A 72,089-nucleotide genomic window follows, 5' to 3' on the forward strand; every position below is an offset into this window, starting at 1 on the left:
TCACATTAGACCTGTGACGCTGTTTGTCTCTCGTTGAGCTCTAAGTAAGGCTTTGTCACAGTAGTCCTGTGACGCTGTTTGTCTCTCGTTGAGCTCTAAGTAAGGCTTTGTCACAGTTGTCCTGTGACGCTGTTTGTCTCTCGTTGAGCTCTAAGTAAGGCTTTGTCACAGTAGTCCTGTGACGCTGCTTGTCTCTCCTTGATCTCTAAGTAAGGCTTTGTCACAGTTGTCCTGTGACGCTGTTTGTCTCTCGTTGAGCTCTAAGTAAGGCTTTGTCACAGAAGTCCTGTGACGCTGTTTTTCTCTCGTTGAGCTCTAAGTAGGGCTTTGTCACTGTAGTCCTTTGTCGCTGTTTGTCTCTCGTTGAGCTCTTTGTAGGGCTTTGTCACAGTTGTCCTGTGACGCTGTTTGTCTCTCGTTGAGCTCTAAGTAAGGCTTTGTCACAGTAGTCCTGTGACGCTGTTTGTCTCTCGTTGAGCTCTAAGTAGGGCTTTGTCACAGTAGTCCTGTGACGCTGTTTGTCTCTCGTTGAGCTCTAAGTAAGGCTTTGTCACAGTAGTCCTGTGACGCTGTTTGTCTCTCGTTGAGCTCTAAGTAAGGCTTTGTCACAGTAGTCCTGTGACGCTGTTTGTCTCTCGTTGAGCTCTAAGTAAGGCTTTGTCACATTAGTCCTGTGACGCTGTTTGTCTCTCGTTGAGCTCTAAGTAAGGCTTTGTCACAGTTGTCCTGTGTCGCTGTTTGTCTCTCGTTGAGCTCTAAGTAAGGCTTTGTCACAGTTGTCCTGTGTCGCTGTTTGTCTCTCGTTGAGCTCTAAGTAATGCTTTGTCACAGTAGTTCTGTGTCGCTGTTTGTCTCTCGTTGAGCTCTAAGTAAGGCTTTGTCACAGTAGTCCTGTGACGCTGTTTGTCTCTCGTTGAGCTCTAAGTAATGCTTTGTCACAGTAGTCCTGTGACGCTGTTTGTCTCTCGTTGAGCTCTAAGTAAGGTTTTGTCACAGTTGTCCTGTGACGCTGCTTGTCTCTCGTTGAGCTCTAAGTAGGGCTTTGTCACAGTTGTCCTGTGACGCTGTTTGTCTCTCGTTGAGCTCTAAGTAGGGCTTTGTCACAGTAGTCCTGTGACGCTGTTTGTCTCTCGTTGAGCTCTAAGTAAGGCTTTGTCACAGTAGTCCTGTGACGCTGTTTGTCTCTCGTTGAGCTCTAAGTAAGGCTTTGTCACAGTAGTCCTGTGTCGCTGTTTGTCTCTCGTTGAGTTCTAAGTAAGGCTTTGTCACATTAGTCCTGTGTCGCTGTTTGTCTCTCGTTGAGCTCTAAGTAAGGCTTTGCCACTGCAGTCATGTGTCGCTGCTTGTCTCTTGTTGAGCTCTTAGTAGGGTTTTGTCACTGCAGTCCTGTGACGCTGTTTGTCTCTCGTTGAGCCCTAAGTAAGGCTTTGTCACAGTTGTCCTGTGACGCTGTTTGTCTGTCGTTGATCTCTAAGTAAGGCTTTGTCACAGTAGTCCTGTGTCGCTGTTTGTCTCTCGTTGAGCTCTAAGTAAGGCTTTGTCACAGTTGTCCTGTGACGCTGTTTGTCTCTCGTTGAGCTCTAAGTAAGGCTTTGTCACATTAGTCCTGTGTCGCTGTTTGTCTCTCGTTGAGCTCTAAGTAAGGCTTTGTCACTGCAGTCATGTGTCGCTGTTTGTCTCACGTTGAGCTCTAAGTAAAGCTTTGTCACAGTAGTCCTGTGTCGCTGTTTGTCTCTCGTTGAGCTCTAAGTAAGGCTTTGTCACAGTTGTCCTGTGACGCTGTTTGTCTCTCGTTGAGCTCTAAGTAAGGCTTTGTCACAGTTGTCTTCTGACGCTGTTTGTCTCTCGTTGAGCTCTAAGTAAGGCTTTGTCACAGCAGTCCTGTGACGCTGTTTGTCTCTCGTTGAGCTCTTAGTAAAGCTTTGTCACAGTTGTCCTGTGACGCTGTTTGTCTCTCGTTGAGCTCTAAGTAAGGCTTTGTCACAGTTGTCCTGTGACGCTGTTTGTCTCTCGTTGATCTCTAAGTAAGGCTTTGTCACAGTTGTCCTCTGACGCTGTTTGTCTCTCGTTGAGCTCTAAGTAAGGCTTTGTCACTGCAGTCCTGTGACGCTGTTTGTCTCTCGTTGTGCTCTAAGTAAGGCTTTGTCACTGCAGTCCTGTGACGCTGTTTGTCTCTCGTTGAGCTCAAAGTAAGGCTTTGTCACAGTTGTCCTGTGACGCTGTTTGTCTCTCGTTGAGCTCTAAGTAAGGCTTTGTCACAGTAGTCCTGTGACGCTGTTTGTCTCTCGTTGAGCTCTAAGTAAGGCTTTGTCACAGTTGTCCTGTGACGCTGTTTGTCTCTCGTTGAGCTCAAAGTAAGGCTTTGTCACAGTTGTCCTGTGACGCTGTTTGTCTCTCGTTGAGCTCTAAGTAAGGCTTTGTCACAGTTGTCCTGTGACGCTGTTTGTCTCTCGTTGAGCTCTAAGTAAGGCTTTGTCACATTAGTCCTGTGTCGCTGTTTGTCTCTCGTTTAGCTCTAAGTAAGGCTTTGTCACATTAGTCCTGTGTCGCTGTTTGTCTCTCGTTGAGCTCTAAGTAAGGTTTTGTCACAGTTGTCCTGTGACGCTGTTTTTCTCTCGTAGAGCTCTAAGTAAGGTTTTGTCGCAGTAGTCCTTTGACGCTGTTTGTCTCTCGTTGAGCACTAAGTAAGGCTTTGTCACAGTAGTCCTGTGTCGCTGTTTGTCTCTCGTTGATCTCTAAGTAAGGCTTTGTCACAGTAGTCCTGTGACGCTGTTTGTCTCTCGTTGAGCTCTAAGTAAGGCTTTGTCACAGTTGTCCTGTGACGCTGTTTGTCTCTCGTTGAGCTGTAAGTAGGGCTTTGTCACAGTAGTCCTGTGACGCTGTTTGTCTCTCGTTGAGCTCTTGGTAGGGCGTTGTCACTATAGTCGTGTGACGTTGTGTGGCTTTCGTTGAGTTATTGGGAGGTTATGGTCTTACAAGATGTATAAATGCAGATACAAAATGTCCGATTATTATGCATGCATATAACTTGTTTTGCACAGCAAACAAATGACAACCCATGTTGATTGTACTTTGCCTTTTCATCTAAAATAGCATTTATTTTACTTTTATTCATTTACAGTGTCATTAATAAAAACCACGAAAACTTGTCTTTGTTGTGAATTGGAAATATTTATTTTTTTGCAGTGATTTCAAAAGAAAGTTTCAAACGAGTATCAAATTTATAATGAGTCGCATACTTTACAGTCTGAAATCCAACTGCCTAAACGGTTTTACCTTTGAACCATATAACCTATAACAGGGTCATCGTTAACATTGTTGGCTTCAGTGCTTGTTCCTGCAATGTCCGTAGTATGATTGAACCATTTGATAACGCGGCATGTTCATTTAGTATTCGTAGTCAAGTATTACTCATATTTTCAATGCATGAACGTTTATAAATAGAGATGATCAAAATAGCATATTGTGTATCATTACTCAATGGTATAATAATTTGTCCAACAATCGCCTGATCGATACCATTTCAGAACTTTTATCAGTAATGCTTCTCCATTTTTTTCATCTTTCGCAAAACATAACCGAGATACAAATAAATCGGAGAGTGTGTACTTTGGCTATACAAATAATCACCGATAACTTTATACCCGTTTAGGCATGACATAATTTATCTGTTTTTCAAAAGCCTGGTTAATAGAAATCAAATCCAATACCTTAAATATAAGTTCATGTTCTGAAACGAAAACGTAATTAGCAACTTAGTTTTAGCTCAATGACAAACATTAGGTATAATTTCGAACTCTTAACAACCGCTTATCTTTAATTCTAACTGATGACACATCTGCCTATAGATAGGTTATATTGTTGAATGAAAGCGATATTATTTATAAAAAAATCACAAAATTTACGACTGGTTTCGTTCAATTGATACGTTTAAAAGACTGGTTCTACCGTATCAAAATGTGTTGAAGGGTCAGTGTTAATAAAAATTTCCTGCTTTTTACATGTTAATTTTTTCTAAATTCTCTGTATCTCGTTTACAGTTTTATCCTTATACACGGTAACGAAATATTAGTTACATTAACGTTTTCCCACCTGCTCACGTAATGTCCATAACAAATGAATCAATGCAAACATCTTTGAGAATTTGTAAGATTATATCGCCGGACTTTTTGGCATCAATATAAACCACAGCCACGTCGAGTGTACATGCTCACGATGGTCTGGATTTTGAATATACTTGTGTTTTCATCAATGAAATGTTTTCAATGTTCATTTACTTACTAATCAATACATACAAACCCCGGTCAAAATGTATTTTGTATTTCACTATTTGAACTGTGTAAACATCATCAATAGTCCCGAATTACTTGCATTTTTGAAAGCATTGCATTTAACGAATGTTTCATGGTCAGACCAGCATTTTGTAAAATATCATTACGTTATGGGAGGAGACTAATCAGAAGTTTGATTAAGACTATTTATAATTTATTATCAACCATACATATCAATGATAAATTACAGACGAGTTAATAATTAGCATTGTTTGCAAAGTGTGAATGGGTCCATACTTAAAAAAAAATATGATTCACTGGATTTGATACATTACCGATTCAGGTGACGTTAAACAGATCAATATTGAATTTAACTTTCTCTAATTTATTATAATTTTAAATATAAACTAATTTTAAATAAATCTTAAGTTTTTAAATCCCTGCGGTATTTGTTTATAGGTATCCTGTGTCGGTGTTTGTTTATGTAAAATAAAACCTTTAAGTACTTTGGAAAACAATCCGTTATTTCTCAATACAAGTTTAGTGTCAATGTAATTTGAGCGTTTCATGATTAACCAAAATAAAAAGAACTCGTCTATTGACTCTATGAACATAATTTGCATTGTATTGTAATCCATTTCGATACAAGGCTTGCAACGCTGTAAGTCATTGCGATATAAAATACATATTAGTATGCAGAGAGCACTGTGGGATGTTTGATTACGCAAACGGCTTTGAAAAGTGTGTTTAAATGGTGTAGCGAATTGTATGCACAACTCATGTTTTTGATTATGACATTTGATAGTTTAAAGTAGCTTAAAAAAACGAATTAAATAATGTTTGTATTCAATCCATTTCGAGCACGTAGGTTGCTTTAAAAAATCAATGCTAATGAAGGTGAAACAAGACAAGAGCTTGTAATTGCGTTGCAGTGCATGCAAATCAGAGCACAGAAGACGAAGTATGTTTATTCAATGAAATCAACTATGCATTCATTTAATGGCAAGGATTTTACGAATATATAATCGAACCTTCTTTAACATAATGACTTATTATTAAAAGCAATGATTATAAACTCGTTTATCGAAAAAATACTAGAGATTTCATTATTGTGAATTGCTCTTTCAGTAAAAAAGCCTGTCCTGTATGTAATATAAGAAAAGCCTAGATTATGTTTGTGTTGGTAAAGTTTATTAATTAAAAAGTATTGTTATGTTATCATATTAATATAATTATGAATGACACTTTCAACTTCTGACTGACGTTCTCACTTAAAACTTTATTTGACGAATTCAAGCTGATGTTGATGTTAAAATCACCTGCTACAAGTATGTTGTCAACATGCTGGTTGAATGCTTGGTCGAGTGAATGTTCCATGTTAAGCCACTGTGTGTTGTTTGAGTTAGGCTGTGGATAGATTCCGCCCACATGTAATTTGCGCTGGCATACATGTATTACAACCCAAACCGCTTCGACACCATTAACTTAAAGATCATTTCCTTGATGTCCTTGCAGAGTATTTCGGACATATTTTGCGACACCCCCACCAAGCCGATCCTTTCTGTCGTAACGAAATGGTTTCTTAAAGTTTGGGGGTTCGATATCTTCGTCTGAAATTTTATTTGACAGCCATGTTTCAGTAAGGACAAGAATATCGTACGGTTGGGCCTCTTCTCTTCTGTTAGAATGTCAATTTTGGTTTCAGACTTTGTATTTTCAGATTCATGATGCTCAGACCACAATTGGTTAGTGCTGCATATGAATTTAATGAGGAATTCAAGCTATCAGAGTTTGTCGAAGGACCAGGATTAAGCTCAATATCACCAGATCTGCTGATATGCAGTGTGACTATGTACAAGAAAACAAGAACAAAGTACATAAATGAAGCCAGTGATGCTACAAGTTGGCGAGTAAAACAAGAGCAGTCGTAAGACAGCGTGCTCGACTACGCCGCTTTGATTTAGAATACAAAAAGGATGTAATAATACCAAGTTTGGTCTCTTTATGTCAGACCTAACTAAAATTAGTCGATACATAAGGTGACTTTGATGCTGCCCTCCCACCAGCCCGCCCAAACAATGACGCAAGTTATTTAAAGAACTTGATTTCCCATTATGAAAATGTGGTTAAGAATATACAAATATGCCTTTCAAATGAACTTAAAAAAATCAAGGGCCATAATTTATATTTAGGCTTAAAACGGAGTCATGTTTCTTGTTGTTAGATGGTCGTAATTAATTTTGAATTTTATCAAGTGCATTTATTGAACGATATAGAAGTTTTTTTTATTAAAATCCCAACTTGCCCTTAACTTTTACTTGCCTAAAACTTTAACCTAAGTCAATCAGGGGCCATGAATTGTATTAAGGATATGAAGTCATGTAATCTCATTGGGTGATGATCCTGAACAATTGTGTGAAGTATTAAGTCAATTGATTGAAGGGTATAAACATTATTAAACAATATCCCAACCTGCCCTGCAACTTTAACCCAAGTTCCATAGTCAATCAGGGCCCATAATTTGTATAAAAGATAATATGGAGTTATCTAACCTCATTATGTGATGAACCTGAACATCTGTGTGAAGTATTAAGTCAATTGAATGAACGGTATTGGAGTTTTAAGTGAAAATCTCAATTTGCCCTAAAACTTTAACCGGCCCTAAAACTTTAACCTAAGTCAATCAGGGGCCATAACATGTATTTAGGATAATATGGAGTTATGTAACCTCAGTGTGTGATGGTCTTAAACATTTGTTTGAAGTATTGAGTCAATTGAACAAAGGATATAGAAGTTATTAATAAATATTCCAACTTGACCTAAAACTTTAACCTAAGTTCCATAGTCAATCAGGGGCCATAATCTATGTAAAGAATGATATGGAGTTATCTAACCTCATCATGTGATGGCCCTGAACAACTGCGTGAAGTATTAAGTCAATTGAATGTAGGGTATTGGACTTATTAGTGAAAATCCCAACTTGCCCTAAAACTTTAACAATACGCTGACGCCGACGCTGGGGCGAGTAGTATAGCCCACCTATTCTTCGAATAGTCGAGCCAACAAGAAAACCTATTTGAGGTAAGCATCTAGAAAGTTGGCCGTTAAATCATAATCTGTTGCCAGCTGAAATTGGAGGAGGTCTGATTAACCAACAATATCGCACCAACAGTGAATCGATGATCGATGACAGTGTGTGTGTGACAAAACAAAAATATGAAGAAAAGGAAGATAATTGAAAAAAAAAAACATTGCCATATCAAAACTGTTGATATATGTGGAGGGAAAATTCATAAATACATAATTCATTTTAAGTTTCCAGTATGTTAAAGATGGTAAACTATATGGAGTGGAAAGTATAAGTTAAGATTGAAATATGTGATATAATAAGTATACGAGAAATACGAGAGGTGCATTGTTGTAATTTTCTGTTGACTGAACACAAAAAATGCATCTTCATTCTGGTTGTTAACAAGTATCAATAGATTTAAAACAACAAAGAAAAAAATAAGAAAACAAAACACAAATACAGATTTTGAGGAATGTGTTTTAACGTGTACCTTTACAAAGGTTTTATTATTATATAAAAACGATAAAGAATATAAATAATCTGACACACAATAGAGAAAACACACTTATACATAGGAAATATAACTGTTCCGCTTTGAGGTTAGTTGGTTAGTATTATGGAAAGTAAGGAAGTCTATTAACAAGTAGAAAGTGTATGATAGGCGAAGCACTTCTCTCTATGTACTTAATAAATGTCAATTAATGCAAACAACTCTTTTTACGAGAAAATGCAATGGTCAATATGGTTATTTATGGTTATTGTTAGCCAACAAGTACCAAGATAAGTACAAACTAACATAACACTTATACTGAGCATAGATATTGTTTTGTATACCTTTGTCTAGAAAGAAAACAAGGATCAAAATGCTTACAAATCGACGTTCAAGAAAAATAAAAAGTAATGAACAGCATAAGTGTACCTTTATCTAAATAAACAAACAACAAATAATCAATAAAATAAAAATAATAATAATAATAATTTTGGCTACACTTTTATCTAGTTACCAATAATAAGACTGGACAAATAAATACAGCAGCGATGCATAGCAACATCAAGCTTAAGTAACAATTACAGGATATATTCGGATAAAAAAGATCAGTCACACAAACACACACGTACACGCATGCCCGCACGCACCCACACACGCACACATGCGCGCGCACACACACAAACCTACACACACACACGAGATTGTCTGTTTACAAATTCAGGTGCATTAGATTCCATCTTATATAATGTTGCAAAGTAATATTTCAGTTATTACAGTGATTTTTAAGGATCGTTTGTTTGTTTTAAGACGCTGTATAATGTTCGATTACACAATAAAGGTATTGCTTACATCCTTATAAATGTTCGATAATGCTTATATCGATACTATCAAACTTGGCAGCATCAAACTAGTAATATGTTAATTGTTCGATAAGATTATGTAAACTTTTTTTAATTCAAAATTGCTAATATCGTTAAACAGTGGGTACATTATTATGTCAATATAAACACAAGTATGCTATCGGCGCTGGTGTGAATAGTCTATCCGTATAAACACTTGGGAATCGAAGCGTTACAATTTTATGTAAACTGCGGAACAGAAAGTTACGTCTACTTATTAAATTTGGATAATTCGCCCATTGACTCACACCTATGCACTTTGTCGGAGTTGTCCTTAATCAGAATAATGTCATTGGATGTCCAGACAGACTGGACCCGTTTGTTCTTCACAAGACGTCTTGTGTGGTAATATACTTCACCACGTGTTTCGATAAGTTCCTCGTTAATGAACACACGCTCAAGAATCTTCGAGTGTTTCAGTTGAGAATGATGACTGAACACGACTTGCCTAGCTCGGTATAATGTGAACTTAATTATAATGTCTCTTGGACGTGAGTTAAGCTGCTTGTTGGAACTAGTCGACAGGCCAGTGGAGGACTTCTCAGAGGAAGATTTTGGTTTGCCAATACGGTGCATGTTGTCAATGTCGTGAATATCAATGTCAACTTTGATCTCGGTTGACAGACACTTGAATATTGCATCCATAGATTCGCCTTGCTCCTCCTTGATGCCAGAGACACGTAATCAGTTCTGTCTACTGTACTGATTGTTGGTATCGTCCTGTTTACCTAGGATGTCAATCCGACGCTCAAGTTGTGCGATTCTATCACTGAGTGAAGTATTATCGTGTTGAAGCGCCGATATCTTACTGTCGACTTCTCCAAGCACTTTAGATACGGCGGCAGTCACCCTGTCGGTTAACTTCGACTCAAATATGGCTTGCAAAACTTCTGCTATTTTCAGAATCTGGGTGTCGTTTAAAGTAATTTCAACATTTTCAGCCATAATTGAGTAGGTAGAGTCAGATGACAATGTTTGTGACTTTGTAATTTCAACTAAATCTAGTGGTGATGAAGCTTCACGTGTTTTTGTCACAATTGCTAGGGGTGTGGCTTATGATAGGAACGCTACTTTTGTCGCGCAGTGTAGATACAGACACATCAATCGTGGCGGGTATGAGTTCTCGTGCACTGACCAAAAATACCAGGTGCAAACAGAATGTTTACAAACCCGTGAAGCATGACAAAGGTATATATTAAATAAACGATATATCTAAGTCAAAAAAGCAAAAAGGAAGTCACCTCTTAGCACAATTTAGTCCATAATACAATCACGCACACTCGTAAAAGTTTTAAATAGTCCCGCAACTAAGTTTCACTGAATAATTTACAAAAATGTCCCTAGAACAAAGGTATGACTAAACCATAACACTGACCGGAAATATTAAATGGGCATTGATGTTGCCGAAATGTAGTATGTAAGACACTGAGTGTTCTGAACAAAAATTTGAATATGTGTTTGTTTGGCTCTAAAATGCTTTTATGGTGCCAGCATGTGGTATGTAAGACACTGGGCAACATTGAAACTTAAGGGCCTTTTTGGTTGTCAACATGTGTTTTTTTGGCACTGAGTAGGCATTACTAGAACTTAACGCTATATGAGTTTTGTGTAGCTACAACAGGGTTTACTAGGTACTCAATTTACTTTGATATAACCTATTATGGATTTGTTTGATACTAAATTGTCTCCAGTTTAGCGAAAATTTGGTTTAGTTAATACTTTATCTTTTAATGGTATGCTAAACACCAACTTAGTAATAAAAACGTTATTGAATACAAGGGCCAGTTGTCGATGACTGTTTGGCCGATATGGATTGGTAACAGACATAATAAGCTTGATTAAGCTCTTGGTTGGCCTACATAGGTCCTTTCTGGGGTTTAACAATGAATGGGCTTGACCGAACAAACTAGAAGGGAGTATTGAGCTCTTGAAAAAAGTTGTTGGGTACCGTTTGTATCTAAAAAAGACAATTAGAAATAGGCTTGGCATTGAGAAGGCACTCGGTAGGCTTAGGTAGAAACATATTCTGGTTTGCAAAACACTTCTTTAGGGTTGTTGGTTCCAAAATGTTTACAGACTAGGTCGGTTACAAAGCACTGGATTAAATTGAACATTGGTTAACTTCCGTCTAAATGGACTTATATGAAATTCACACAAATAGTATACAAGTAGTTTGTTAAGCACTGGTTGAGATGAAGTGAGATAAATTGCGTTAAACCTGATGTTTTGCTGTTAAGTTTTGATTTTGAAAAATGATGATATATGATTCAAAATGTTCTGTGATTTATTTATGTTTTGATTTATTTTTGATTTATTTTTTCAAATAAAATCCAGTCAAACATAATGATGTTAAAATTAAAACAGTTGATCATGTTTATAATCAAACCCAAATTAATGCAATTCAATTGTGTAACTTAAAATGACATTGACATTGAAGAAATAAGTAATGTATGCTAACGAAAAACATAATGTGTAAAAGATACATCACGTGCTGTTGCACTTTTGAGTGTCATCCACTCAGGCTAGCACAATTTTCCATACAGTTATTATTATAGCAACCTTGCGACAACCTTCAGTAAGTTTTAATGGCATTGAAAGCTGCACTCTCAAAAATTTGAATGAGCCAATGTCTGCGTTAATGTCAGCAGTTACCCAAGGCATTGATGCCAAAATGAGCCGATTCTAGTACATTTTTCTTTGTCGAATCTGACAATCTGTGAGAGTGCAGCTTTAAGAAATCATCTGAAAAGTTTACCCTAAAATATTTTTATAAACAAATAATTTACATTCCTGCCACACAATAAAAAAGAACGTAAATTATTTTTAAAAGAAGAAAATTGTGCATGAAAGTACAAGAAAATGATATTTTGAAGTATTTTTTCATACTTCAATCTTGGAATGACATTGACCTTGACTAAGTGGTCAATGGTTCGTGTCAATTTGAAATTCATTATAGGAGAAGTAATATATCTATGTGAATATTCACCCTTATAGTTTACTGATTATTGCCGCCTTCCAATAGAATGTTTTAATTGAAATTGCAAATTATGGCCGCCATCTTGGACGCCATCTTGGATCTATCGATGTGTTTGCAATTTATTTCATCAGCTCAATATACTTCAGACTGTGCAAAACATTTGGGTATATACCATTGCTTGTTTTACTTTTGTTTCCAGTCTTCCCAAAAATCCACTGATTGTTACCACACTTTTAATGCCAATACAGGTGGTGTATAACCTTTAAATGACCTTAACAGTAATTCTTTCTGAAGTAAAATGCTGTATACATAATACATGGCCACAGATACTTCATTTAAAAGAGTTTAAAGTATTGATGTGTACATATAATCTAAATCATTTAATTGCCAAAAAATTATAAATTGATATTGTTTTTTGTTTAAAATTACAATTAGAAATTGCTCAGAAATGTCGATATAAGGAGGTGGTACGTAATTGACTGATGTATCTTACTAGAATATCTCATGGGGTTCTCTTTTGAATCATTATGATGGGAAATGATACCATGTTATTTAAATATGCTATTTTAATCTAATATTGCATTAGCTTGCAAATGATTGAAAACAATTTGAGGTAAATAACTGATTATTAGCACGTTTTCACATTTCGGCCTTGAAATGACCTTGACCCTGACCCTGACCTTTGCTGACCTTGATGGTCAGTATGTTAGAAAGCTTAGCATGTGTACATAACGTTATTCAAACATTTAAGTCAATAACTGTTTGTGTTAATTAGTTATAATAAATATTGTAAGACTAGTCAAAGGCTTAGAAAACGGCGGACATTAGGGCTAATGTCTTGGTTACCATGGTAGCCTGGAGGATGCCAGCTGTCCACACTCGCTAAAAAATAACCTCAGACATCCCCCGACACAAATATACCAAGAAACGGTTTAGACAAAAAAATGCACACAAATACCTTTAGGGACAGTACTAAATCTCAATTGTTCAAAACATAATAAGTATCATATGCCATTTTCTAAATAACCTTAACCAAATTATGTACATTCAATAAGCTGTGTGGCAAAATAGAAATAAGTACTTCTGATTGAATATCAATTGTAAAATAAGTTTGAAGGTGTTATAAGTTTATTCTGTGCCCAAAACGGTCATTATATGTCTTGCAATGTATTTTTATTCATCATAATAATTAAGAAGTATATATGGCTTCACTTTGGCCGGCTCAATTTCCATTGGTCAATTTCTAGTGAACAATTTGTCAAATTGCTGTGGCCTATCATGGTTCTTTAATTCTACAAAATATTTTTCCAACTGTGTTTATGATGAACTCCAATTGTTTAAAACATTTCTTTGTATTGGAGTTGCCTTATAACCAATAAATTGAAAGGAAAACGAAATATATCTGACAACAAGCGATCACGATAGCTCACATAGAGCTTTCACACATTAGCAATACTTTGAAGACAAATTCGTTAATAATGTATCATTTTGTAGTTATCGGGAACATACTGAATAGTTTGTCATTATTTACAATGATAAAGTAACTTTAGAAACCCTTTTGAACAGCAACTCCCCATCGTGGTCTTATATCAAGTTTTTTTATAGCCACATGGTAAATCTATCTGCAAGTAATACATCAATGCTTGTTATAACATGTATTCAACCTTACACATTTTGTATTGTTCAACAAGCAATAAATCAGGACCTCATTTGTAAAAAAAAGTAAGTTAATACTTAGTATCACGTATTGTGATGTAAAAAATGCCTAATTTCCGACCATTACAAGCGGTATACTGGAGGCGAAAGTTAAGTGTGCCTGACCTCCAGCCATTTTCAGCGGTACCCTGGATGCCCAGGTTAAATACGCCTAATTCCCGACAAGTTTAAGGGATATCCTGGAAGCGGAGTAAAGGCATGTCTAATTCCCGGCCATTACAAGCGGTATTCTGGAGGCCGAGGTAAGGTAGGCCTGATTCCCGTCAATAATAAGCGGTACCCTGGAGGACGAGGTTAGGGACGCCTAATTCCTGGTCAGTATCAGCGATATCCTGGAGGCCAAATTTAGGTACGCCTGATTTCCGGCTATCGTAAGCAATATTCTTGGGGCCGAGGTTAAGTAAACCTGATTTACGGCTATTTTAAGCTGTATTCTGGAGACCGAGTTTAGACACGCCTGATTCTCGGCCATTTCCAGTGGTATCCTGAGGGCCGGGGTAAGGTATGCCTAATTATCGGCCATGATTAGCGGTATATTAGAGGCCAAAGTAAGGTATGCCTAGTTCCCGGCAAATTTAAGCGGAAGCCTGGAAGCCGAGGTTAGGTTAGCCTAATTCATTGCCAGTTTAATCCGTATCCGAGGATAGGCACGCATGATTCCCGTTTTTTTTTTTCAGCGGAATCCTGGAAGTGGAGGTTAGATACGTCTGATTCCCATCCATTTTCAGCCGTATCCACGAGGCGGAGGTTATGTACACGTTATTCCCAGCAATTACCAGCAGTTTCCTGGAGGCCAAGGTTAGATACGCCTGATTCCCGATCATTATTAGCTGTGTACTTAGTATGGTTGATTATCGGCTAATGTCAATGGTATGCTAGTGGCCGTGGAAATGTACATCTATTGTTATGCAGAACATATTATTAAATGCCTAGTCAGCAATTGCACCTGCTTACATTAGGCCTTCGTACCGGAAACTGAAAATAATAGTTAAAACCCCAAAACGTCACACATCTTGGACTGTTTTTCTGTTTAAAATATCATTTTTAAAACACTATTATTATTGATAACCGTGCTGGTCGTCAGAACAGAGGCATAATTCAACCAGTATTCATTGATGTTTTTCTTGAATAGAAACAAATCACATATCAAAAAATAGAATAGAATTTTAAGTGACTTTATAGAAGCCTTGGCAATACCTTGATTTCATTTACAATTATCATTATACCCAAAAGGTCAGCATGTTAAAAAAGAGCCCGTTTGACCATTTTTCACATGTTTAATCATTGCATGGACTGTTTGAACTATTTATAAGACATATTTGCATTTTTTGTGACAATTCCAAATTACGCTCAATTATAGAACTTGTACCAAAGACTGACATTTGTTCGGTCTTGTGAAACATAGTCTTGGTTGTAAATCCTCATGTTCGAACAAAAGGCCTACAATAATTATTTTTACGGTTTATCAACGTTTGCGCCAAACAGCACGTGTCCGCTAGGTGGCGCTGAAAATCAACAAACAAGGGGATTTTAAAACAAAATGCACTTCGTTAAAGTACTGTTATTGACAATTGTCTGTTCCAAGTTTCATTAAAATCGGCCGACATTTATATTTTCGGAGGAACGTGGTCATATACCTTAAAACATCAAACACTCTGGCTGTCTCTGAAGAATGAACAGTAAATATCATGTTATTATTTACTATGTTTTGAACTAAACACTCAATACACCAATATTAGTTACAAAGTAAAACATGCTTTTGTGGGACATTTTTGTGAAATGTTGTATATTTCCTGATAATATCCGTCCTTGCCATCACCTTATGTCGTGTAGCTGGATTTGTATAAATTTAATTATATTTCACAATAAACTATGCAGTTTAAGTGAAAAAACTGTTCTGTTCTGTTCAGTCGATGAAACCTTAATAACCATGTTACTGTGCATAAGGCAAATGTTTCTGATACAATATGTATTAGCAGCTACGAGACGGTGCTTAAAAGCAATGGTTCGTGCAAACTGATAAAATATTGTTTCCCAAATTCTATCAGAATAGAGCAACTTGCAAGTATATATTACTGCCAAAACCACTCTGCATTCGTATACTAATAACTTTCATTGACCGCTTCGTTTGAACAATATTTGTTTGAATGTAACATTTACAAACTAATGCGTATTTCCAAGTTTATTTATGTTGACGGCAGATGGAGCAGCGTGTTAAGCCGAGCCCTAATAAATAGGTCTTTAAATCAATATTATAAATTATGTGCGAAAATACAGAGGATATTAAAGGTAACTAAATACTGATATGTTAAAACGTTGACGTTCATTAAAAAAGTACAATCTGCTTGTATAATTTAACTTTAATCATTTTGACTCACTTTTCGTTCGCTATGCATATTCCACCATTTTGTAAAAAGCACATTTTTAATAAAAAGATATCATATTACTTTTCAAGATGTGAAAGTGTTGAGCATTTTCCCTTGATCCCTGATCAATTAATTCTTTAATTAATCAACTTAAAATACATTAATACAACCTTTACAAAATACAAGACTCTTGTATCAGGTATTTTCTGATTTGTTCAAGCTGTGTCCTTATTACTTAAAGCAATTGGACGTATATTGGAATTGAGAATATTTCCGTTTTACACGGATACGATAAAACATTACCATATGTGATGTTATTTAGCCCTTACTAGTTGGCCTCAAAAGCTTACATGGTTTGGTATTGTGCTTATGTTATGATTTGAAGTAGATGATCAAGGGCGATAAAACACCTTGCTCCTAGTATAAAATGAAGCATTGAAATGGACAACTTTCCTTTCTCGCTACATTGTCCTTAATTTGTGGCATTTTGCATTTTAGAGATCACAATTTCACAGATGAGGCTGAAGTATAATTACCTTGCAGGAAAACAACCAGGGAAGTATTTTATTTTATTTTACACTAACATTCACAACTAAATATTATAAAATTGCTCGTATATGTTGACATTATTCGTACAAGTATATGCACATATTTCAACATCAAGCTAGTCTACTTCAATTTCAATACTAGTATTTGTACACGTGCATAAGTATACGTCTTATAAATAGTAAATTAAGGGGAAAATAATAACTGATAAAACAATGTGACATGAAATTTAATCTAAAGTTCCCCGAATTGAAAACAACGAATATCATGAACAGACCATGATTGTCAACATTTCATGAATACATAAAAACAATCATTATGCTATTTTCAGTATGCTCTACATAGAAGTGTTGAGCATATTCCCTTGTCATACATTAATAAACAAACACACCAAATATCTAATTATTTCCAAGAGTAAGCTCATTACTGTCGTTGTAAGACATAACAAAAGAAATGCATATTACAAAGGTTTCCCTTTTAATAATCCACCGACAAAGAGTTGTTCCACATTTTGTCAAATTATTCAGCATTATTACACGAATCACTACTTCACTAAGTTTTAATAATTGCCTTTTGTTTCTAAACTTGATCAATAAAGCGAGGCATATCCATTTAATATTGTCAGTGTTTTACGATAAAATTCCCATTAACTGGTATTTGCGCCGATTGTTTTGAGCTCCGGTTGTTGATTGGTGCATTGACGGCAAGTCTAATATCGGAGTAAACGATTGCTGACTGATCATGGCTTTCTGTGACCGTTCGTGTGACCTGGTTAACTCTACCGTTTCTATTATCCATCAAAACCATGTTGTTTCAGTTTGTGACATAGCGAGAAATGTTATTTGTAAAGTCGTATGTTATTAGTTGAAACATCTCGTATGAGTCATAATATGCATTATGTATATTCTCAATACTCATAAAACGAAGCAATTTCTTGCATTGAGTTCGGATATAAGCGTAGTATTGACAGTTTGCTTATTCCGTTATTTTAAAATATTTGGTATAACAGGTTATTCTGAAATAATCAACACGAAGATGGAATGGTGGTCTATATCGATTTCACGTCAACAAAATAATGTATAATTTCATCAAACGGATATATCTACTTTGAACATGTGTTCTTCCAACGATATTATTCCTGGGACTTATGCTTTAGCCAGTGTTCAACTTCTTTGTTTAAGGCGTAGGCCTCTTTTTCACACAAAGCTAACACCTTTTCTAGACATGTCTTACACACTGGGAAACTAATAAATGCTGAAATAACACTTCCGATAAATGGAATAGATATTTTAATCACCGATTCAACAGCTTCTGATGCAAAACAAATCGCTAGAAATTTCACCAAAGATTGTGTAGATGCAAACAGTATGTTTGACTTGATGTCTGCGTTCTGTTTTAATTCGTTTAAATCCTTATTCATATTTTTTGCCAATTCTTCCAAACTTTTGTCATCAATTTGAAGCTGCTGGCGATAGAACTGAGTTTCTTTGTAAATTGTCATAATTTCGATTGCCTCTCCTACTCCTGGAATTGGCACAAGTGAACCGACGGATCCAATCAACGCTGTTTTGTTCATCCGCTCTCTTAATGCTGTGACCTTTGTTTCAATGACTTCCTTTGAACGAGAAAATAATGCATACATGACAGCTTCTCGTTTAATGTCAGGGGCATTTTTTATTAATTCTTTCATCAAATCTGAAAAATCATGTTCAAGTATGTTGTGATTATTTACAAGTGCTATGTGTATTTTTTCCTCATTCAGACCGGCTTTGAGTAAATTGCTTTTGATATCTTCTCGTATTTCAGCTATTAATCTTCGCTGATTGTGCGTTCTGGGGTGAGCTCTTTTGTCATCTACAATGTCGTGGTCAATACATGTTCTAACAAAGTACAACTGCAAGTTTTTCCTTTGTATCATTGTTGCAAACCACTTGTCGTTGTCGCGGAATCTCCCCCGTGAAACTATCAGGAAAAAGTCATACATGTCCAAATCAATTTTCCTTAAGTACTTTTCTCTCGGGAAGGTTGGCGAACCTATGCCAGGCAGATCAAAAAAGGCCACATTTTTGTGTTTAGGGTGAACATATTTTTGAGCTTCTAAGGTAGTTTCTCTACTCCCTACTTGTGCTGCTCCTTCGTCGTCGGCTGTCAAGCCAAGAATAGCATTGATTAAGGATGATTTACCAGAGCCCGCATCGCCGACCAACGCCACGTTTAACTCCATATGTTTCCAAACATCCAAATCATTTTGTATTGCAATTTGCATGTTGCTCATTCCCTCATTTTTGAGTATTGTTATGTACTGCATGATATAGTTCAGCGTATGTCTATTATAGCTGGATATCTGAGTAAAAAAATGATCATTTTACGTTAAATGAAAATAAATCAAATCGAAAAATGATTCATGAAACACGTTTAAATCATTATCAGTATTTGCCTAAATTTCTTTTCGCAGTGACGTATTTCCTTACTAAGCGTTGTATGTAATTATCTATTTATTATACATAATTTCAAAAGAAATGCCTGCTTACTTTTGTTTTTTCTTGATATAATTTTGGTTATGTGTATATGATACTTATATTATGTTATTATATGAATAAGTGCACAAATTAAAAGAAAAATCGTAATGCGGTTCATGTTTTATTCGCACATTATGCTATAAATTTGGTGACAAACAATCAAATACCTGTGTCAACATCCTCCTGACAATTTTTTGTCGCTTTATGTGAAAGGAAAATTGCATATGTATTATTTCTGTTTATATAACAAATGAAGCAGATATATGACTTTATTAATACCGTTTGAATCCGCGGTTGAACTGTTGAGTTAACTTAAATGCCAAAACTTCAATACTTACCTCTGGTAGTGTTTTACGTAACCAGCCTAATGAACCTAAAATGTAGAATATTTCTATTATCACCTCATAGTATACAGATTTATCTTCTGGTTGGTTCATCTGAAAGGTATTGAAAAAGACAATGTATGGATGAGTCGCAAGTTCAGCGAAGAGTGTTGTTCTTAATTAAAGATGATACTATATCAATAGCATTTGATATGGCTATTAAAAAGCCTACTCTTTAGCGAGAACGCCGTTTTTATTTTTAAATTTAACCCTAACTTAACGTTGTCATAACACATGTGGATACATTCTGTACGTCCACATTATTTAGAACATCATATAAATAAATTTAAAATGTAGTAAAATTAATATTATGTCTTTGATGTTCTTGTGCATAACTGTATTATGTCAATATTTAGAAAAAAACCTTGAATCAACGACACGTTCAACCAGGATTGCAAAGTATTTATGCTAAGGTTTGATAGTTTCAAATTGGGTAGTGTTCATAAAATAAATGTTGCGCACATCGTTGCGACTTTTACTTCTAGCCATTACCTTAAAAAACCAACATTGCGATCATTTGATAACTAAACATTTAGTGTGTGTCGTGATAATGCGACATCGCATTGAACTGCAAAGAAGTCTTGAGGATCAAGAAAATGAGAAGTGCATGGTAGGCATTCTGTATACAACGTTTCGATTCACCGCCGATGTATGATTGATACAGTGTTACAACTACACTTTTAAATGTTTTTTTTACACATTTACAGATTGAGTTTTGTGCATGCTTAAATTGTTAATAACAAAATGATCAGAAGATAAAGTGTTCAAATGTATATGTTTGGATATAAAACAAAAACATTACACATCGCTTCGGGACAGGGTATTTTTCAGTAAGATAAATGCACATCGTCTTTGTTGAAACGGGCCGTACTTCACAGCGATCAAAATATAGACTGATTTTCTAAGCTTATCTGCGTCATTATGTTTTGTTCCTGTATTTTTCAATGTATTATTGCTATTGCGCTCGTCCTTGTAACTTCCGTTAAACGATTGCATTTGATAAACTTACCAACTGCATGGAACTTTTGCGGCTTACGTTCTACTGGCACTTCGGAATCTTCTTCCTATTATAGATAAAGCGAACTCATTAGTGATATGCGTATTATACAAATGAATAAATTACAATATTCAAATAAAACTTTATCCTATCCGTTGTTGTTGTTTTTTTCTGTTCTACACTTACCAAAAATTGACAGAGGTTTGTCATTGAAAAAATGTGGTGATTGATTGCAAATATGTACAATCACATTCGATCTACATTATTTAACTTTGTCAATGTGTTAAAGTGGATAATGATAAACACTTTAATGGAAATAAAATGAATCTTGTTGACAAATACGTAGTATTATTGAAATATAAGAATTCAAAACCTCTGAAAAGCTCTCATGTCGGTGTCCCGGCACTTCATCAGGATTATTGTCTAAAACAAACGGTAAACGTTTAATGTGAAACTACTATATTTACGTACTGTGTTTGCACATTTAATAAATTAGGTTATATACTTTCATAGAAACTTAAGAATTATTCTATTAAGATATTGTTCGTATATTACATGAAATATAAATGTATTCTTACGCTCTTCAGTCGCACCCTGCCCGTTTATCCTACTATATATTATACGTGTTCCATCCTGAATGGCAATAAATATATATAAAGAATGTGTACGTTTTAATAGCACAAAATTTTTAAAAGGAATAATAACATATAAGTGGACTGCGTTTGTAGTATACCGTATATAAATTTGAAATATATCTTAAAAAGGTTTATGTATTCAGGATCGAAGTAATAAAACCTAGAAACATTTAAACAAATTAAAAAATCACTACCATTATGCAAAACAGTTCAAATCAACACAGAAAAATTAAAATAAATCAAATTAAAACAAAATCTCGTTTATGCAGATGCAATTGATATGTCCTAAAATCTTAATCACATCCACAAGCTAAGCACACTTTTTTATATTAGGTATAACTTGTTATATACTCTCATATCGAAAAGTTTTACCATTTCATTTGAATACTATCATTATGATATTTCTGAAATGGTATACTGTTCTTGATTAAATATTAGTATAGATGGATTATTTCTCTCAATGAAATAATATACCTTTGCTTGTAACGTATTTGATTATTTGTGAATCTGTGACATAGTATTCATCGCTGGGCCTATCGGTGTGTGTGCGTGCGTGTGCGTGCGTATGCGAGCGTGCGTGTGTGTGTGTGCGTGCGTGCGTGCGAGCGTGCGTGTGTTTGCGTGTGCGTGCGTGCGTGTGTCTGTGTGCGTGTGTGTCTGTGTGTGTGTGTGTGTGTGTGCGCGCGCGCGCGTGCGTGCGTGTCCGTGTTTGTGCGTGTGCGTGTGCGTGTGCGTGCATGCGTGTGCGTGTGCGTAAGTGTGTGTGCGTATGTGTGAACGCGCCCCTGCAAGCGTATGCGTTTACTTTTGTGGTATTTAAATTGTATAAACGGTTTGTCAGTTTTTGCCGTGTGTCACCCTTTTTTCCGTGTGGCGTTCAATAAAATTGGAACAAATGTTTCATCTGTCTGAGTATGATGCGTTGATATTCAACGTGCTCTCTGGTCTAATGTGTCTTTCAAAATTAAAAGTTTTTGAGCTAAATGGCCTCATACACATGTAGAAAGTGCAATTAAAGTGATACAATAACCTCAGATTCAACGTCGACTGCATCTTGATTTGTCCCTCCTTGGGATCCGTCTGAAATGAGGTTTTAAGTGACCACAACTTATTTTGAAAGAATAATACTTGTACAACCCGTACATAATGCATTTACTCATTTAAGCAGACTTCGGTTTTAATATATTGAAAAGAAATTCTATTGAACATCATTGATTAACTAATAACATTTTGTAGATAGAAGCGAGTTGATATGTTATTTCAGCACACAAGTTGCCACTGATAATTTGAAGGCGTGTGACAGGTTGCATCATGTTTTTCGTTTAGTGAAAACAATTGGTTCCTCAATGATCGCTACATAGAGAACTGGGGAATTGAGCAATGTACAAACATATAAGCCATATTTTTGAAACACACTACGTGTAAAACAGTATGCTTGGCTGTTACTTATTTATAATTGTGTAACGGGTAAGGAAAATACATATATGGAACGAGTTATCTTAGGGTATTACGTTGCTGATGCGGAAGATACAGCCCTTTATGGAGAACATACATCTGAAAATGACACTACTGTGGGTTTAATAGATGATGAAGCATGCTGTTCAATACCTAGCGATTTTCTTTGTTGCAATTCCACCGGTTATTTCACAATGTGTTTTGGCATATATTATCTTATCGCATACACGCAACAAAGAACATCAACATAAAAGTGTCCGAGTGTGAGACATTAACTATAACAGAAAAATACACATTAGACTATATTACCTGTACTATCATTGTCGTTTGACAATCTGTGTTGTTGCCCATCATAGCTGTCCATTATATCGACCAGGTCACAAGGGTCAGCAGTGTCTAAACCTTTTTTACCAAATATTATTTTTCTTCCCCATATGCGACATATTCATTGGCTGGTTTCCCTTCTATATCTCTATCTGAATAAAAAAATGAGATATAGGGCAACTAATTAAGGTATATTGCTAGTTTGTTCCCACATGAAGTGAAACTAAAATATCAGTGGGTCCTATTTAAATGAGGTGTTCATGATCATCAAAATACGTTAATATGTGTTTTACGATCCGAGTGTCAATACTTCTTCTACATCCATGATTCTGACTACATTATTTCGTTTGCATGGGCAGCAGTTTGTATCCGGTCGTTAAGGACTTTAAGTTACATGATCAGTTACATGTTATTCATCTTCATTATTTTCACATTGAAGATTGCTCTGATGAGGTTTATACTTGTACTTTTTTAATAATTTATAAGTGTAATGGCAATACATATGATACATAATATATTTGTATCTAAGTGATTACATTTCATTTGCATTCATCAAAACCGTCAAAAGTGTATCGTTCGCTGTTTTTACATCATCAATGAAGGCTTCGTTCATTATCAATACTGCCGGTTATAACGAAAAAAAAACAGGAAATGGTTCAATTGCGCAGTTAGCCCGCTTTGGGGTATCTTGCCACATGCCATCCTGTATTTAAACAGCACTGACACATGACAAATTGTAAATCATCATTACATAACATTCTTCAACATGTTACAAAATATAAATTACTGTAAACAGAATTACACAATAATGCTTGTCTTAGTTTAGTTAATTGAATAAAGGAATTATATTCCCACCAGTGGGTTCATTGATAAAGAAATGATCGCCTACTTTGCTAACAGAGTATAACTAAACATTGTCCTATACTTCCTTATGCATTCAGCTCTCACATAATGAGATCTGCCAATAATGAGTTGCGTGAAGGTTAGAGTTTCGTTTGAATGGACACTCAATATCATTTGCAAAACTATTTGACAGAGATAATTAAGGCGTTGGTTGAATAGTCTATTTCTTCTTATCTATGTAGTTACCAATTTCAAATTTATTTACAACGCATGTCTTAATTCATGACAAGAAGAGTTTTATATAATATATATTACACAATATTGAGAACGAAGGGGCAAATTAATTCAGAATATAATAACACATAAATACATAACAAATCAGTACTGCAGGTATACTTAAATAGCTTAAATCAGTATCTTAGACAATGATTGAATTGATATGATTGATATAATGCCATCTCGCACACAATTGACTAACAATGAAATAAAAACATTCAGAAAAAACCTAAGTTATTCTATTTCGTTTTTCTGTTTCAAAATAGTATGTATGCATGTGAAGAAATTTGATACCCTTACATTATTAGCGGTATACTTATATGTTAAAAGTAGAAAAGGGGTTTTACGTACATTTTAGATGTAAGCATTTTTCTTATCGTCTAATGTTTGTTTCATAAAAAGCAACTTTAATCCATCTTGCACAGCTTAAAATTAAAACATTTGCATAAAATTAAAACAACTATCAGTTATAACACTGATATCTTGGGACAGATGGATTTTACGCCTGTAAGCACGATACATGTATGATACATATTAAAAAAACTGGCATTAACATACTAATATACAGTCATATTTTAAATTAGTGTTGGCAGGTTAAATATTTTCCTTTGATACGCCCCACTCTTTAATTGCCGACGAATTTGGTTTCACATATGTATATCGGCACGTCGCAAAACGTAATATAATATCAAACGTAAATATAGTAGATATTTGATTCAAAACATTTCTATTCAACTCAACACAACTATTTACTTAAATTTACTATATGCAATACAACAAAAAATATTAAATAACTTGTGTTCAATGATGTAATGAAGTGTTTTCTTACGATAGCACGAATAACTTAATTCTATGTGAACTATTCATCCTTCGGGAAGAGTTAAACATTTCTTAACCCGTCTTTCTCATTACTAGGTTTATCACAGTCTGCGCACTTTGCTTAAATCATGTTCAATACGCATGCGTGATTCTGTCGAGCAGAAATGAAATGAAAATCTTTAAAAGAAGGTGCTTTTATAACGTCCACTATATACACCGATTCTAAACCTTTGAAAACACTGATTTGCCAATTAGGCATTCTGACGCAACAGGTCATGTTTACTCCTTGTAAATAGTTTGCAATTGGGTTTAAGATGAACAGTATCAAATTTGCATGAATAGGCTTATTTATAGGCCTAATTATATTGATTTCAAATTGATAAATTATTTTTCATTGAACTTTTACAATATATTATCGATTCCATTATAATACACATAAGTTTAATCATAGGCAGAATTTTGTATCATCGTTTGGAAAAACAGATGTATGGTTATTAAAAGTTAAAACTTATTATAACGTTTGTCCTTGAAACAAATTTAACATCCTTGTGAATCATTTATTGATCATTATTCACTACGAGGGTTGTTCATAAAGTTTGTTGACAAGTAATAAAATGCATATCGTTTTATATTTACGTTACAAAAGAAAGGAAACCATCGAACAATGTATCAACATATAAACGTTTATGAAAGAAATTTATTCTTAAAGAAACCTAGCATAGTCGGTACTGAAAACTTTGATGTCTAAACATTTAATGACATCATATCCGTATTCATCAGACATATTGACGTCATAACTCGACATTTGAATTTTTAACGACATTATCTACACACAAAGGTAGGGAGCGCGCTCAGCCATAATCATGGATACGACGTTAAAGACGGAACAACGTTCCGTTATTAAACGTTGGGCTACAACGTGAATGACACCAACAGCAACCCTGACGTTTATGGAGCGTGTTCTGCAAAATGTTGCAGAAGTCTTGTGTTTAAATGGCATAAGCGTTTCAGAGACGGTAAAAATGGCGTGGTTGATCCTTAAAAAAACGGGCCGGCCATCAAGGACTGAACGCGACATAGCATGGGTTTGGGATATTGTAAAAACTGATCGCAGAAAAACCGTTCGGGAAATAATTGATATTACTGGAGTATGTGCAAATGCTGTGTATCGGACCATAATACAAAACCTAGGTATGCGGCAAGTCTTTGCGCGATGGGTGTCCCAGCTTCTGAACGATGAGCAGAAAGAAAATGAACCAGCGCATCAAGTGCCTTTTTGGACCATTTTCAACGCCAGGATGATGCTTTCCTGAAACGTATAGTGACAATGGATTAGACCTGGCTTTAATTATATGAACCCGAAACCAAACAGCAATACATGGTATGGAAACACCCGACCTCACCACCACCAAAGAAGGCGAAAGTATGCAAATCTGCTTAGAAATTCAAGTATGTTTTCTTTATGGATTCTAAAGGTATGATCCTACAGGACCAGGAACCGGAAGGGAAAACTGTCAATGCCGCGTATTATCAGAAGGTATTGACAGATTTTTTTAAACCTATTTATATCTAATTAAATAAAAAGAGTTTTAAACAAAATTACACAATTAATTAATCATTTCACAAGGAACGGAGCATTGCTGAAAACATTTCATACAGTTTCACATTAATTTGTATATTTTCAGGTAATAAGCAGTGACTTTTTAAACACATACCAAAAGAAGTGTCCTCAGGCGATTATCAAGGATATCATTTATCAATAGGACACCTTCACACAGCGGATATACTGATGAATATTTTTTTCCCTTGGCTTTGAACGTTTGAAGCACGCACCCTATAGTACCGATTGCGCCCCCGTGGACTTTGCTGTTTAACCACGCCATAAGGGGGATTTACGTGGACACTGATATGCAGGAGCTTGCCCTGGTCGTACGATCTACAGTTGCTACATATGACAAGTCGTGGTACAATGACAATTACAAGAAATGGGTAGATCGTCACAACACGTGCGTGAACTGCATACGAGAATATTTGGAAAAAAGTAACGTGACGTTATATATTGGCGTTTTCTTACGTCAAAGTGCTCCGTGGCTGTGCTAAGGTTAACTGTAAATCCGCAGTAAAAATGCGTGACTTAAAAATGTGTTTTAATCAAAGTGTACCATTACTGTACCTATGTTAGGTTAGCTATTTTCCATTTTCTTTTCGAAGGCGAGGAATTTAATGCAGTTTTTGTTGGATGCAGAACAGTTTGTTAAAGTGATAGAAATTATAACACGAGCTGTAAGACATGTTAATATTTATAACAAAAGGCAATATCTTATCCATGAAGAGAGTATACCGTCTATTTGTTATGCAAAATTACCTTCCAAATGCACTTACACACTTTTCTAGCAATTCATATGTCACATATATATTTCACATGTCCTCTTTAAATTATTCTCTCTTTATATCAATGTAAGAGCACTTGATGTAACACGAACGCTCTTAATACGGCAAATAATATAAATGCAAACAGTATCAGCCTGATACTGTTTTACCAAGAAATTCACGGCAATATGTTTTAAAACAAGTCTATCCCATACCCCACTCTCCCCGGCAGTTACATACTTCATCATATCTAATGACGTTCATATTTTGATTACGATCTCATTTATTCCGTGACCAAGACACCGGGTAGGAGGTAAGCTATGATTTCCGAAATTTAAAATATACTGAAAAGCAACTTAGAACAGAATAGCTGAAAGACATATTTCAACAAAGCGCTGTTGAATCATGGATTGAAAAGGTACGATCGATACTTAATAAAAAGAAAAAGAATAGTGAGCTTGTCAATTTATTCCAAAAGAGATACTTGTATACAAAAACATTTTTAATGACGGACATGATTTTAAATCACACATAATGTTATGTTCTGCAGATGAATAAACTAATTACTTATAACATCGATCGTTTGGCTTACAATCCTGTCGACTAGATACAAATGACTGGCATTATAATTATTGATATTGGTAGTGAAAAGAGTTCAAGATATTGGAACAGAATAAAAGTCTCGATCAACTTTTTACAGAATGCATTATTCATTTAGAAGTCTGAGTTTTGTATGGACGCATTGCCTTTGTTGAACGAGAAACTAGCCCTTTTTATAATCAAACAATAATTATTCAACAGTCTGGTCAAGAAATAAAATTTAAACGTTTATAGGACGTGAGATAAAGTATTTCAGGCTAATAAACTTGACATGACACAAAAATACATTAACAACATCAACAAATAGTGTTAATGCTTTACAAAACAATGGCTGTTGGCACATAACAATAACTATACAAGAGCAAACAGGTTGAAAATGCAAGCGATGACTTTTGATCAACTGAAGTTAGTTTAATGGCTCTGTATTGCTTACAAATTCAAACGGCGGACTGGCCGACAAAAAGTACTATTACAAACACATTGAAACAGAAATTAATATTTTATAGGACATAATGACCCTATGGAAACAGTCAAACGTATGAATGTTAACTGGTTAAATGCTTGGTGCTGAGGTGTATGGTTATACACTAGTCGTGTTGTTTTGAGGTGTATGGAAAAACTATAGTCGACTTGTTTTTATTTGTATGGTTATAAAATAGTCGACTTGTGTTGACGTGTATGGTTATACAACAGTCGACTGGTCTACATAAATTGACTGGTCCTAAGATGTTTATATAGGTATGCTCATTTGTGATTTAAACGGACACCGAATAACTATTTACTCAGCTCGAGTCATTTTGAAACCAAATAAATTTTATATTCAACATAATATATATATTACATACGATTAATAAGTTTAACCAGAGCATAATTGGTAAATCACACAGACATGAAATGATGTATAAAAAATCTCACAAAGACATTGAAAGGTTTCATTTTGAAGAAAGGAGCAAAAAAAAAACGGTAGTTCTACTTCATGAGACGATAGTAGTTTACAGCAAATGTTATAGCACTCACCAATCATTATCAATTTTTGCGTTTTCTGCTATTTAATTCACGGATACGATCTTTTTATCAGTTATAAATAGTTTCCATAAATGCATTATTCAGTAAGTAATTAAAGGTTTATCCCTTTAAATGTATATTTGTCATAAATGCGTAAGCATTGATTTTGAAAAAGAGTGTCACTTTAATGAAACCCTTGTATTTATATCAATGTAACAAACATAAACTTTGAGCGATAAAGGACGGAGGGTTCTTACAAAATTACGGAGATCAACGATCGTCTCCATTAAAGCGTTCGGGTATATCGTAAATGCCCTTGATGACATCTTGCATACTAATGAGAAAGCGGTAAAATCAAAATCAATGTAACAAGATAAGGAATTATGTCCATTTTAGCATTTAAATATATTTAAATAACGACGATCCTGGCGATGTATCCATGCCTTTGCGTTGTACTTTTCGTGTGTTTTGTCGTTTTGCTTTGTGATTTTCACATGGCATACATTTTGAGAAGTAGCATTTTCAGAACAAAGTCGGACAAAGCAACGATTCTGAGGTGTGGTATGTGGGATGACTCCATTACTTTCTGACGCGGGAAAAGTAAGGGTGTCACGACCAATATTCCTACCAGTTTATTTCAACACATGACTCAAAAAGTATTTATTTGAAGAAATTGTGTCTTCAACCGTCGAAATTATAATTTTGCGTGCGAGAGAGAGAGAGAGAGAGAGAGAGAGAAAGAGAGAGAGAGGGAGGGAGAGAGAGAGAGAAAGAGAGAGAAAGAGGTCTTGATCGCCTCTGTTTGAAATTTTACCCGTTCTTTCTTTGAAAATCGTCTGCTGCTAAGAATATCTAACTGCGTGTCCTCCTAGTTCATGTAACATAAACACATGAACAATGTGATCAAAGTTAAATCCAATTGCATATCAATTTCAAAACAGTTTCTGGCGTAGATGAATTGTTAGTATTTTGCAGTTTTGTCAGTAAATCTTTATGTATAACATTATTCACAGACTGCATTTTACACCATGTTGTGCAGTGCCAATATTAGTTTGATCAATTTTGATTGAATGACAAATGTACGTGAGCTATTCACCATATCCCATGACGTTCTAATTATTCTTATGATTTATTTTCTTTGGTAAAATTCGACAACCCCGAAATTGGTCTTGAGGTAGGAGGTCATCCTTTAAGTTTGCATGCAAATATCATATCGACCATATTTCAATAGAGACGTTGTAGAATCATGGAACGGAAAGATACGATCAATACTTAATTACATATCTTTTAAAAAGACATTGATCTTGTCAATTTTATCTCTATAATTGGTACTTGAATACAAAAGCATTTTCAATGACGATAAGGTTTTGCAATCAAATATATTGTTTTAGTCTGACGCTCAATATTGACAGACTAATGTCCTCGTTCCACCATACGTTGGTCTACAAAACGTTGGTCTACAATGCGTTGGTCTACAATACGTTGGTCTACAATGCGTTTGTCTTGTTGGAACACACTCTGGAGGGTAAGATCGTATCCATTCATAGTCTTCGCCTTAGCTACAATCAAATAAATCCCAAAACATTTTAGTTGTTCTGTTATCGTCATGTTCTTAAAATGAGTACAAGTATTGTTCAAGCACTATTCGAAAAGAAAATGAGCTTACGTTGTGCAGCATGTCCGAACACTTTTAATGAAAAGAAAAGGCACCAATGGTTCTATGGTGTTAATTGATTTTCAAAACTCTAGCAGTAATCTAATAAGAGTGTGAAAATAAAGAAAAGGAAATGGTCATTATCAGGAAGTCCATAGTCAATACCACTTAAATTAATCTCACAGTGTAATAATGTATTAATTACGTAAAGGTTTCAACAAAACATTTGCAATGCTAAGAACGACCGACACCCTGACGTTAAAAGCGTCATGAAAATATGACAACACCAGAGTTATGATCGCCGACGTCATTCGGTTTCACAGTATATAACCTGATAACCTGAGCAAAAATATATACAAATGAATGTTGCATGATGAAAGGTAGCCCTTGTTTTTTTAACAAAATGTGATGCAACAATTTGTTTGGGGTATGAAATATTTCCGTTGTTAATAAGCTATAACTATCTGATATAATCAGTCAATGTCATTGGTATTTGAAATTCTTCATTGGTTTTAATGAAAGTTCCATTGATTTATTTTAATTTCCAAAATATTTCCAAAATATTGAATTCCAGAATAGAAGTTTAAGAGACATTTCATAGCTGATATTACTTTGTTATTTTGTAAAGTCTAAAGCATCCATCTTTCGAATTTAAACCAGGACACATTTAACATGATAACAAGATCTCGTCATTACTACAACATTGACATCAACCAAGCTACGGACAAGCTCAAAATCCGCTTCTACGATTTCTAAACCAATCTTGCTCAAACTTGAACACAGTGTATAAGACCAAACCGTCTAGGCCAATTTTAATGACGGGCTTAATATGATTAGCATTTCGTTTATTTAAGCGTTTACAATATCCAGATCTTGTTATTAATCAATAGTATGTAATTTATTTAAGACAAAGCACTTTGTGTAATATCTTTGTGCAATTTAAGTAATTATATAACAATGTGTCAAGACATGAAATTAATCGAAATAAATAATAAAAGGATTGTTATAGTAGGAAATATTTCTAACGTCCTATATGTCATATTGGTATGGACATACGTTTAAAAACCTGTCGAACGCTTAAATACTTCCTTTTTGTAGGTCATGGCATCTTGATTTGTAAATACATTTTGTATATTGAATTCTTGAATAATAACATTTTGAAACCCACACCTATGTAGAAATTATGTCATATGATATGCAAAAAGTAGGTAATAAAGCGTAAAACTATTACTAGGGTATCACAGTTTTGTTTCATGTGTTTCTTAATTATCTTAGTACCATCATTTATGGAGTTAATATTAATAATGTATTTCAAGAAAGCAGTTTGATACATGTTTTAAAGCTGCACTCTCAGAGATTTACCGTTTTTACAAGCTTATTTATTTTTTGTCCTGGAATGATAAATAATTTGCGTAAATATCTCCAAACCAGTGATAAAAGACTGCTGATAAAACAATAGATCGCATATTTCCGTTCGAAAACATATGTTGCAAAAATGTATAGAACATCCATTTTTGAACTTAAATAGAAACATATGCATCTAATGTTTTGTCAGCAGTCTAATATAATTGGTTTAAATGCATTTTTGCATAATCTGTCTCGTTCCAGGACAAAACATTAAGAAGTTGATAAAGCGTTAAATCTGTGAGTGTGCAGCTTTAAGACAGTTTCCGGGCATCAAAACATTTCAAGACAAATGCAGGAAAGTGCCGATTAGTTCTGTTTCATTCCTTTAACAGTCAAGTTACAATCGTTGTAAAATAAGTATGTTTTTACTAACAGTCAAGTTTATTGAACAGAGTAAAGCATTACAGCGTTTTCGACCGGGTTGTATATATTAAACATTTTATAATTTTAAAACGATACTGACTGTTTGCAGACAATTTCAATCGAAGTGTGACTCGTAAATTGCAAACATAAAGAACAGAATTATACACCTACTAGAACATGCGTTGGAGACCAAAACGTCATATCCTTCAGTTTGTGCAGCACAAAACATTAATATAAATGAAAATTGAAATACATTAGATATAAAAAAAACACATACCTGAATCACTGAAAACATGAGCCTAGTTAATATTTTTGAAATGCTTTCCATTTATTTGAACACATCTTTCGTTCCTCATAGGTAATGCGCAATTGGGGTAACACTGTGGCGCAGCAGTGTTTACCGTGTCTCCTAGGTGTACAAAATAACATTGCGCACGCAACTTAAAAAGGAGGTGTCAAGTTACTTATTATTTAAGATAGTGGCGAAAAGAAATAAAGCCGCTTTAAAAAGACATGTCAATATTTCAAAGTTTAGTTTACCATGTATTCTGAAATGATTTAAACGAAACTCAAAATTACAGTACTTATATTTTTTAAATATAGCCTTTCATTATCCGTATGCATAACTATCGTTTAAGTTAAAATAAAGCAAAAAATTATTTTGATAAAAAAATAATGATCTTATTTTTGGGTGAGTATAACCATACCGGGTTTATTATGCATCAAAACCATTCATGGTCAGCTATATTTTACCTTTCGCTTCAAGCCGATAATTGTTGGCGAATTCCTTGATGTTACTGAGTCCTACCAAAAACTCATGGAACTATTTTCTGGTAAAGTCTTTAAAACTACCGTTTCAAATTGAAATATCGTATCAAAGAATGGGATGAATCACTGTTTTTACGCAGCTTTGTATAAAGAACTGGTAAAAAAATAATTTACCTTAACAGTAGTGTCCAGTATAAATCTGACGTTTTGAAACTCAAGGTGACCGAGTCGGAGCTGCAGGTTAGAGTATTCTTAATTTTGGTTTTTCAACTGGTTTGAACATACAACTCGTATCCGGTACTTTCAGCAAACTTTCGTTTTCATCGTCACACATTCACTTCCAGGCGTAAATTTTGACATGATACTATGATAACTGATTTAAATAAATGAAAAATAGACAACTAGAATCTATTTGATCGACATTCTATGCCATTGTCAAAGTCAGGTGGTAAACATGATCGTAACGAATATATTAATATATGTTAAACCAAGCTTAAATATCAGCAGAGCAATTAAGATATTTACGGCTGATATCATTGCACTATAATTTTGACATAATAATATTTGACTTCGATGATATTGTCATCAAAGGTAAATGAAATTCAAATTATTTTCTTTTACAACCAACTTTCAATTAGGTAATTTGAGCGAAGTATGCAATATTAATCTAACAGTGACACCTACCCATATTAAGTACACCACTGTCACTGTATTAAAGGTGTCTCTCATTTACAGTCAACCGAAATCAAAAGCTGAAAATCTTTAGATTTTAACAAGTCTAAGTACCGACCAAGGTCCAATAATTAAACGAGCACCTTGATTTTGTATATATTTGATTGATGTATGCCGTATGCCAGTACAAAAAAAGCAATGCAATTTCAGATATTTGGCGTGTATTTGCTTTTGAACATTCTGAACTCTATTTCGGCTGAAATAGCGCCTCAACCTATTTAAAAAACTTTTATGATTTTATTAAAATTAGTGTACATTCACATTTAAATTAATCAGGGGCAGTTAAATTTAATATTGATATGTTTAACATCGACTTAATTAGTAATGCATCAAATCCAGTGAATCATACAAGTGTTATAATATATTCACAGTTATTTTGTGCACACTAAAAGGGTACCTATTCAAACTTTGCAAACTTTGTTGATTATGAATTCGTCTGTAATGTATGATTGATATGTATGGTTGATAATAATCCATAAATGATATATAAATAATGTGTTTCGTCTCCACCTATTTAGTAAAGATTTTCTACAATTTGCTGGTTTGATCATAAAACATTTCTAAAATGAATTGCTTTTAAAATTTGAGTATATCGGGACTATTTATAATGTTTAAACATCAAACAATTAAATACAAAAGACATTTTGACCGGGTTTGTATATATAAATCAGTAAGTAAATGAACATTGAAACGTTTTATTGATAAAAAGGAAAGTTTATTAAAAAAAACAGACCATTGTGTACATGTACACTCGATGTGGCTGTGGTTTGATTCCAAAAAGTCCGGAGAGATAATCTGACAATTTTTCAAAGGTGTTTGCATTTTTTGCGTTTGCTATGGACATTAAGTAAGCAGGCGGGTAAACGAAAAGTTTGTCTGCGTGGTTAATGATGTTTGGGTTAGTACCTCAATATTAGCCGTGATCTTATAAATATTTTCACAATTATGTTAAAGAATGATCGATGATAAATTCTTAAAACCCTAAACAATGAATGAATGAGGAATTGATCAGAATACACATACTTTTGTGCTCGGACTTGAATGCACTAGATTTCAATTACAATCTTTGTTGTTTTTTTCACCTTCAATAAGATTGATAGTTTTTTTTTCTTTAAAGAAAATATCAATCTTGGTCTTCGTGCACGAAAGTGATTGAATACACAAATGCTTAAAATAGGTTTGTTAAGCTACTTAAACCATCAAATATTACATTTAAATACCTGGGCTGGGCATGTAATTCCAACCTCAATTGTCTTTTCTAAATACCTTAACCATCATGCTAACAACACAGAACAATAAAAATTGATTGGCCAGGCCCGTGACCACCAAACCTCATTTAAACACACTTTATATAGCTGTTTACGTAATCCAATATCCCACAATGCTTTCTGCGTACTGACATATGATCTTGTGGATATGTTCACCATCCGCCATCTTTGGACGAGACGCCGGCAACGACGGCATACTATTACATTACCTCGACCTTATTCTTGCAAAGTGTCATTGGCGTTGGTGTTCCTTGAATATATAAATATTTTTTAACAAAGTTTTCTATTTTTCCTATGGTATATACATTACAGGTCATTCATTGTATACTTTTGTGTGTTTCCTGCGATCTATTGAGATAAGAACATTGAGACAAACCATGTTTCTAAAATGTAACTAATATTTCGTTATAGTGTATAAGAATAAAAAATCTCAACGAAATACTGACAACGTCATACGACAGCAGTGATTATTCGGATATTGAAACATGGTAGAATATGCTGTTTTATGACTTTTGGCTCGAGTGATTCTTGTAGCCCTAATTTCTCGAAACCCATTAAGCTTAACAAGTAGCTTCTTTCAACTAGCAAAAATACATACTTAAATTGAATTTTGATTAATGAGAAAAAGTTAAGTGTTATTGTCATAAAGATAATTTCTATCTTAAGTATAAAAACTCATATAGAAGTAAATATTACGCAAGTTATTGGAAATAAAATAGTGAGCTGAGCTTAAACAACCTTTATTAAAAATGATCTTTTATGGAAATTTACCTATATTTAAGTACACCACTCTCTCACATCTACGAGCATCACATATTAACATTATTAGACCAGTGCAGCAACGCGTTTCATATATCATGACATGATTTTGCATTCAGTGACACTCTTATTCAAAATCAATAAACTACTAAATAATGCATTTATGGATTTGTTTTACTGATAACAAGATTGTAATTGTGTATTTATAAGCAGAAAACGCAAAAATATCAAATGATTGGTGAGTGCCAAAATATTAATTGTAATCAGTATTACCGTAACATTGCTAAAACACATACACACATTATCAATGAAACATACATCCCGTTTGGTCATACACATAAGCACATTAACAACGGTGCATAGTCCCCGTTTGTTAATACACATTTACACACTATCAAAATTACATACTTCACACTCGCATATACATACAATTATGCACATTCAAACAACGTGGCATACTCCCTACTCGCACCTACATTAAAAATACAGAAAACACAAACAATACACAAGCACACACAACTCCCACAAACAAATCACACACACAAACACACATTACACACACGCACGCACAAACAAGCACGCGTACGCACACACACACGCACACAAACACACAAACACGCACGCACATACACACGCACGCACTAACGCATACACGCACACGCGCACACACCCAGACACGCACACGCACACACACACACACACACACACATACACACACGCACACGCACACGCACGCGCACGCGCACACGCACACGCGCAAACGCGCATATGCGCACACGCGCACACGCGCAAACACAACATTCATACCACGTACTAAACACCACACTCATACCACCTACAAAACACTACACTCATACCACATACTAAACATCACATTTATACCACATACTAAACACTACACTCATACGACACACCAAAAACAACACTCATACCACATACTAAACACCACACTCATACCACATACTAAACACCACACTCATACAACACACTAAACAACACACTCATACCACATACTAAACACCACAATCGTACCACACACTAAACACTACACTCATACCTCACACTAAACACCACACTCATACCACACACTAAACACTACATTCTTTCCACACACTTAACACCACACTCATACCACACACTTTACACTACATTCATACCACATAATACACACTACACTCGTACCACACACTAAACACCACACTCATACTACACACTAAACACTTAACTCATACAACACACTAAACACCATATTCATACCACACACTAAACAACAGACTCATACCACACACCTAACACCAGACTCATACTGCCCACTAAACACCAGGCTCATACCATACACTAAACACCACACTCACACCACACACAAAACACCACACTCATACTACACACTAAACACCACACTCAAAACACACACTAAACACTACACTCATACCACACACTTAACACCACACTCAAACCACACAATTAACACAAGACTCATACCGCACACTAAACATCAGACTCATTCAACATACTAAACACCACACTCATACCACACACAAAACACAAGACTCATACTACACACTAAACACCAGACTCATACCAAACACTAAACACCAGACTCATATCACACACTAAACACCACACTTATACCACACACTTAACACCAGACTCATACCACACACTAAAAACCACAATCATACCACAAATTAAACTCCACTCTCATACAACATATTAAACACCAAACTCATACCACACACTAAACATCATACTCATATCACACAATAAACACCAGACTCATACCACACACTAAACACCAGATTCATACCATATACTAAACACTACTTCATACCACACACAAAACACCAGACTCATACCATATACTAAACACTACACTCATACAACACACAAAACACCACACCCATACCACACACTAAACACAACATTCTTTCCACATACTAAACACCACACTCATAACACACACATAACACTACACTCATACCACACAATAAACACTAAACTCATACATTACCCTAAACACCACACTCATACCACACACAAAACACCTAATTCATACCACACACTAAACACTGAACTCATACAACACACTAAACACCACACTCATACCACACACAAAACACCATATTCATACCACACAATAAACACTAAACTCATACAATACACAAAACACCATATTCATACCACACACTTAACACCAGACTCATACCACACACTTAACACAAGACTCATATCACATACTAAACACTACACTAATACCACACACTAAACACCACACTCATACCACACACAAAACACTTAACTCATAAAACACACTAAACACCACACTCATACCACACACAAAACACCATATTCATACCACACACTAAACACAAGACTTGTACTATTCACTTAACAGCAGACTCATACTGCCCACTAAACACCAGACTCATACCACACACTATACAACACACTCATACCACACACAAAACTCCACACTCCTACCTTATTCTAAGCACTACACTCATACCACACACTGAACAACACACTCATACAACACATTTAACACCACACTCAAACCACACACTAAACACCACACTCAAAACACACACTAAACACTACACTCATACCACACACTTAACACCACACTCAAACCACACAATTAACACAAGACTCATACCGCACACTAAACATCAGACTCATTCAACATACTAAACACCACACTCATACCACACACAAAACACAAGACTCATACTACACACTAAACACCAGACTCATACCAAACACTAAACACCAGACTCATATCACACACTAAACACCACACTTATACCACACACTTAACACCAGACTCATACCACACACTAAAAACCACAATCATACCACAAATTAAACTCCACTCTCATACAACATATTAAACACCAAACTCATACCACACACTAAACATCATACTCATATCACACAATAAACACCAGACTCATACCACACACTAAACACCAGATTCATACCATATACTAAACACTACTTCATACCACACACAAAACACCAGACTCATACCATATACTAAACACTACACTCATACAACACACAAAACACCACACCCATACCACACACTAAACACAACATTCTTTCCACATACTAAACACCACACTCATAACACACACATAACACTACACTCATACCACACAATAAACACTAAACTAATACATTACCCTAAACACCACACTCATACCACACACAAAACACCTAATTCATACCACACACTAAACACTGAACTCATACAACACACTAAACACCACACTCATACCACACACAAAACACCATATTCATACCACACAATAAACACTAAACTCATACAATACACAAAACACCATATTCATACCACACACTTAACACCAGACTCATACCACACACTTAACACAAGACTCATATCACATACTAAACACTACACTAATACCACACACTAAACACCACACTCATACCACACACAAAACACTTAACTCATAAAACACACTAAACACCACACTCATACCACACACAAAACACCATATTCATACCACACACTAAACACAAGACTTGTACTATTCACTTAACAGCAGACTCATACTGCCCACTAAACACCAGACTCATACCACACACTATACAACACACTCATACCACACACAAAACTCCACACTCCTACCTTATTCTAAGCACTACACTCATACCACACACTGAACAACACACTCATACAACACATTTAACACCACACTCAAACCACACACTAAACACCACACTCAAAACACATACTAAACACTACACTCATACCACACACTAAACACCACACTCAAACAACACAATGAACACAAGACTCATACCGCACACTAAACACCAGACTCATTCCACACACTAAACACCACACTCATACCACACACAAAATACAAGACTCATACTACACACTAAACACCAGACTCATACCACACACTAAATACCAGACTCATACCACACACTAAACACCAGACTCATGTCACACACTAAACACCACACTCATACCACACATTTAACACCAGACTCATGACACACACTAAAAACCACAATCACACCACAAACTAAACACCACACTCATACAACATATTAAACACAAAACTCATACCACACACTAAACACCATACTCATACCACACAATAAACACCAGACTCATACCACACACTAAACACCACACTCATACCACACACTAAAACCAGACTCATATCACACACTTAACACCACATTCATACCACACACTAAACACCACACTCATACGATATACAAAACACTACACTCATACCACACACTAAACACCACACTCATACAACATATTGAACACCAAACTCATACCAAATACTAAACACCAGCCTCATACCACACACTAAACACCAGACTCATACCACACGCTAAACACCACACTCATGCCACACACTTAACACCACACTCATACGATATACTAAGCAATACACTCATACCACATACTAAACACCACACTCATACCACATAATAAACACAACACTCATACAGCATATTAATCACCAAACTGATACCAAATACTAAACACCAGACTCATACCACACGCTAAACACACGACTCATACCACACACTAAACACTACACTCATACCACATACTAAACATCACACTCATTCCACATACTAAACACAACACCCATAACAAACACTAAACACCACACTCAAACCACACACTAAACACCAGACTCATATAACACACTTAACACTACACTAATACCACACACTAAACACCAAACTCATACCACGTACTAAACACCACACTCATACCCCACACTAAACTCCACACTCATACCACATACTAAACACCGGACTCATACCACATACTAAACACCACACTCATACCACATGCTTAAACACCAGACTCATATCACCCACTAAACACTACGCTCATACCACACACTAAACACCACAATCATACCACATACTACACACCACACCCAAACCACACACTAAACACTACACTCATACCACACACTAAACACCACATTCATACTACATACTTAACACTGCACTCATACCACACACTAAAAACAAGACTCATATCACACACAAAACACCACAATTATACCAAACACTAAACACAACACTCGTACGATATACTAAACATTACACTCATACCACACACTAAACACCACACTCATACCACATATTAAACACTACACTCATACCACATACTAAACACCACACTCATACCACATACTAAACACCACACACATACAACATATTAAACACCAAATTCATACCAAATAGTAAACACCAGCCTCATACCACACACTAAACACCAGTCTCATACCACACTCTAAACCCCAGACTTATACCACACACTTTACACTACACTCGTACCACATACTAAACACCACACTCATACCACACATTAAACACCACACTCATACCACACACTAAATAAAGACTTATAAAACACTCTTAACTCTAAACTCATACCACACACTAAACACCACACTCATACCACATACTAAACGCCACACTCATACCACACACTAAACTAAACACTCATACCACACACTAAACACCAGACTCATACCACACACTAAACACCACATTCATACCACATCCTAAACACCACACTCATACCACAAATTTAACACTGCACTCATACCACATACTAAACACCACACTCATACCACACACTAAACACCACACTTATAACACACACTAAACACCAGACTCATACCACACACTAAACACCAGACTCATACCACACACTAAACACCAGACTGATACAATACACTAAACACAACACTCATACAACATATTAAACACCAAACTCGTACAACACACTAAACACCAGACTTATACCACACACTTAACACTACACTCATACCAAACACTAAACACCACACTCATACCACACCCTAAATACCACACTCATACCACACAATAAAGACCACTGTCATACCACATACTAAACACTACAATCATACCACACACTAAACACCAGATTCATTCCACATACTAAAAACCACACTCATACAACATATTAAACACTACACTCATACCACACATTAAACACCACAATCATACCATATACTAAATACCACACCCATACCACACACTAAACACTACACTCATACCACATACTAAACACTACACTCGTTCCACACACTTAACACCAGACTCACACCCCATACTAAACACCAGACTCATACCACTCACTAAAAACCAGACTCGTAACACATACTAATCACCAGACTCATTCCACCACTAAACACCACACTCATGCCACACACTAAACACAACAATCATACTACATACTAAATACTGCACTCATACCAAATACTATACACCAGACTTATACCACACACTAAACACTACACTCGTACCACATACGAAACACCACACGCATACCACATACTAAACACCACACTCATACCACACACTAAACACTAAACTCATACAACACAATAAACATTACACTCATACCGCACACCAAACACCACAATCATGCCACACACTAAACAACACACTCATTCCACAAACTAAACACCAGGCTTTTACCACATACTACACATTATCCACATACCACAGACTAGACACTACACTCATACCACACACTAAACACTACACTCATATCACAAACTAAACTCCAGAGTCATACCACATACTAAACACCATCCACATACCACATACTAAATACTACATTTATTCCACACACTAAACACTACACTCATACCACACACTAAACACCAGACTCATAACACATACTAAACACTACACTCACACCACACACTAATCACTACACTCATTACACACACTAAACACTACACTCATACCACACACTAAACACCACATTTATACCACATACTAAACACCACACTCATACCACATACTAAACACCATCCACATACCACATAGTATACACTGCACTCATTAAACACACTAATCACCTGACTCATACCACATACTAAACACTACACCCATACCACACACTAAACACTACACTCATACCACATACAAATACTACATTCATACCATAAGATAAACACTTTACTCATACCACTCACTAAACACCACACTCATACCACACACAAAACACTACACTTATACCACACTCTAAACACTACACTCATAACACACACTTAACACCAGACTCATGCCACATTCTCAACACTACACTCATACCACATACTAAACACTACACTCTTACCACATACTGAACACCATTCTCATACCACATACTAAACACAACTCTCATGTCAAACACTAAACAGTACACTCAGACCACAAACTTAACACCACAATTATACCTCATACTAAACACTACATTCATATTACACACTAAACACCAGACTCATACCACACACTAAACACGACACTCATACCACACACTAAACACTACACTCATACCACACATTAAACACTACACTCACACAAGATAAGAAACACCATCAACACATCACACACTAAACACTACACTCATACCACACACTAAACACTACACTCATACCACATACTAAACACCAGACTCATACCACATACTAAACACTACACACATACCACACACTAAATACCACACTCATACCACACATAAAACACTACACTCATACCGCATACGTAACACTACACCTATACCACATACTAAAAACCAGACTAACAACACATATTGAACACCATTCTCATACCACACACTAAACAACAAACTCATACCACATACTAAACAACAGAATCATATCACACACTAAACACTACACTAATACCACACACTAAACACCTCAAACATACCACATAATATACACTACACTCATACCACATACTAAACACAAGACTCATACCACACACTTAACACTACACTCGTACAATATACTAAACACCACACTCATACAACATACTAAATACTACAATCATACCACATACAAAACACCAGACTCATACCACACACTAAACACTACACTCATACCACACAATAAACACCACAATCATACCACATACTAAACACTACACTCATACCACACATTAAACACCACATTCATAACACACACTAAACGCTACACTCATACAAAACACAAAACACCAGACTCATAACACATACTAAAAACTACACTCATTCCACACAATAAACACCACACTATAAACACATCATTCATACCACACAATAAACACCACTCATGACACAAAATAAACACAACACTCATACCACACAATAAACACCAGACTCATACCACACACTTAACAATACACTTATACCACGTACAAAGCACCACACCCATACAATACACTAAACACAAAATTCATACTACACACTAAACACTTATACCGAATACTAAACACTACACTCATACCACATACTAAACACTACACTCATACCACACACTAAACACTACACTCATACCACATACTATATACTACACTCATATTGCACACTTAACACTACACTCATACCACACACTTAACAACACACCCATGCCACACTCTAAACACTACATTCATTCCACACACTAAACACTACACTCCTACCACATATTAAGCAATATACTCACATCACACACTAAACACTACACTCATACCACACACTAAACACCACACTCATACCACACACTAAACACCATACTCATACCACACACTAAACAACAAATTTATACCACATACTAAACACCACACTCGTTCCACATACTAAACACCATCCACATACCACATACTAAACACTACACTCATTAAACACACTAATCACCTGACTCATACCATAAACTAAACACTACACCAATACCACACACTAAACACTACACTCATATCACATATTAAACACTATACTTATACCACACACAAAACAGTACACTCATACCACATACTAAACACTAGACCCATACCACACACTAAACACCAGACTAACACCACATACTAAACACCATTCTCATACCAAACACTAAACAACACATTCATACCACATACTAAACAGAAGATTCATACCACACACTAAACACTACTCTCATACTACACACTAAAAACCACAATCATAACACGTACTAAACACTACACTTATGCCACATACTAAACACCAGACTCATACCACACACTAAACACTACACTCGTACCACATACTAAACACCACACACTAAACACTACAATCATACCACAAACAAAACACCAGACTCATACCACACACTAAACACTACACTCATACCACACACTAAACACCACAATCATGCCACATACTAAAACTACACTCATACCACATACTAATCACTAGACACAATAAACATTACACTCATACAGCACACAAAACACCACACTCATTCCACACACTAAACATCAGGGTCATACCACATTCTAAACACCATCCACATACCACATACCAAACACTACGCTCATGCCACACACTACACTGATGCCATGTACTAAACACCAGTTTTAAACCACACACTAAACACCACACTCATGCCAAGTATAGAACATCACACTCATACCATATATTTTATTGAGGTAAATCTTGAAGAATTACGTGAAGTTCGTATCCTAAATGACATACAATACACTACCTCTCGTGTTTATTACATTATTACATGGAATTAACGTATAAGCTTTATTTATAGTTGTCAGAGTCGTTATGAATAATTCTTAGTCTTCATGTATTTGATATAAGTGTGGTTTGCGTGCACTTTTGTATTTGAATTATAAAAAAAACGAACGGATGGTTTAAGATTGAGAAATATATACAAACAAAAGCTGCTGCTCTTGTTTTTGTTGTTTTAAAGCGTTTTGGGACAAAGTCCAAATATTTTGATCCTCAACGCGTTATCAAAGAATGTGTGGTTTTTAATACACTTCTTTTTGTTGACGTCAGCTGCTACCAAATATCATTGCGCTTTGTTAAAGGACATAAAAGAAAATAGTGGATTATTTAAATGTCAAATTATACTGGATGTCTTAATCAAAGGCATGATTTCTTAATAGTTTTAAAACGTTTGCAATTAAACATATCTATTTCTGTTAACGTCATTTAGAGGATAATTAAGTACGTTAAACAAGCAATTACCTCTTTTGTTTCATTGCAATCAGAAAACTGATCAAAGTTATTTTATTTCATTATAATTGCTTTACTAATTATCTTTGAACTAAGGTCTATTCGGCATACCAGGTTTTGGAATGTATTGTAGGTGTGCTTTCTGTGGAACAAATGATCAGTCCATCGGTCTTTTTCATTATTCAACATTATAAGACAAATGGCAGACACGATAGATGCTATCCTCTAAATTAATCAAGCACTGCCGGTGAGGTTAATTGTTGGACAATAGAAAAGACTCCTGGGCCTGCCATTAAAATATATCTGTTAAATTTTATCTCTCAAATTTCATAAAAGGCTATACAAAGCCTATTGTTAATTGCGACTGTAAACATAAACCATGACTTAAGTGGTTTCACAATCACACCTGTTAAATACCGTTGCGTATAAATGCCTGGATAAAAATAACAAACTTAATTCAATGAAATATAAAATTGCTGTTTGTTTTAAAGACATTCTATTAAGAAACAATGTTTATTTTAATGCAACCTAAATGTTAAACAAATTGGGCTGTAAGTAAAAACTTCTAATGTTTTATCTAAATCACCGACTATGTAATAGAACGCATAGTACAAGCTTTAAGGTTTACTTTTCTTTATGTCATGATTCTATTGCTTAGTGCAAATATCATTTGTATACTCTTAATGTACTATAAACAATTTTGATTCATTTATCATGCTTAAATTGGTAAATTTAAATTTTAGATACATTTAATTCGATATGGTTATATTGCAATAACTACTGTTTAAATCAACATACGTTACAAGGATTGTGACGTAAAATATTGCTGATTATGCATGATATATCAATAATTGACCGAGTTTAAAGAAATGACAAATCGTAAACAAAATGTTTACGTTGAGTCTAATTTGCTCACGATGTATTTAGTACTTATCATTTACGTGTGCTATAATGTAAGGAGTTTATTAGGGAAATCCTTTTATCTCATATGAAAAGTATAAGGAATACCATGTTTTCACATGTGTTTAGAACATTAAAGGGGCTGTCTCACGTATGATAAAATAGCGGGGAAAAAAGAAAATCATCGGAAACTGACATAAACTTGGCATCGATGTGTACAATGCATTGAAACTTACTAACTGAAGTACCACATACACATACTTCACAATTTATTTAAGTTTAGCAGTTATTTCATATTTTTCCATTAAAAAAGATTATTGGGTATGTCTACCAGGTAGAATTCATTCCTTATGCGTGATTGTCTAGTCGGTGTTATCACGTGCTATTACCGAGGTAGGTGTACAACTTAATAATGCCACCTGATTAGAATGACCCTTTGTAGCTCAGTGAGTAAGCCGCTGGACTCCTATTTTGGCGACGCGGGCTCGAACCCGGTCTCCCACCCATTTTTTTTTTTATTTTGCTACTTCTTCACAATTATTATATCAAAGCGTAACACATTATATTAGATAATTGTCATGAGATTCGTTGGTGCCAATCTGTGACACAGTCCCTTTAAACAACTGATATGTTTACAATCATTCTTGAACACAATGGGGCTCAATTTAGGCGTATATGCGTTAAGTAATCGAATACCTTAAAGCGTCAGGCGACTAGTTGCCGTCCTTTTGTAACCACAGACTTAAATTATGATACACATAGTATCAAATAAAATGTTGCTTTAGCACCTCATTTATAAAGAGCACATGACCTTTCAATCTCAAAGTGGCTGAAAATATGTCTTGAATCTTTAACACGTATTCAATGTATGCATCGATATGAAATTACGCATGGTTAATAATGCCAAACGATCATTATTGGTATAGATACATATACAAATGAGAAAGATTTGTAGGAAATTTAAGCATTGAACAAATGTTATCCTGAAATGCCAAAACCGGTCTTCGGAGATGTTTAAAGACTGATTACGATATCACAAGACAAGAAAATCCAGTTTTACAGTTGACAATTGCAAGATTTTACCCGGGGACCTACATGATATTAATGGAAAGTGATCTGCTAAACATCATTTCTTTCAATTAAAACCTTATAGTGGTTATGTACCAATTAAACGTTTATTGAGGAGTTGTTTGAAACAATTGCCTATTTAATTTGAATAAATCTAACGATTCTGACAATATTATCGCTCACATTGTTTCTTTATTATCATAAAGGTTCGTAATGAGTATAATGATTGCTTTAAAAGTCTTTTGTTCTTCACTTTCGGGCCAGGTGTTTGAAACTCAATATATATCTACACACAGCAGGAAGACGATCAATCCGTAGGTCTAGTATTTTGTCTGAATATAAAAGGAAATATGACAAAGCATATTCCAAACAATCACTGTAAAGTTTAAATACTTAGTTAGCTAGTTTTTGTATGTTCTTCCAACCGGCACTGCTCAGGTCAACTTTCTAATGGCATGGCTATGTTCGAAGTAAAGAAACGCATACATGATATGTCATTAAATGTATGTATATCCTGGTAAAATTTTGACATCTAGTTATTTTATTTTCATTGAATCCTATTAAATTGTAGGATTTACTTACATTACATTATTTATTTATTTTTTAAATTAACAGGAGTAAATAAGAAAATTATTGTTTCCACAATACGTGAAAAGCAAATAACTATGGGAAAACGCATTATGACACCAACTCTGCAACTCTAATATTGAAACTGTATAATCAAAGTTTACATAACATGCAGCTGTATCAATTGAACAAAACCTACCCGATAGCTAGTGCAGTTTATTGTATAGATTTCTTTCTACGAACTAGTAAAAGCATAAGCAAAACACAAAAATCATGTGGAAACACAGATGGATGGTGTTTTAGAGATATTAATTAAAACTTAGACTTGTTATTGATCCAAGTTGTAATTGCTTGTGAAGCCCTCAATACTAATTGTAAACTTAATGTATTGGATTTCTTTACGGTGATATCAATAACATAATCCGTGAAACCACAATACCCCAATTCAGTAATATTTAAGTAATACCATTTAGGCGGTATTTTCTACTTTTAAATATTGAAATAAATGATAATCTAGTTATTGAGTACTCTGAGTCATGCTCAGACTCTCGAGAGTTCGAATTACTTTATAATGGGGGAGTGCAACACACGAATACATTGATATTCACTTGACAACTTTATGTATCATCTTCAATGCTGCAGATTTAAGTCGAAGTTCACATCCTGAAATTTTGTACAATATATGAGATAATAAACAAAGACTTGTATCATATGTTTTTTATGTATGGGGATTGTCTACTGTTTCGTATTTACATATATAAACACCTGTTTATATTCTAAGTTTTGGAGATGAAATTACTTAGATCTACTACGCATGTTAAGTTGTTATGAAGCATTTGTGTGCAAAAAAACTTTTAGATCATCTTATTGTTATATCATATAGAACTTTTTTTTAAAGTTTTAATTATTTTTTTCCACTAAGGTTTTGCCAGTAAACAGTTTAATTTCTGCTTACCCTATTAATTTGATATATTAAAAAAGCAATTCTTTTTTAGCGCAGTACATTTATAAAACGGTTCAATGTTATTACGTTTAATATAGCTTAATATACTTTAATGAAGCGTTTGAACTACCACGTAATGTGGCATACCAGGCTTTAAAATGTTTTATAATAATGCGAAACAAACAATCAGTCCAGGGATCTATTATTTTTGTTAACATAATTAGTCGGATGACAGGCACGGTATTCGATATATTATCGGTAATTCAAACACTGCCTGTGAGGTTAAGTGTTGAACAAAAGCAGATACTATTTGGCTTGTCATATCCATTGATATTTTTGTAACGAAATACATCTCAAATAAGCGTATGAGTTATGATATCTTTATGATTGGGCTTGTGGAAATAATGTTCTTTGATTAACTTTAACTTAAATCACCACCCTTGTAAAAGAAGGCATATTTCAAGCTTAATATCTATATATTGTTTTGAACGTTTTGTTTTGTGCCTATTTCAATTGTCTACTTCTATGAATAAGCTTAATCATTGGCACATTTTAACGTTTAAATGTCAAATTGTTAACCTTAGATTTATCTTTGAAACAAATATGCGCACGGTTTTAATAATAATCATTTGCGTGTCTTGTAATGTAAGGAGTTCCTTAAGAGGAATTTGTCCATATACTCCATTTATCAGGTAGACTACCAAGTCCTTAAATGTATTAAAATATCAGCGAACATTTACTGCTGATATATTAACAATCATGCTGGAACAAAATCGATCTAGTATATTCGTATACAATCATGCGTAGTACGACTAGTCATTCGAATTTACGACAGCATCTCTTTCGTGACCACGACTTACTATCTCGTTCCTACGACAAATTCTAGAAGACCACACTTTTAACTTAGTGATTTCTTTCTTGTCTCTTGTGTTATAACTGTAATATCAGTGTTTTAATTATATGAATGTCGAATCAATTGCACGAATCTCTTGTACAGATTGTGTAAATAAATACATAAATAGCCTCGGTTTCATTCCACGAATTAGCCTATCTATTAGCTAAGTCACCAATTGGAAATACAGATCGAAGACTGTTAAAAGTTGGAAATTAAACCTAAAAATTGTCCTTGGTCAATATTGAGTTTGCGTGTGAAGCATCTGTTACTTATTATGAACTTAAATGATATGTTTTTGATTATTTACGGTGAACTGTACCTGTAAAAAATAGATCAATTATATCACGCCTATACATAGATAAAACTATTGATCATATGTGTATATCCAAAATATTAGAATTACTAGTCCCGCTGGTGTTTCTTACGCACTATGAAAGACGGACAATATTTATTATAGTTCAGAAATGATATAAGATTTTATATCAATTCAATATTCACCATGACAAAGCTCCAAATACAGCCTAAAGAGAGTCACACAGCGTCACACGAATACAAAGATAACACAATACTGAGAACGCATGGAGGGGCACATAGCCTTCTACGGTTACGGAGAAATGCCCGACTAAGAACCTAAACAGAGACAAACAGCGTCACGCGACTAAAGCGACAAAGTCCTTCTGATAACATAAAGATAGACACACAGCGGAACACAACTACAGTGACAAAGACCTACCAAAAGCCCAACCAAGAGCTCAAAGTGAGACATTCAGCGCCAGACGACTACAGTGACAAAGCCTTACTAAGAGCTCAAAGTGAGACACACATCGCCACACGACTACAGTGACAAAGTCCTATCAAGAGCTCAACGTGATACAAACAATGTCACAGGACTGCAGTGACAAAGCCCAACCAAGAGCCCAAGGCGAGACATATAGCGTCAAACGACTGCAGTGAAAGAGCCCAACGCGAGACATATATCATCACACGACTAAAGAGCCCAACGCGAGACATATTTTTTTTTATAGCGTCACACGACTGCAGTGACAAAGTCCTGCCAACGAGCTCAACGTAAGACACACAGCGCAACACGACTGCAGTGACAAAGCTCTGCCTATAATTCAACGTGTGACATAAAGCGTCACACGACTGCAGTGAAAAAAGCTCTGCTTAGAACACAGCGAGAGACATACAGCGTCACACGACTGCAGTGACAAAGCCCTGCCTAGAATTCAACGTGAGACATACAGCGTCACACGATTGCAGTGGAAAAGCTTTGCTTAGAACACAGCGAGAGACATACATCATCACACGATTTAAATGCTTAAAGTATATTCATGAGCAAAACATCAACGAGTTTCCAAATACTACCATGTAGAAATTCCAATATTTACCTTTTATGAAAAGTGGGGAAATACCTTCTGTACTAAAAATAGCAGCATTCGGTACAGGCTGAATAAGTCCGGTGTCCGTCACGATCAGTTACGGCGAGTGGCGATGAGAGACATACGGCATCACACGACTAAATATTGTTATGCGTAAAGTATATTCATGAGAAAAACATCACCAAGTTTCCAAAAACTACGATGTAGAAATTCCAATTATTGACCTATGAATAGCGTCACAGTTGTAAGCAATTTGTATTTCGCTCACTTCTGTTCCATTTTTGTTGTAGATGAAACTGTTCAGTGTTGGAGCGAAAGGCTACAAACACTTTTATCAACACTCTGCATATTAAACACTTCAATAGATTGTCATCTATTAGTACATTTGTTACTAACTAACGGATTAATTGGTATATATCAATATGTAAAGTACAGTCGAACCCTGTCGGCTCGAACTTCAAGGGACCAACAAAAATACCTCGAGCCTCAGAAAATTCGACCCTAACAGAACTGTTTTCCATCAGTTTTATCGGTACGTTACATGTTATTCGATCTAACATGAAATTCGAGACAAGCGAGTTCGAGCTAACCGGTTTCGATTGTACAGTTGTAAATATTATCCTGGCAAACGTCATCAGGATCCATATCAAACATGGAAAATATAGTCATTAAATATTAACTGTTCAGATAAACATAGTTTAAATGTTTGTAAAACTATTGTACATGAACAATACATGAAAACTTTAGCTTTATGCCGAAGTAAACTTATTGTTATTGTTGCATTCGAGCTTAAAAAATGGTAAATGAACGAAATATATTCGGATATTTCAATTTTGCGTGCTCATTTTACACTATATCAACTTATTTTAAACATATTTATATAGTTAAATCAAAAGATGATATCATTTATTGATTAAAGGGAGAGTAATCATTTACCGAAGGTTTACGGAAAATATGCCTACGATAACAAAGATCGTTCCTCTTAGATGTAACACAATTTAAGCGACACAACTTTATTTACTTTGATAATATTATAATAACTAAGTTTCAATGCGCTGTTTACATTAAACAGTTTAAATTACTGAGGTCATTTCTGCGTTCATATGTTTCACGACACCATTTTATCTTTAACAGATTTGTATGATTTCATTTTAACGCAGCAAAATTAACTGATTAAAGGGAGAATAATGATTAACAAAAGGTTTACATTGCAAACATATGTGTAGGGTTTCATCCTAACATAATATCATTTGATGATTAAAGGGAGAATAATCATTTACCGAAGGTTTACAGAAAATATGCATAAGATAACAAAAGTCGTTCCTCTTAGATGTTATGAAATTTAAGCGGAACAACTTAATTCACTTTGATACTTTATAATCATAAATGTTTTATGCGCTGTTTACATAAAACAGTTTAAATGACTGAGGTCAATTCTGCGTTCATACGTTTCAGGACACCAGTTTATCTTGAACAGATTTGTAGGGTTTCATTGTAACGCAGCAAAATCAACTGATTAAAGGAGAATAATGATTAACAAAAGGTTTACATTTCAAACATAACTTAATATCCTTTATTGATTAAAGGGAGAATAATCATTAACTAAATGTTTACGAAAAATATCCATAAGATAACAAAAGTCGTTCCTCTTCGACGTTATGAAATTTAAGCGGAACAACTTAATTTACGTTGATACTTATATGATTATAGGGGTTTTTAATGCGGTGTTTACATAAAACAATTCAATTTACTGAGGTCACTCTGCGTTCACAAGTTTCACGACACCAGATTTTTTACACATTTGTAGGGTTTCATTGTAACAAAATTAAATGATTAAAAGGAGAATAGTGATTACCAAAATGTTTACATTACAAAAAACTATGTACCAGATAACAAAAATCGTTTTGTTTAATGGTATTAAGCGAAACGACTTAAAGTGCTGTGATTCTTTCTTTACCTGTGGTTATGTATGGTTTGTTTACATTATACAATTGCAGATGTTTGAAAAGAGAAACAATGAAGTATTTTATACAGTTTGTGTTAAGGTCGATGTACAGCCCACAACTCGTTTTGGGGTAGCAATAGTCACTTTTTCTGTACTGTGTGATCTTTTCAAAGTTACTCAGGTATATGGATATGAATCAGGATCTTCTACATGCATTCCCTCTAAGTATAGCTGAAGAAAGATTGTGTCGGGTTTTGTAGTATTCCACTACTTCTTCTATAAAATAGCCAGAACCTTCGTCTTCATTGAAAGACATAATCTAGGTACGGTGTATGCAATATTCCAAATAGTATTAGCCAGAACCGGTCCTGGTTCTATAATTGGGGCCCATGCGCAGAATTCCGAATTTCGGTAACGTCTTAAATCTAGTAGGTCAACCTTGTTCACCATATATATGGCCAATGGCCCGAACGGAACTGGTCGAGCATCTCTAGGTAGCGTGTATGGTCATTTTCACAGATAGTTTACTCCTTGAGGTTTGAGTAAAAACAATACGTTGGTGATAATGGTGTTTCCTTCTATTTATCCACTTAGTCGATGTTTAAGTAAACACACAGAAAATTCAGCATGTAACTTGTTGGAAAAATCAATTTAATTTATTTTAAAGCAATGATACCCATCCAATTTCAAAAATGTTTACTAAATAATTAATCCAAGGGAGCATAGCGGAAAAGTAATATACTTTTCCATGTTTTTGCAAGGTTTTGTATATTTCTTTTTTGATATTTTCTTCAATTACATAACGAGAGTTGAATCGTTTCCATTCGAATAGTGAGCACGCTAGGAAAGACCTACGTTTGTTTACAGTTTACATTGCAAACAATGTGTGATACATTGCACACATTGTGTGATACATTGCACACATTGTATGATACATTGCACACATTGTGTGATACATTGCACACATTGTGTGATACATTGCACACATTGTGTGATACATTGCACACATTGTGTGATACATTGCACACATTGTGTGATACATTGCATACATTTTGTGATACATTGCACACACTGTGTGATACATTAAATACATTGTGTGATACATTGCATACATTGTGCGATACATTGCATACCTTTTGTGATACATTGCACACATTGTGTGATACATTGCACACATTGTGTGATACATTGCACACATTGTGTGATACATAGCACAAATTGTGTGATACATTGCACACATTGTGTGATACATTGCACACATTGTGTGATACATTGCACACATTGTGTGATACATTGCACACATTGTGTGATACATTGCACACATTGTGTGATACATTGCACACATTGTGTGATACATTGCACACATTGTGTGATACATTGCACACATTGTGTGATACATTGTATACATTGTGTGATACATTGCACACATTGTGTGATACATTGCACACATTGTGTGATACATTGCACACATTGTGTGATACATTGCACACATTGTGTGATACATTGCATACAATGTGTAATATATTGCACACATTGTGTGATACATTGCACACATTGTGTGATACATTGCACACATTGTGTGATACATTGTATACATTGTGTGATACATTGCACACATTGTGTGATACATTGCACACATTGTGTGATACATTGCACACATTATGTGATACATTGCACACATTGTGTTATACATTGCACAAATTGTGTAATACATTGCACAAATTGTGTGATACATTGCACACATTGTGTAATATATTGCACACATTGTGTGATACATTGCACACATTGTGTGATACATTGCACACATTGTGTGATACATTGCACACAATGTGTGATACACTGCACACATTTTGTGATACATTACACACATTGTGTGATACATTGCATACATTGTGTGATACACTGCATACAGTGTGTGAATCTGCAAAACAATGTCCTGCAAATTAGTATGCTAACGAACAAATCTACAATAAAGGTGATCGTATTTGATTGATCTGTTTCAGTCAATGCCATCATGGCTGAATGTCTTTTTTTCATGGCACATTATTAACGTTTTATACTATTTTTAAAGCACGCGAATTCGGCGCTGATAATGAAGGTTACATGCAATGTTTTTTCGACATCTCAAAATTTCAGAATATTGTTCCAAAGTTTAGGTAATTCATCTTACTTTGACTGTTTTATACGTTTTGACGCATATATCAATGTGAACAATAGGGGTAGTAGCATTTATTGCGGAAGGATGACCTGGCTTTGTGTATAAACGTAATTGAATTTTAAATACAGCATATTCAGGTAATACATGTACCCTTTCTATTTGGTGATCTTTGAAATAATTTTGGTCTTCGTACCCAATTTTTTTTATAGACATATCCGGCTTCAGTTGATCAAATTTGTCAATTTCGGAGATTAAGACTGTTGAGGGAATACCTGTTATATTCAGTTCGTGTTCCTTAAAGAGATAAGTATTCCCAAACATATGTAGATTCTTCATAGGATACATATGCTAAAACATATTTATAATATAGGAAACGGATGAATTTCGGTTTTTAGTTTAAATTAGGTAGTCGGATGTTATTGGCGGCTTGCGGTGGCATATATTGAACATTGCGTGTTTTAAATGTAGAGCATGTTTTCGCCATTTTACCATTTCGCATATACTCTTCAAACCCTTGTCATTATTTCCTGTAACGTTTCATGAAAATCATATTCATTTTATGTATCTTAATTTAAAAGCGCGTATGTTATGCTTCTTACACGAGGTGATGACACAGTATTATCTCCGTCAACGTTGAAGTGTTTTAATTATGTTTGCACACACAAGTATCACTTATTGATTTGTTGAGATACTCTTGATTACAGATAATATCGGGCAAGTATTCAGTAATTGTGATAGTGTCTGTTGTATTATTTACTATTCTATCATAATATACTTTTTTTCCAAATATTGATGATAATATTTGGTGTTGTTGTTGTTTGATGATCTTTGTTAACATATTGGTTCAGTTTGTGAGTGACAACCACATAATTGTTGGGCAGTGATTACATCAAGTATTTGCTCCATGAACTTATTTTAAGTGTCGAATTGAATAATATTTCATTCTGAATAGAATAAAATAGTATAAAAGTCCAAATGTCATAATTAACATAATTTGTTGAAGATTTGCCACATGTTTAATTACAGCAATATCCGCACTACTGAAGTGCACGATGTATATAGTTCTCCGTTTTGATGGTAAATACGCCAATCCACATTAAAGTAACCAGTTCAATCACCAAAATATGTCAAATAAATGACCAAAATATCGACACCATTTTCTCTATCGCTTCATGTAATGTGACCTTGCGGCGGTGATGGATGGTTAAATCTCAAATCGCATTGACAGACATGTGTGGCGTAGATTAACGTTGAGTTTCAAACACAAGCCCTTCCTTTTTAATTGTGTTAAATAGCCCAGGTACTGTACATGCATAACTTTTCCTCTGACTGTGCTTTGTTTCATATGCAACACAATTAGGTTTTGCAGAACACATTTTTTTCAAATATGTTCACGTTGTATTGATGTGTTTTTGTAGTCACTGATGTGTAATGGTTACTCAACATTTTCTGCATTTTTTCTGTCGATCTATATTGCTTATTCTAACTGTTTCAATAATTTTACCAGCCATCCAAAGTCTTTAGTCACATGTTTAAGAATAACAATAAAATGTTGTTAAAAGTATTGTTTTCCTTTTCTCGAATATCACTCTGCGATAAGTGAGCGAATGACTATTTAATAACTACGTAATTTCTTTTTGCGTGTTTATAAAGCGATGATCTTGAATGATTCTTATTATACAATCGGTCCAACTGCGAACAGTTGATGATATGTGATAATTTGCACTAATGTCAGTTGCTCTTTTCTAGTCGTTGAACGTAATATTAAATTGAGATGTGTCTTTTAAATAAGAGCGTTCTAACCAGTGAGTACTTATATCAATGAGAATGGATTTGTTGTAGAATCGTATCTTATCTTATCTTACTTACTTACTTACTTATCTTTAAGTGTGCTTAAACTGAGAGACTTCTGAAGTAATAAAACAGAATATAATATAAATTGTGTAAGGTAAAACATATAAAGACTCTGTTTTGTGAACAAATTGAGCCCATTTGTATCGCTTTCATGCGATATTGTATTTATTGTCGACGATTCTGAATGTCAATAGGTGGTTTGTTATCCATCTTAATACAATATGGATTTCCTAAAGAAATCTGCCACGCACCATTTTGATGAACAATTTGCACTCGGCCAATTGATTTTCTTATTGGCACATGAATATATGCAATAAGAAACCATAGATATGTAACTGCAACTCTCTCCTGGGACACAATATCACGATATGTTATTGCTTGACGCATATTTCATTGCATGTATCAAACGTACTACTGTTTATGTGTGAACAGCTTGGAATAGAATAGTTTTAAGGGGAACATTTGTTCCGCAGTGCTGTCTTAGGTTGTTACAACTGCAATGCTTGAGGCATAGAAGTGACATGTGTGTAAACGACTTAATAGCTCGTTCGTACGCAATCTCATTAAAATCAGATCCCCAATACACGCTTCACGACGTTACGCTATGTGGATCTGAGGACTTTGCGTAAGGGGTCACCTCAGATTGACCTCTCCACTAGCCAATGAAATTGGTCGTTACGTCGAAGGCAGACACGAAGCTGACGTTTTCTCCAAACGTCATGGCCGAATTAAGCTGTGAGTATATGGCAATTTTACAAAAAAAAGCAAATTCGTATGCTCAGAATGGTGTCGTTTTGATGAAACTTTCAGGGTTTCTTCCGTAACTAATTTTCTCTCTGTATACCAAATGCCATTAAAAGGACACCATTTTAAGATGCTGCAATAGCCGTTTATTTACGAGGTAAACACCGGCATCCGTCACTTGTAGATGTAAACGGATTGCTACTGGATTAAGTTTATAATAAATATTCCTTTCCATCCTGCATTTTCTTTTAACTGTTTTTTTAAGTGTCATTGATTACTGAAGTATTCCCGTAATTAACACTACCAAAAAACAAAATGGCGTCTTAGAAAATTGAACTTGTTTGTTAGTAAAACAATTCCAATATGATCATAATATTACGAACTATTGACCTATTATAAACGATGCGGATACATAAGCGTGAGTAAAATATTTAATATGAATAGTTTAATACCATAATATTAACGGGTTATTCTGATGTCCATGAAAAGTTATGAACTTGTTGTATGTCCAGTTGACTGACACTTTCATTTTCACCAAAAATATTACATTATTTATTCATTTCGTATGTACAAATGTTATGACTCTGCCGCAGCATTAGATACTCTGTAAAGCCTGCTTGGAAAGAATTATTAGAATGAACAGTTTGATAAAAACACCGGATTATGAAACGTAAATACAAAATCGTATTGTGTGTGGGTAAGAACCAGCCGCCCGGTTAGCTCAGTTGTGTAGAGCGTCGTGGTAGCGTTCCGGCGGTCGTGGGTTCGAGCCTCACCCCGGCATACTTAACCTCGCAGGTTACTTTAATATTGTAAATTATTGTAGATCATCATAGTTGATGTGTGAACCAGGCCCTGGCGGAGACCAAGTGTTTATTTCGCCAATATATTGTAATAATAATGTAAATGATAATAATTTATGGCAGTCATAGATGAATACTATTGAATAAATGAGCTGAATTTTATTAATAACCATGTAATTTATTTTTTTTACAGTTTAAATATGAGTCTTTGAGTTCTCTTCCCCAACCGGATATCCTACAAAACAGATATTATAAAGGATTTGAAACCAAATGACCCCCATCCAGGATACAAGCAGAGTTTAATGGTATGTACTAGCAGTTGTAGATTAATTTAAAAAATCCTTAGATTGAAGCTTGTACACTTTCATTTCATAGAGTTTGAAACAAATATGATCTGAGCTATCTTCCCTGGTTGAGTTAACATTTGAATATTTTTATAATGTTTAGATTATTTTAACAGTTGTTGTGATCACACGACTACAACGTGATCACAGAATGAGAGGGCGCTGCAAGCAGTGCCCTGATTGGCTGGCTAGAGAAAACCTGTGGGTTACAACATACAGAACCAGACAGAACAGACGTATATCTTAGCAGTTACTGTATCAGGTAACATGGATGGTAAGTGCTGCTTAACCTGTGTGTAACAGTTCATTGTATTTGTACTTTAATAAATGCAATACAGTACTCTCCAAGTGTATTTAATCTTGTCCCATGGATGAATGTTACTGATGTTCTTGTCCACAATAATACATTCTTAAAAAATAGACCTACACTAAAATTAAAACAAGTAATTATAATTTCACTGCTTATTTAAAGAATACATTTTTATGTACATGTTCTTGTGTGCAGAATAAGTTACTATCTAATGTTACATGTTCACCTGATTCAGTCTTTACTATTAAATCAAATTATTTTTTTGGGCATTCTCTGAAAAATAGAAGAATGTTTTACTCCAATGCAGAGGGTCCCAGCCTCCTGGGTTTTTCATACTATTTTAAAACCTGTTTGATGATACATCCTTCTCCTAACAAAAGATAATATAAAAAAAATCTTATTATTTATTAAATGAACCTCACTCTTCTAAGTTCCAAAATATTGCAGCTGCCATGCAGTAAAAACAGTTTATACCACAGGGGTTTCCATCGGTAAAATAACGAAAAAACCCGACTGAGCTTTACACAATTAAATACAAGTCAAGTTAAAACTTACCTGGCTTACAGTAACATTTACTGTGCAACATGATTAGCATAGATGATAGTTTACACATGCTATACTTAGGTGTTTACATATAACATTAACAATGTATCAATATGAACACTTGTAAGCATAGATATGTGCAAATAATGACTAACTTTCAGCATTTAACTGGTCAATCACCGTGATTAATGTCTGAGAACGAAGTTCAGGTCCAGGAATCTAGACAATGATGTTGCTCGTGCTCGCGAATTTTTATTACATTGTCAAATTCAAAACATCACATCAGGTTTGTAGTGGTGTATCATCTATGGGTCTAATTAATAATGTTATTTATCCATTTACACTATATGCTCTCGTTTAAAAGCATTATATAACTTTCTTTAATCCAGTTAAGTTTATATTGTCGTTTTCCGATTCAATTGAACTGTCATCCTTGACCTTGTTATTTATTTCACGCTTCGTTAATTTATCAAAGGCTAACAGTCACTGATTTTCGGAAAGAAATTGTTAAAGCAGGCAGGGAGATCCCGGGTCAGCATCGTCACCAACGACGCCATTTAAAGTTTCAACCAAACCTGCTACGTTACGAACGTTATCATTGGACATGATTTCGTGAACATGCGTATCAATATGCAATTTATAAAGGTTAACTTGAGGTGACCTCTAACGTCATGTTCTCAGATCGTACATAACGTAATGAAATGAAGTGAACGTCACGATATGATTTTAATGAGATTGGTTCGTACGATTACTAACATAACTCTTCAAAATCGGTCACTCAAAAGTCGAATATTTAATCCCACCTGTAGACACTTGTTCGCTCTTCTCGAATGGATTAAACGTCATGATGAAAGTGATCATTCGTTAAAACAAATATTTTCTTTTAAATTTTGAGTACAGTATTAAATGTGATCTCCATATATATGCCGATGTTCCATCCGTAGACACTTTGTCCAATACGTTGTGGATTGCTTCTATTGTATGGAATTATAAACATAACCGTGTCGTTGTAATTCAACAGTCACCAATGCAATTATTGCAATTTGTCGATATCAGTTGGCACGGTTATTCAAGTCGTGTGAGGTTGATCCATTGTGCAATGCAACATTGCGCTTGTATAAATGCATACAATATAATGAATGTTTGATTGAAAACTGCTCAAATGTCTAACGATGTTTGTTCATTCGTTAAAATAACAAATAAATACATTATTTATATTTTCTTATTAAGTTCATCGAATGCAATCCAAGTAAATTCCAATTTCTCATCCGTAGACCACATGCAATGAAAGAACATTTCTCAATAGCATACATTATTTAAATTTTCTTATAAGATTCATCGAATGCAATCCTAGAAATTCCAATTTCCCGTCCATTGACCATATAAAATTTTAAGTACTGTTCTCAATAACATACACTGTTTGCATTTTATGCTAGGTATGTGTTTATTATGCAATGAACATAACCAAAGCTGGAAATCCTCAGTAAAGAGAAAAAGAAAAAAAGTCCATAATTTACATTACATGCAAGATAATTATCTGATTTGATAAATAAAGGTCTTAGAATGATTGGCAGTTATTGTATAAAGCTTAAATGCAAAACGTCAAGTAATTGATGAGATATTGACTAACGGAAGTTTACATGCAAAACAATAATTTCCAAGTTGAAACATAAGGGTTTTTTATTTTTATAATATATACATAATAGAGTTATCTAATTATATCACTTAGAAAGGTGGGGTAGTTGGAAACCAGTGTAGGAAGTTTCTATGTAATACATCAAGTAGGTGCTGTGACATTGACTTATGCACTCCTTAATAATATCAATTGTATTCATTATACAAAGATTTTACATATTCGTAATAAGATTATAAAACAATGGTGTATCAAGTACATCTTCAATTGTATCTGTGGATAGCCTATCAACATAACTACACAATTTGTTATATATTTTCTTAAATAAACATTCAGCAATTGATTTGTCTGAATGAAGAACTTTGCAATCATCAATCAAGGAGGTTACCAAAATATAAACTTTTCCTTGACTATAAACAAAGAGTTCTCAATATAAATCACATGTAAATAAACATTTCAGTCCTTTGTCCGTATTTGTATTGTCAACGTGTTTGTTCCAGTGTACAAGAAATGTTGCTCTCATATAAATTGCATTACTCTATCTTTGCGTTTACGTCCTTGACATCTGCATACCGTACGTCTCAACCTACACAGAACTGCCAAATGCCATACAATTGTGGCACTCCCGTACCCATATGGTGCCCACACAACGCAGTCTTGTCCCGTATTGCTTTAAATATTTAGTTTTATTGTTCTTATTTCGCGCCTTTAAGTTCGCGCTTAAACAGGAAAAGGCAATATCAATGAACCATGCATGCGGTCTGTTGCAATGATAAATCATTGCCTTAAACGTATTCTTGACAGGTAAATCAAAGCGAATTACACTGGAAGCCAGTTAAGAAACTAATATTTCCAATGATTAAAGGATTTCGATTAAAATCAGATGAACTGATGATACATTAAGTGAGGTAGTGATCTTCGACTTACAGACGTGTCTTGCCAGCTTCTCATTGCCTTTCTTAGATAACATGTGTGTCAATTTATTTGAAATTTTGCTAGTGACTTGTTATGTTTTAGCCTGGACAAGCCTTCTTCTTACGATGTGTGACATATGCTTATCGAGTGTGGCCTCGACCTTTGATTTGAGGACATGAGTCATGCTCGGCGCACGGCGTCAATTTATAGTAAACATTCAAATCAAGTTATTCAAAATAGCTATGTATAGACAAATTACAATACGGCCTAGGCGTACCATAAGGAATTTACATCGTTAGCTCTCGAGAATTGCCTTGACCTTTTATCTACATGCATATGAATTGCTTCTGACATGCTGCCTTTCCGTGGTGTACTTTGTGCTTTAAAATACATAATGCATGGCCGAGTTACAGCCAAAACTCGGAAAAGCAGACGGATGCATGTACATATAACGAGCCACCATTGTGACAATCTGCTCACCGTGAGCGGCCTTGACAAAAATATTTACATAAATGGTTAAATTATTATGATTTAACATTTCTTAAAGCACCGTATTGAATAAGAACTCTTTGTTGTCAATATTGACAAACAATACAATTCTTAATGAAACCCCTATATTATCTTTTTTATTGTATCGCAATACCATTTGAAATATGACCGCTTTGTATGCATTAATGAAACACAATAATTATCATTCCCAATAAGACAGCTGGGTTATTAATATTTTCACACTGTACCATTTGAATAAGAACACTTTGTTATGAATATTGTCAATTAGTACCACTTTGTGTGAGACTGCTTTGTTATCACAATTATCACAAAATATCATTTTGAATAAAACCTGTTTGTTGCTAATATTTTCGCATACCGCTTTGTTATCCATATTGGTATACAAATAAACAGTGAACTGTGCAATTAATTAAGTGTATGCAACGCCTACAATTAAACAATATATAACAAGAAATTCTTGTTTGATATTCGTTATGAAACGACCACTTGGTGGTCAGTGTATATAAACACAATTCAATGTTTTATACTTTAATAACTATAAACATCTCATAATAGTAAACACAACTATGCTATTTACAAAAGCCTGCACAAGGAATAAGGACAGTAGGTGGAGCCTTATATTCATTAGCAGCTCTGACTAATAATGGTTACATTTAATATGGCTGGAACACCAAACAATATTAAAGCATTCACATAATAAATTTCATAACGTTTCTGTCAAAGGATTAAATAATGGTTTAATATATGGTCAGTTTTTCATGTCAGAAAAAATGGTAGCATAGGTGATAAACTGCAAATTATTATTTCTGATTGTTAATAAAGCAGACAGAAACCATATCAAATACAATCACACTAGAAAGTCCTATCTGATAACCCTGTTACTTCTTTCTCCCCTTTCTCCCCTTAAATATAAAGCTAAAACATTTGTCCTCGATTTTCGAAGAAACATATTCGCTTCTATGCAAATAACGTTTAATCTCTTCATACTCTATGTTCGGTTCCACATTACACTCATGTAGAACAAAACACACAGGATGAGAGTTGGTTTTCTGCCTCTCCACCAGCCCCCTCAAGGAACGCCCTGTCATTGTCACTCTTTCTAGTAGAACTTTGTTGAGGGAGGCTGGTAGGAGAAGAACGTGATCACCGAGGTCTAAACTGGACTCGTTAAAGCCTTCAATGTACTTAATGCCATGTATTCCAAATGGACTCGAATGGTTCAGTAGTGACACATGACTGCAAATGCATCCTAGGTGCAATATTTTTAAATTAGTCAGCAGAGGAAGTGTCTGACAGAATATACCAACGTTGGTAATGGTATCTAAAAACATGTATTTCAATTTCACTGATCGATATGTTAATGACTGCAAAATACTGCATTCAACAGTTTTCGAAACATCATCTAAATGCAAAATCTCCAAATTATTGGTATTGACCGCAATATCCGTTGTTTGAGATCCAGATATCGATAAGGTTTGGAGATTGTTGCACGCGGAAAGGTTATACTGTCCAGCCACGTCATATATCGAAACATCGGCCAGAGTGTCCTTGGAGCCATTGATCACCTCCTGGATTTTCGCCTGGCTTATATCGGACGAGACGTTGATACTACGTATCTTGGACTTGTTCATTGATAGCAAGTCACTTACTATTTCGGTTTCTGTAGAACCTAAATGAAAGCTGGTGAGCGACAAATGAATATTTAATACTTTACTAGCTTTAGCCTCCTTATAACCCGATACAATGGTTTTCTGAATGAAATAAGCCATGTGAAACCTTTTGCTATTGGATATGTTATCCGATATCATGGCAGACATCTCATTTGCTAACTTAAAGTTCAGACCGCACATGAAAATGAAAATCTGTGAAACATCCGACATATCATCCTTCTTTTCATAAAAATGTGGAACTGCTCTTGTTAACTCTTTTGGGTGGTAGGATATGTATATTGAAGCGAAAAATTCCTGAACAGTTTTGTGGATGAACGAGTAGCTCGATGACTTTCTAATCAAAGACGCTGCTTTTGATTCTTGCAAGATTCCCGACTTCAGCACAAACACGAGATTATCGTGCTTTAAATTGTCAACTTTCTTAAACACCAAGGATGATGTTTGGTCGCTTGAAAATAATGTCGTAAAAGCAAGTTCTGCAATCTCCATTACAATGCTGTAGTACTTTTGTACATATTCTGTGTCCTGGAAACATCGTAAGAATTGAACATTTTTCTGAGAAACAATAGGCACAGGAAGAGCTTTTCGCCGAAACATCATTTCAATAGTGTATGCGTATATATCACAAAGAGAAAAGGACTCATGTATTCCCTCAAACCACAAACATACCAGCAACATTGATATAATAGGTACCGATAAAAGACGTGTGAGTGTCATTCTATCAACAAACTTGACGAAATCTAGCATTGTTTTCTTTACTGTAACTGTTTCATTAAGTATGTTCAATATTTTCTGAAGCAGTAATCCCAAATCTGCAGTTCCCTCTATCTCCAGGTACGTGTCAATTTTCGTGTCTTTAACCCGTTGCTTGGACATCCTCCAGGGTCGAGATGTAATAAACACAGTTGTATCTAGGGTAGTCTCCAAGTAAGGGATCACTTTTTCTTCTTTTGGACAACTGCATTTTGTATCATTTGGATGAGTCCATTCATCCAGGCCATCGGCTATAATCACGCACTTGTTTTTGGAAAGGACACTTTGCATAGTCAGGTATGCAGCGTCCCTCTGATTTTGTGGATAAATTCTGTTGATAAGCTGATTTTGTATCATATCTGTGAGGTCACAGAGGTCGCAGCTATCTCTCAGAGTGAGGTGAAATAAAAAAAATCAATGTCTTTACAGAAAGTTTCATCTTTGAATTGGTCTTCCTGCTTTGCATCAGGATTGAAAATATGTTTAAGATCGCTGTTAAATGGAAATAACAGTTTAAACTCAGTAGACATACACGAGTTTTGAGGTAAAGGATCTTTGTCAGGTTCGTTAATCGTATTCGTTAATGAGAACTGATTGGCCCATTTCAATGCACACATTGCCGCACAGGTGGACTTTCCCATCCCGGCCTTGCCAATCATGAACACGTTTTTCCTAAAATCATCCATTTTACAGAACAATTGCCTGTAAGCCGTCACGGGTGTTCCTTTTTCTTTCTCAACCGCACCTACTTTTCGTGGATCTTTCTCCATGATCTTTGGAGGGACGTAAAACTTGTCCAGTCTCTCGTTCTTGTCCGACAGCAGGGGAGATATGGGCGCTCTGTTGAGTTCTTTCTGATAGTACTTGGCAAGCCGTTGTCGTAGATCTGACAGGAGTAAACATGTGTCAAGTTTTTACTTTAGATTGTATATATTCACCATCATATTACAATTCTCCGACTACAATGAAACCAAACACTATGTGATCTTTGGTTTTCCATTATCAAGAACTCTACCGCAGCGAATAATAACGCTTGTCTGTTTTTCATAACCTATTTAAAGGCAAACAGGTAGTTCAACATTTATTTTACCCAGTCTTCTAATAAATGAGCGTATATTCTTTGTTTGCAATACATCAATTATAATTTTGATATGCTATAAATTGGCACATAAGATAGTAAAAAATATGGAATAATATGACCAGCTGCCTTATTTCATTCTATCCTGGGCATAATGATCAGATTTGTCCAGGAACAAAGTTTTATTTACAATACTATAACCTTCATTATAGCGATTAGTGTCCGATTGAGTAAATGTAAGGCCAAAAAGGACAAAAATGTGCTATTAAAATCAACGACGTTTATGACGTCAGGGTGTGGGTCGGCTTTATCCGTGCAAATGATTGTTGACACCTTAACGTCATTAAGACATTATAACACTGTGCGATTCGTTCAAATGTTACTGGCTGTGGTGTTCTATATAATTACCTATTCCTGTTTATTATTTTAACACTCTAGTTAAATTACTGCTAAGAGTTATGAAAACCAATCAACAGTTTTACTTACAGAAATAAAAGGAATGATGTTAAAATGGACTTAATAAGAATATATTTGAATTGTATTCGTTTATCTTTGTCTGTCTTTAAATTTGCAACATAGAAGCATTGGTGCCTTTTCTTTCCAGCAAAATAATCCCGACATGCTGCACAATGTAAGATCATTTTCTTTTCGAAAACTTCTTGAACAATACTCACATTTACATATTTTAATAACAGGTCAAGAAAACAACAACTTAGGTGTTTAGTAATTCTGTTTTCGAACTTATTTAATTGTAGCAAAGACGGAGACTACGAATGGATACGAACTTACCTTCCAGGTTGTGTTCCCTATCGTAGTTACCTCTTTCATCGAAACTGTGTTTGACCTCACGTTTGACCTCTATAATGCAATAATGGTGAAATTATGCAATGTGTAATGGCCAATTAATACATTGCTTCCTACATACTATTGACTTGTATAAGATTCAAATATATGTTGTAGCAGTCAAAGCCGTTGATCAAACGTAGTTTCGTAATGACTATCTATATAAATAAGACGTGAGTGTAATCCCCAAGACAGCCTTGCAACTTTTCGCTACTGAGATTGTTTCTGTAGTTTTACACAGTAAGTATTGCATGTTTTGTCTGTGGTTTTCGTTTCATAGTTTTTGCAAATGAACAATTTCGTATCATCTAAATGTTTTTGAAGTTTATATTCTCAGTTATGGATTTTAAATCGATGCAAATTAGATTCAATTGAATATGATAATAAAAAGCTTAATAACACCGCTTAATTCGGTGTCGTAATTGCCAATACATACAAACAAAAGAAAGGAAACAACAATGAATTGATCAAAACAGTAATGTACATTATGTCCATAGTTCGATGTTTTGCAGTTTGCTATACCCCAATAACTTCGGTTTACACCATAACCTTTTTATCAAATACTGCGGACCGATTCTTTAACCTCAGATAAACGGTGACGATAATGGTAGTATTCCAAATACAACAAAACAATATCCACGACGTAACGCACTCAATACTTGCCTCACGTAATATGAAAGTATTGTAATTCTCTATAGTTTACGATCAATGCCAGCTTGTTGGAGACGAATTTTAACCATTAATTGTCGTCAGTGATAATTGAGATAGTATAACGGAGATAGATTGATTTTACCATCGACTATAAATCCTTTCAGTTCCTTTCTTAGTCTATCATACATCAGGCCCTCGATCTCTTTGAAATATTTGTCGACGTCAAAGTTTGTCTGAAGCCATTTTTGTAAGGTCTCGATCATAATGGCCGGCGTCTTTTCAATTTTGGCTTTGATCTGAAATATTGCAACTATTAGATAATGCAAAAAGGGTATTAACAAAAGTAGACGTGCTCTTATTTACAACATATAAAGGAACAGTTCCCGTTCATCTTCTAGATTCATCCATATGTTATGTCTAAATTTAAAGACTGCCACCTATGCACACAACCTGGATATATAGGCTCTCATCAGTCACAATCCATGGCTGATACTGCCACATATGCACATAGACAGGAAATATAGGCTCTCATCGGTCACAGGCCATGGCTGATACTGCCACATTTGCACATAGCCAGGACATATAGGTTCTCATCAGTCACAGTCCATGGCTGATACTCACACAGACTTGATATATAGGCTCTCATCGGTCACAATCCGTGGCTGATACTGCCACATATGCACATAGCCAGGAAATATAGGCTCTCCTCAGTCACAATCCGTGGCTGATACTGCCATCTATACACACAGCCGGGATATATATGCTCTCATCGGTCACAGTCCATGGCTGATACTACCACATATGCACACAACCAGGAAATATAGGCTCTCATCAATCACAATCCGTTGCTGATACTGCCATCTATGCACACAGCCGTGCTATATAGGCTCTCATCAGTCACAATTCATGGCTGATACTGCCACATATGCACACAGCCAGGATATATAGGCTCTCATCAGTCACAATTTATTGCTGATAGTGCCACATATGCACACAGCCAGGATATATAGGCTCTCATCAGTCACAATCCGTGGCTGATACTGCCACCTATGCACACAGCCAGGATATATAGGCTCTCATCAGTCACAATTAATGGCTGATACTGCCACCTATGCACACAACCTGGATATATAGGCTCTCATCAGTCACAATCCATGGCTGATACTGCCACATATGCACACAGCCTGGATATATAGGCTCTCGTCAGTCACAATCCATGGCTGATACTGCCATCTATGCACACAGCCTGGATATATAGGCTCTCATCAGTCACAATCCGTGGCTGATACTGCCACATATGCACACAACCTGGATACATAGGCTCTCGTCAGTCACAATTCGTGGCTGATACTGCCTCATATGCACACAACCAGGATATATAGGCTCTCATCAGTCACAATCCATGGCTGATACTGCCACCTATGCACACAGCCAGGATATATAGGCTCTCATCAGTCACAATTAATGGCTGATACTGCCACCTATGCACACAACCTGGATATATAGGCTCTCATCAGTCACAATCCATGGCTGATACTGCCACATATGCACACAGCCTGGATATATAGGCTCTCGTCAGTCACAATCCATGGCTGATACTGCCATCTATGCACACAGCCTGGATATATAGGCTCTCATCAGTCACAATCCGTGGCTGATACTGCCACATATGCACACAACCTGGATACATAGGCTCTCGTCAGTCACAATTCGTGGCTGATACTGCCACCTATGCACACAACCAGGATATATAGGCTCTCATCAGTCACAATCCATGGCTGATACTGCCACATATGCACACAACCTGGATATAGAGGCTCTCATCAGTCACAATTCGTGGCTGATACTGTCCCTATGCACACATCCTGGATATATAGGCTCTCATCAGTCACAATTCGTGGCTGATACTGCCACCTATGCACACATCCTGGATATATAGGCTCTCATCAGTCACAATTATTGGCTGATACTGCCACCTATGCACACAACCTGGATATATAGGCTCTCATCAGTCACAATTCGTGGCTGATACTGCCACCTATGCACACATCCTGGATATATAGGCTCTCATCAGTCACAATTCGTGGCTGATACTGCCACCTATGCACACAGCCTGGATATATAGGCTCTCATCAGTCACATTTCGTGGCTGATACTGCCTCATATGCACATGAAATATAGGCTCTCATCAGTCACAGTCCATGGCTGATACTGTCACTTATACATCCTGGATATGTCAACCCCTCATCAATCACATACCCTTACTGGTACTTCCAGCTATATAAACAACAGAATAACACTGTATAAACGAAACATCTAATTACAATTTGGCACCACATGAAGAAAGATTAAAGGTTTTCAGACGATACATAATATTAATAATCATAAGTGGTCTATATACACATTTGCGATTTAAAATCGCAAAATAGAGGCGAAAAAGATTGATCGTTTTTTGTTTGTTTTTTCTGTACATATATATTGGTTAGAAATTTATGGCGCTCTTTGCATGGCAGTTTCAAGTTTTATTCATATCTAGGTTGCAATCATTCTTCCTCAAACTGATTGTCAAACTAGAACTTTACATTGAAATACTCATGAAATTCAAATCGTCATCTGTTATCTCTTCTGTCCCGTGATAGTACGTGCAATCAATACATTTGCGACATTCAGAAACTTATCATTTTTTTATTAAATCTTGCATAGCTCTGGAGTTTAAATTTATTACAAAACAAACAAACGATAAATCTTTAAAAAAAATGAGGACCAGGTTTCCTTAATCTAAAACGTTATCAATCCAATAAACTATCGTGATACAGCTTATTTCAGTCAATATATGTAGGCTTGAGTATTTTATTGCTCACAAATCGATTTATTGTCAGTATCAATTTGAAATACAAATCCATATAATTTGATATTATGAACGATAAGAAAAACTCTTTTAAAAAATGACAAGTTTTCCATTTGATTTTTTTTTATCAAATTTTACCGCCAACAGCATTTATGGTTTGACTTGTTCTTGCACGCAACTCCATTTTAGTGATAGTGAATATTAAGTTATAACCTTAATTAAGACAAACATGGATAAAAAACACTATAGCCGTATCAGTACTCCCAAACAAGGCATTTTAAACGCACTGGTTTGTAATTTTTTCAAATATTATCGTTCAGCGGTTTTCGGTCCTTAAACATTCCGTTGGACGTTTATTGCTAATTTTATTACCTGGTTATAACATTTTCATGTTTTTATCATTTGCTATTTATTTGCAACATGCAGAGGTACAAGGGCCATTCAAATAGTATATATACTGTATTTCTTTATTTACGCTTTTGAAAACTACGGAATCATTAAATGAAAAACAGGCTAAATGCATGAACATTCTCGGTTTTTGCCAAAGGAGGGCTCATGTTTCATGTTCATGTTTGAAATTTTAATCAAATGTGCATATTTTTAAAACTACCTTAATTTGTGACTGGATGCACTTATAAAGTACTGAGTCATCATCATCATCATCATCATCATCATCATCATCGTCATCGTCATCGTCATCGTCATCGTCATCATCATCATCATCATCATCATCATCATCATCATCATCATCATCATCATCATCATCATCATCATCATCATCATCATCATCATCATCATCATCATCATCATCATCATCATCATCATCATCATCATCATCATCATCATCATCATCATCATCATCATCATCATCATCATCATCATCATCATCATCATCATCATCATCATCATCATCATCATCATCATCGCCATTGCCATCATCATCATCATCATCATCATCATCATCATCATCATCATCATCATCATCATCATCATCATCATCATCATCATCATCGTCATCGTCATCGTCATCGTCATCGTCATCGTCATCGTCATCATCATCATCATCATCATCATCATCATCATCATCATCATCATCATCATCATCATCATCATCATCATTATCAAGGATAAAAAACATTTGAAAACTGTACTTTGATTTGATTTGAATTTGATAAAACATGCATACCTGAATTTTCGTTATCTATTAAAGGCACTTTAGGTATACTTAAACG

General features: G+C 35.2%; 1 protein-coding gene across 3 annotated transcripts; it reads right to left on the bottom strand.

The window, feature by feature from the left end:
- Nucleotides 1-16,404: 16,404 nt before the first annotated feature.
- On the bottom strand, nt 16,405-32,385 carry LOC128222210 (interferon-inducible GTPase 1-like). 3 transcript variants are annotated; one of them, XM_052931134.1, is made up of 9 exons: nt 32,263-32,385; nt 25,774-25,895; nt 22,634-22,800; nt 21,900-21,949; nt 20,813-20,867; nt 20,608-20,657; nt 20,247-20,301; nt 19,193-19,227; nt 16,405-18,679 (listed from the first exon to the last, which is right to left on the bottom strand). In XM_052931134.1, exons 3-9 carry the CDS (start codon nt 22,686-22,688, stop codon nt 17,468-17,470), a joined length of 1,512 nt encoding a protein of 503 aa, XP_052787094.1. In that variant the 5' UTR covers nt 22,689-22,800; nt 25,774-25,895; nt 32,263-32,385; the 3' UTR covers nt 16,405-17,467. The 3 variants fall into 3 exon arrangements, with proteins under 3 accessions (XP_052787094.1, XP_052787095.1, XP_052787096.1); XM_052931135.1 differs by lacking the exon at nt 25,774-25,895 and having other exon boundaries at nt 32,263-32,359; XM_052931136.1 differs by lacking the exons at nt 21,900-21,949; nt 25,774-25,895; nt 32,263-32,385 and having other exon boundaries at nt 22,634-22,770.
- Nucleotides 32,386-72,089: the final 39,704 nt, after the last annotated feature.

Source organism: Mya arenaria, chromosome 16 (genome assembly GCF_026914265.1).
Source record: "Mya arenaria isolate MELC-2E11 chromosome 16, ASM2691426v1".
In the NCBI taxonomy this organism is placed as follows: domain Eukaryota; kingdom Metazoa; phylum Mollusca; class Bivalvia; order Myida; family Myidae; genus Mya; species Mya arenaria.

Coding starts and splice junctions, on each gene's coding strand:
- LOC128222210 (XM_052931134.1), bottom strand. CDS start 22,688: ATGGACAGCTATGATGGGCAACAACACAGATTGTCAAACGACAATGAT. Junction 20,658..20,812: donor GCAGGGTGCGACTGAAGAGC/GTAAGAATACAT, acceptor CGTTTGTTTTAG/ACAATAATCCTGATGAAGTG. Junction 19,228..20,246: donor GCAAAAGTTCCATGCAGTTG/GTAAGTTTATCA, acceptor TCTACATTTTAG/GTTCATTAGGCTGGTTACGT.